A 72,089-nucleotide genomic window follows, 5' to 3' on the forward strand; every position below is an offset into this window, starting at 1 on the left:
CCTCTTACCCTGATAACGTAGTCATTAACCATGAACCCACACCCGTACTTCTCTTATCTCGACCGCCCCTACCACAGCCTCGTTGCCTCCCATGAAACCCCCGGATCGAGGTGGTGCCACCAACACAGAACATAGTGGTAACGACGTGGCCGGAGATGGCGGCTCCCTTCTTGGGAGTGATGATAGCAGAATGTCCGATAATGGACGTCAAGTTCGAATTAGCACAGAGCAATCTCTCGAATCTAGCAATGGAATTGTCGATACCATGGAGTATTGACAACATATTAAAGCTTGTAAGTAGAGCCTATCTATCTTCCCTAAATTTTGTACCTGATTTTATGAGTACACGAATCCCAAACTTGGCACGTAACCTACCCCATATCACGTTTATGGTATGGAATGTTCAAGGCACAGGAAGTAAGAGTAAAATTAGCGCTATTAAGGAGGTGGTACGTACCTATAAACCTACAGTATTAGCCCTAGTTGAGACCCATATGGGAAGCGATCATGCTAAAAAAATGCGCACTATTCTAGGATACAAAGGGCATTCTCGGGTGAATGCTATTGGTTTCAGTGGCGTAATTTGGTTATATTGTAATACTGATATCGTCTCAGTCAACTCGGTATACGAACATCAACAATTTATTACTATCGAAATAGCTCGAAATGGAGAATTTCCGTGGTTCTTCTCAGCCGTTTATGCAAGTCCCGACCCTTCTAATCGAAGGGAATTGTGGGCAGAATTAGAGAACTTCGCCCATAATAATAATCGTCCTTGGCTAGTCGTGGGTGATTTCAACGAAACTCGGAATTTGAGCGAAAGACACGGAGGAGATTCGAATATGGCAAGGAAATGCGAAAATTTTAATAACTGGATCGAAAGTTGTGAACTTATCGAATTGGCTTTCTCTGGCTCGTCTCATACATGGGCTCGGGGTAATTCGGTTGAGACGAGGCAAAGTGCAAGACTAGACAGAGCTATGTGTAACGCGGATTGGGGGACAATGTTTGAAGAAGCCATGGTTAAACATATTCCCGCCTTCCAGTCTGATTATTGCCCTCTGTTTATCTCCCCAAACGGTTTTGTTCCCATTAATTCAGTCAATAGACCCTTCAGTTCCAGGCTTGTTGGATGACACACGAAAACTTCGAAAGCTTTATTGACGAAAGTTGGCCTTCTGAAGGACAATTCGATTATCGTCTGGATTTACTCTCAAAGAAGTTACAATCTTGGAAAACAGATGTTTTTGGCGATATCTTCCGTCGAAAACGATCTCTAATTGCTAGAATTGGCGGCTGTCAGAAACAATTATCCTTAACCCGATATAGCCATCTTATTAAACTTGAATCGAAATTACGAAAAGAGTTAGGCGAGGTGCTTGCCCAAGAAGAATTGATATGGTATCAAAAATTGAGAGTTGATTTTATTAAAGATGGGGATAGAAACACCTCATATTTCCATGTGAGTACTCTAGTCCGACGATGGCGAAACCGAATTACTTCTCTGAAAAATGACCAAGGGCAATGGATTGATGACCCCCTCGAGGTTAGAAAAACTTTTGTCAATTATTTTAAAAATCTTTATACTGATGATAATAGCTCAAGTATTATCGAGGGTTAACCGTGGAATTTGTTTCAAGACTTTAATAACGAGGATTAGGCTTGGCTTAATCGACCCTTTTCCACTACCGAAATATAAAAAGTGGTTAAACATATGGGCTCTCTCAAAGCCCCGGGTCCGGATGGTTTTCAAGCTTTATTTTATCAAAAATATTGGCCATTGATTGAAAATTATTTCTGTGATATGGTAATCAAAGTTCTTGAAGGTAAGGGGATGCCAGAAGGTCTAAACGACACTTACCTGGTCCTTATTCCGAAAGTAGACAACTCGGAATCAGTTACTCAATTCCGTCATATCGGTTTATGTAATGTGGCTTATAAAGTTATTAGCAAAGTTCTCGCTAATAGGATCAAAAAAGTGTTGCCGCGGGTAATTTCTGAGACACAAAGTGGGTTCGTTTCAGGTCGTCAGATTACGGACAACATTGTCATCTTTCAAGAAATGATACATTCTATGAATAAGAATAAAGGAAGATCAGGAATTATGGCTATAAAAATTGACCTAGAAAAAGCCTATGACCGCCTTCGCTGGGACTTCATCCACGCCACCCTCAGTGATATAGGCTTCCCCGTTCTCCTTACAGATGTAATTATGGAATGCGTGACCTCACCCCGTATGCAAGTCCTGTGGAATGGGGAACCAACTGAGAAGTTTTCCCCGACAAGAGGAGTGCGTCAAGAAGACCCGTTATCTTCTTACATATTTGTTATGTGTTTGGAAAAGTTACAACAAGCAATTGACCTCGAGGTTCGATGACACAATTGAAAACCGATTACCATCTGTCGAAATGGCCCGGATATTACCAACCTTTTTTTCGCAGAGATATGGTTATTTTCGGGGAAGCCACCGAAGAGCAAGCTTTGGTTATAAGACAAGTTCTCGATAAATTTTGCAATGCCTCAGGAGAAAAGATCAGCGAAACAAAGTCTCATGTTTTCTTCTCAAAGAACACGGACCTGAATACTGGAGAGGCTGTCAGCCGTGTTTTGGGCTTCGAAGAAACACAAGACTTGGGGTCTTATCTCGGAATGCCAACTATAAATGGACGCGTCACTCGTCAAACATTTGCTCATTTGGAAGAAAAAATCAACAAGAGATTAGCTGGCTGGTCCACAAAACGAATGTCCCTTGCTAGCCGTTCAACTTTTGTTTAATCAACCCTTACAACTATCGCCAATTACAGTATGCAAACGGGGAAAATTCCAAGATCGGTGTGCGATTCTATTGATAGAAAATATAGCCGCTTCTTATGGGAAGAAAGCGAGGAGAAGAAATCGATACACCTAATATCTTGGGAAAATATTCAAAAGCCCAAGTCCATAGGTGGTCTCGGTATACAATCTGCCCGACAAGCAAATGCGGCATTTCTTACCAAGCTAGGTTGGAGAGTTCTAGTTGAGCCTACTAGCCTTTGGTCTCGAGTTCTAAGAGCTAAATATTGCAATAATAGCTGCGATATCGACATTTTCCAAGCAAAAAATAATATGTCAAATGTTTGGGCTGGAATTTCATCTCAAGCGAAGACTATTATTCGAGGTACAGCAACCGCGGTTGGAAACGGTCGTCGGACTCTATTTTGGGATCATACTTGGGTAGATGGAATATGTTTATTAGATCATGTCATAGCTCCCACTCCCGAAAATATTCTTGGTATGACGGTTAGTGAAACGTGGAGCAATAATCACGGGTGGAAGTGGGAGATTTTTTCTGATTTATTACCGCAAAAAATGCTTCTAAAGATTGCTTCGATATCACTTACCATTGATCCAGACCTTGAAGACTCGTTGTATTGGGTGGGTACAAGCTCTGGGAAATTTTCCTTGAAATCGGCTTTGGGATTCTTAAGAGGGGAGGATGCTTCGACCTAACCCGAGTCCATTGTTTGGCGTACTATTTGGCTTTTACCGGTCCAACAACGAATCCGAATGTTTTTATGGCTGGCTGCACATGAAAGAATTATGGTAAATGTTAACCGAGTCAAAAGGAATATGGGCGATAATCCCATATGCCCGAGATGCGAAGAAAGCGAGGAAACAACGGAGCATTTACTTCGTTCTTGTCCGGTCTCCAAGCAAATATGGAATTTAATAGGTATTGATGCTTATAATTAAGCTTTCTATAACTCGAATTTTACTGATTGGTTGTGTAAGAGTGCGAGCAATGACGTTGTAACATCGGATGAAGATTGACCTATTTACTTTGCTTTAACTTGTTGGTGGTTATGGCGATGGAGAAACAATATTGTTTTCGGCCGCGGAAACGAAAACCCGACACAACCCCGAGCTTTTATCTACAGTCAAGTTGAAGTAACCAAGCATGCTCTTGATCGTTTCAATTTCCTAGTTCCACAGCCTCAACCTCTTCATACGGAAATTTTTATTCGTTGGCTTCCTCCTCCTCATAATTGGATGCTTATGAATACCAATGGAGCTTCTAAAGGGAATTCGGGTCCGGCCGGGGGAGGCGGCATTATTAGAGACGAACGGGTTATTTCGTAGCTGCTTATTTCTTGTCGTGTGGTAGCTGCTCGTCCATGAAGGTTGAATTGTTAGCACTCCTGGTGGATTTAGAAAGGGCAAAGTCTCTCAACATAAGGAGGCTTTTAGTTCACATGGATAACGCTCCTTGTGTACGACTTATTAATAAGGATCAATTAATCAGCAATAGCTTAAAAGTTATTGTCAAGCGATGCAAGGAACTTATACGGGAAAATCATTGGATGGTCAAGCTAGAACACACATAAAGAGAAGCAAACCGAGCAGCTGATTTCCTAGCTAATCGAGGAGTTTATTCAAGCACGTCTCCTACTCACCTGGATAGTCCACCGGATAGTTTAAGACTTATTCTTCGGGAAGATATTTTTGGGGTAGCTATTCCCCGTGTAATAGCTAATAGTTAATTATCGGGGCTTCGCTCCTCATTCGTACCAAAAAAAAAAATTTATAATTTTTAACTCATTAAATAAAAAGATTTTTTATTAATTTAATAACAAAACTGAACGTTTTTTTATTAAAAAAAATGGACAGTTTCATAGTTGAGATTGTCTTAACCTATAATTTATGAATAAAATTTACAAGCATTATTATTATTTTTTTCTGATGACTTTTTAATGTGTATACGAGGGTTGAAGGTCGATAGGGCTTCATTTAATATTATTTTCCCGATAAATTTTTTACTCCATTTATGTGGGGTTATATATACTTTATGTTGTCTATAGATCTCAAACGGGTTGGGCGGGCCGGAACATACAGGTCGGATACGATGGGTTCAAATACAGGTCGAGTAATACGGGATATGGGTCGGGTTATTAGGGGCAAAGTGCGAGTCAACAATTTGTATCTAACGCCTTTTATAGATCGAAAAAATATTTTTTAAAAACTAAAGTATATTTAATATTAATATTTTAATCATCTTCAATGTTTAGTTTTTTAATTATTTTTTCAAATATATTATATAACAAATATTAATATATTTATAAAAATTATTTTAGTTTATCTTTGACTCAACGGGTAGACGTGTTCGTGTCGGGTTTCACTTAAATTAACGGGTCATTTCGTGTTCGATATTGAATGGGTTATTGCTCGAGATTTTCGGGTTTTAACCTTGGAAAAAATGGATGAGGTCGGGCCAGATTAAAATTTGACAGGCTTATATCTTAGTCATGTCTTAAACTCATAACTTATCATTTAGTTAAAATAATATGGATACGAATTGTACAAATAACCAACTCTAATTTGTTGTATTCTACATTTATATAATATCGACTTTCGTATGACTTAAAGCTTATTAACAATATATGGAGTATTAGCTTAAAGGTAATCATCTAACTACAGAGTATAAAACAACCCGTGAATTTCACGGGTTTAAAACTAGTTGACTTATAAAATTTTAAGGAAATATATGTATATATACGAAATGCCACGTCATCACCTAGAACCATATGCCACATCATCACATCAAAGTGTGTGCCATGTCGTCACTTTCACCATATTACGTCGATCCGTATTCTACGTCAACACTGTCATGTCATCATTTCGCATTTCAGGCGACATGACACGTCATGACCTTGAAGTGTGTGTGCCACGCCATTACTTTCTCTGTGTTACATCGAACCGCATTCCATGTCGGCACTGCCACATCATCACCTCGATTGTAACACCCACCAATATCAGAGCTTTATTTTTGAAATGTGTTCGAGTCAAATTGTGAGTTCTAATATTTTCTCGAATGTTAACTCTTTGAACATATTTAATTATTTTTGGCCGAAAAACCCATTTTATACCATATGATCATTTTGTGACAAAGATCGATTTTATTTTATTTATACATCGAAGTTTTGAAGTGGGCATTTAATATGATATTTGAACCGACAACGCATTTTAATATTTTCTCGAAGTACATTTACGTACGTATTTTATTTTGTAACGTTTCGGTGGAAGCTCGCTTTTTCCGAGTGGAAAGCTATATATTTCTTAGCGTTAAATTTTATAACAAAAATAATTTAAGTTACGATTTTATCTTGAATAACCGTATACTTTGTAATTTTATAAAATGGGTCAGTTATGAGTTTTGTTTCAGCCGTGTATTATATTTATGCTTCTCGGCCCATGTTAATTTTGATTGCAACATTTTCTTTTAACTTAGATATTTTTTTGCACACAATTTGTGGTTGGATAAAATTTGTTAAACTACTCTCTAAAATCCTCCTTAAACCGTGTATTTGGGGGAAGAAGGATAGAAGTTTTGCTAAGAGTTTAAGTAGGTTCATTCTTCTGATAACATACTCCTATTCATTCAACATTCACAAAATATTAACAAGAAAAACACAACTTTTTTTATCTTTCCAAAACAACCGTGATATTCAGCAGTCCATCGAATCAAATTTTTGATCATCAACTCTTTATTCTTTCGCTATTCTCGTTTATAGATCGTTGCTATCGTAAGGGTATTAATCTTACCTTATTCCCGTCTCTTTTTACTTTAAAAATCAGAACATATGGCTTATACCATGTGTGTGTGTGTGTGTGTGTGTGTGTGTGTGTGTGTCGTGTAACAGGTTATCAAGAAGACTCTGACGCAGACGAATATTTTGTTGATTCGGATCTTGACGAATAAGGTAACTTCGACATTACTCGTTATTATTCGATGTATATGTTGTAGTTGAATGTATTAGGACCTTTTTTTTTATAATGTTTATGAAATTATTTTCTGGTTTGCTACATAAATTTTTGTTGTTGAAAAACTATAATCGTATGCTACGTTGATCATGTATGCAAAATTTGGTAAAACGTCTTATGCGTATAAAACCATGGATGCTTCTGACCAGGGGCGAGGCCACTAAGGCCTTCGGTGTCGTAGCCGCTACACCAAAGGCGGAAAATTCGGTTAGAATTTTGTGATTTGCTACACCAAAATTTACTACTTTCACACTAATTATCTATACATTTTACCTTGAGTATATATTTTGCTGCACCGAAATCAAAATCCTGGACTCGCCACTGCTTCTGACTATATTTATCTTCATTTTAAAGTAAATAGTATTTGGCCGAGACATATTAATCATGTATGCATGTCATACTGTTTTTGTTTTTTCTATTTCTTCGCATGTATTATACGAATTGTAAACTAGCATAAAAACCCGTCTATTTGTTTGAGGAGGCCGCTTGCTTTAAATGTAAGTTACAACACTAAGAATTTCTGGTTTTTATAATAAACTTATATTTAATATGAAAAATAAAAATATGAATTTTCCAGAAATTTTAATGGGCTGAGTTGGCGATGGTTTTGAATTATTCGATTTACGCGATAAAATGACCCTTTTCGATTTATATATTAATTTTGCTAAATTTCACTTTGTAAAATACATTATTGAGTTAAAAATGATTCTGGACTGTTTTGGTAATTTTCGGAATTTAGTTATGCCTTTAAATTATTATTTTTATGGTTTTATCGTATTTGTGACGAAACGGGTCGATTAATTATTTTCGTTGCGAAATAAATCCTAAAAAGTTGCCTAAGTCATGTTTTTGGAAAATAAGCATTTATGGACTGTTAATAGTTGGTTTATATTTAGATTTATGGAATTAAACCTTTCATTTCGAATTTTTGAGTGATCTGAAGCTTTAGCGAAACCGATCGTAAAATCTGCGAAAATCTGGCAGTATGTTTATAAAATTCATTTCGTGTGTTTATATTGCTCAAAGCCGAAAACTTAAAATGGAGAGTCATGTTTATTTTAAGTCAAGAATATCTCTATAAAATTTCATAATTTTCCAATTTACAGTTTGTTCAAAATAAATTATTTGTGAACAGCTCGCCTGAAATCTGCAAATCTGTCTTATGCTCAAAGATTATTTTGTAAAACTTATTTTCCTTATGCTCCAGTGGCTAGTCTTTTTCCTATTAAAACTTTTGAATGTCTAGTTAAGTTTAGAATTTTACTTTGCTTTAAAATGTTTTCTTAAAGTCGTTTTATAAACTAAAACTTTCTGGATATCGTTTTCTGTCAGTTTTTAGAAATGCATTTTTAGATCCCTGATACGTTCATCCTTTGAAGGTTGTTTTAAAATAAAAATTATAGCCAAGAGCTACAAGAAACCATGAGAGTTGGCCTTGCGTCATTTCGATTTTTCTATATTTAATTATGAATTTTACAGTGCTACTGTTCTGTTTTAGAAACTGCTTTAGAACTCCGTCTCATTAAGGCCTTGAATTAATTTTATACTTTTGGAAGTAAAATTTAAGTTTTATGTTTTGAAGAAATAAAAGTGTAGTTCACTTACGAACATTTGAATAATATACTTGGAATAATAAATTATCCATGGGATATTTTTAAGTTTGGAACAATTAAAGTAAGGGCAAGGAATAGTGAACTAAAGCATACGGGTTCTTATACAGATTGTCGTAGAGTCATGTACATGTACTTAGACTAGGACTTCACACTGCGTGGTAAGACGTGTCCTATTATAGCTTGTTGTCAAGTGAGTGGACTTTGAGTTGATCACCTTTGCGTGACACTGAGTTCCCGAAACTAGTGTAAGATGTTGCGGTGTCAAGGAGAATAGCTGATGTGTGCATTTTATATAGACTTTTTGTACCATATTTGCACGCATTTCTATGCATATTTCGTAGTATTAAGCTACAAATGTCCCCGAATTGTCTACTTTGGCTTCTCTTGTCCTATTTGCAGGAATGAACCAAAGAGAAGCGGAATCAAGCTTAGAACATGTCCCTGTGCATGTATTTAGGAGATGAGTTGAGTCGGAGCTTGGAAACTACTATTTGGTGATGCCTGTAGAAGTAAAGAAGCTAGGCGAGCAAAAGAAGAGCTTCAAATTCCTAGTGCCCACTTTGAAGAGCCATATCTCAAGTTTTACGACTGATATTCAAGTGATTCCAACTAGAGGTTAAAGCTTATTCTCTTAGCTTTCCAACGCCATGAAAATCGCTTGTTTTGGACAAGTAACGAAGAAATGACGGTCGTTCGAGTTCAGTGCGTGAAACAGGAATCACGCGCTGAAACTACTCGATCGAGTACTATAGTGCTCGATCGAGTACTTTTTGTGCTCAATCGAGTACTTTGGATCTCTCGATCGACTACCTTGATTCTTACTGTACTCGATCGAGTGCTTTTATGCTCGATCGAGAGCTTTTAAGGAAGAAATACTCGATCGACCAACTTTATGTTACTCGATCGAGTAAAACCAAGTTTGACGCGCAGGATTTATGTCGAGACTTATTATATTTAGCTATATTATATTATTAGATAATAAAATCTCTTACTATATAAGTGAAAAACATTCATTAGGTTAAGAGTTCGGAACTTTTCACTGCTTGAACCTCTATTATGTTGTTTTGTTCTTCTTATTCCGGATCTATACTTGTAACTCTTTTCTCCTTTCTCTCCTTTCTCTTTAGTTAATTTAAACTTTGGAATTCCCTTAATTTCTCTTCCTTTAATCTCTTTGTTAATTTAGTATATGTTATTTCGTTTCTTCCCTCTTATCATTATGTTATTATTGATTATTGCTTTAGTTGTTATTAGTTTTGTTAATTTCATTATGCATAGCTAATTCCCTCGCTAGGATTTAGGAGAATCAATGAATTGATGATAGTTGCTAAATAGGTTTGCAGATCTGTTGTCAGTATCATGTCTTTGTTGTTATGAGTAGCATTTAGTGACGATTAGATGGTTAATGCGCATAATTGTTCTAGTTGTTTTTGGCTAACTCTGATTTAGATCGGAAGATTGGAAGGAGTGAGACCTGCTACAATTCTTTAGGATACTCTAATGAGGGTGGAAGCTAAGTTAGTAGTATTTTAGGGTGAATAGCGGAGCGGAAAGGACCTTTTCATTACCCCTTAAGATCGATACATGTGATTTATCTGTGACCTTAGCTGCAATTATCTGGTATTCATTGATGAACCGACAATCCTAGTCTCTTTCCTTTACTGCTAGACTCTTTATTTATCGTTGCTTTAGTTTAGTTTCCAATCAAAACCCCCATTTGTGACACCGACAGACTTAGATTAGCAAGTAGATAGCAACATAGCCTCCATGTGGATTCGACCCCGACTTCCCTAGCTGTATTAGTTAGAGACCTTTTGTGTTTATTTTTGATAGGTTGCGACAGCCTCATCAAATTTTGGCCTCGTTGCCGGGGAGGCGACGCTTTTTATTTGCTTTAATTTAGTTTGTCTTTAGCCTCAAGGAATTTATTCCTTTAGGCAGTTCTTATCTTTTTCCTTTAGTGTTGTTTTGATAGGTCCTACAGATCCTACCTAGACAGGATTCTAGAAGAAAGATCATCAAAGGAAAGGCTTGAGTACCTTTGATTTTTCTGCCAAGATGTCTAACATCCCCATGCTAGCACAGTTGGAAGCTCTTAATGCCAAATTTGACAAACTGGAGAGTAGACAGTCTTGGGGGAGTCCACCTATGTTCTATTCTATGGTGAAATAGGTGGTATTTTGTGAGAGATGTGGTGCTGCGGGGCACGATGCTGTTACTTGTTATGCGGAGAGTGATCGAGTCTATGCTTATCGGCAGTATAGACAAGGTAGTTATAGTTCTCAAAGTGGGGGTTACCCAAACTATTCCCCACTTCCGCCGCAGAATTACTATGTGCCGCAATATCCGATTCAGCAGCAAGGCTTTCAAAAGCCTTCATTTTCTTTTCCGCCGCAGCAGGTTCCTCCCTCCACTATCAACAAGGAAGAGATTGTGAATTGAAGTCTTTAGTGAAGATGCTTGTAATTCAAGTGCAAGAATATGATAAATCTAGAGAAGCTTATTTCAAGGAATTTGAGTCTCAAATAGCTCAATTAGCTGCCGAGTTGGATTTTAGGCACTCAGAGACGGTATATGCTATCTGTACCGAAGACGGTCTTTCCTATGAAGGACCTGAGTTGCTTATTGATGATGATGATATGTATGACTCGGAATTCGAAAATTTAGTTTAAAATGAAGCATCCTACGAAGACTTATGCACTGTATAGCAACAAAAATCCGATCGAACTACCTAAAACGTTCGATCGAATGACTTATATGAGGAAGTGTTCAATCGAACATCTTACAATACTCGATCGAACAGTTTGTACGAGAAAGACCTCGATCGAACACCCTACAGTGTTCAATCTGCTGAGAAAGAAGACCTCGATCGAATAGTCAGCATTGTTCGATGGAGTAGTTTTGGTGAAGAAACCCTTCGATCGACCACTATTCATTCTCGATCGAATTTATTAGCTATGGACAGCGTTGATTCGTCACTCACGCCCATTCTGAGTGACGATAAGAAGGTAATTGAAGACCAATCCTATCCAATTGGAGGTAATGCTATTCCTTTTATTGATCCCGATGGGGTTCCTTCTAATCCTTCCGTTAAATCATATATTGTTGTTGATTTGACAGGTTAAAAGATAGGTCTTGACAGGTTAGAAGACCCGGGAGGAGGATTTGAAGATTCCATCCCACATAAGAAGAGGGTGTGGGGATACGTCCAAGAGAAGATGTGGCGTAGTTGACGCTTTAAAGAGTCGTTGTTCTTCCGATGTTGTGGTGTGGCGACCAAAAGTAACGTTGGCCGAGTGTAACACCCCTATACCCCAAGTGCCTTACCAGGACCACTTAAAGTATGGAAGTGCTACCATCTCAGTTACCCGAGGCAATGTATATCAAATAGACCATAAAGAAACATACTTTAATAAATAAGTTTAAAGTGTTACAAGTCTTAAAAACCAAACTGGTAAAATAAATACAACTGCTCCTCAAAAAGTGTAAAACCAACTAAATAAAAGAAGTTCATGACACAGCGGAAGACTTGATACGTGCATTTTGTATAGTCTTTTTAGTCTATTTTTGCACGTATTTCCATGTACTTTTGTACTGTTTATAATGCATTTTGCCCCGAATTAGCTACTTTGGTTCGTTTTGTCTATCTTGTAGGAATGAACGTAAAAGTAGTGGAATCGTACCATTTTCGTCCTATTTTGCATGCATTTTGAGGAGACGGGATTTTCAGAGTGAGATATTGCATTGGGATACGTGAAAGAACGGTCTACGAAGCATTCAGCTACGATTTCGAGCTGTTTCAGAGGAAGAACACTCGATCGAGGACATTTATTAGTCGATCGAATGGTTTTAGTGGCTTTGGAGGTCGATCGAGCAGTCTATTTTACTCGATCAACAATGCTGGAAATAGAGGTTACTCGATCGAGCAGTATTTCTACTCGATCGAGTGGATTGCTTGAAGAAGTACTCGATCGAGCTGTTTCAAACTGTTCGATCGAGTGGTTTGGTATTTCACGGGCCTTAATTAGTCCGTGTTACCTATTTTAGTTTATGGACTTCGCTAATTTCTATTTAAACGCATAATAATTATGTCATGAGGGGCTATCTTTTCATCTATCATTTTTACACTACTCTTGAATGCTGCTTTTCTCCCTTCACTTTAACTTTACCTTGTGATTATTTCTTGCTCGGATCTAGTGTTCTTTACGCCGTAATTCGCGCGATTGTAATCTCTTTCTCTTCCTTAATCTTAATCTTTCATTCATTTGCTTTAATTACTTGTTTTGTTGCCTATAATTTCTGCCCTAATTTGTTAAGCAATTTTATTATTGTTTTATCATGTTATTTATTAGTTATTTCATTGTATTTGATATTGACAACATCAATAATATGAGTAGCTAATTTATTTCATGTTGGCACTAGGGGATCTACGGTAGAATTGTGACGATGTAGTGAATAGGTTAGATGAATTATTTATGAGACTCTGTCCCCATGGCAATTTAATTTTATTTACCGACTTAGTTGAGTGCACGCTTCTAAGTTACCCTTTAATCTGGTTAAATTTAATCCTAGATCGGAAGTTGGACTAAATAGACCTGCTATGAACAGTAGACTACCCTGACGAGGACGGAAGTTAAGTTAGTGGAAATCTAGGATGGAAAGTGGACCGGAAGAACCTTTCCATATCCGTCTCACAGTAATATCTGAGTTATTTACAGTTGAGTCACTGGACTACCTTAGTGAACCGAAATCCTGACATGCTTCCTCTTTATTGATCACCTTATTAATATTTTCTGCCTTTATTGCTCTTATTTATTTCTCTTCCCTTAAAGATTAATTAGCTTAGAAAACCAAATTTACAAACCCCCAATTGTGACCGAATAGACGAACCTTTTACAGATATCTTACCTCCCTGTGGAAATCGACCTGACTTCCCTAGCTATATAGTTAGTTTAGTTAGTTATTTTTGATAGGTATACGACTGCCCTGTCAATTTTTGGCGCCGTTGTCGGGGAGGCAATAGCCCTATCTGTTTTTGTTTCGTTTATTTTTATTCGTCTCAGGGAATTTTTAGTCCTTGAGACAGTTCTCATTTATCTTTTTCAGTGTTGTGTATGCCCGGGTCGAACAGATCGGAGTTAGTTTCAGCTGATTCTGAGCCAGAGCAACTGTTTAGGCATAGACTCCGTCTGCAAAGAGAATCACAAAAGGAAGACTTGAGTACTTTCGAACCCGAACTACAACATTTCCTATTTACAAAAGATCAATCTTTAGTAGAAGATAATCTCAGTTCTGTAAACCAACCAGTAAAGATGCCGAATATTGCAAGTCATTCGGAGCCTAAAGCATCATCTATTCCTAAGGGTTTCAACCTCCAGACTGAGGATGGCAATACTTCTGACATCCGTCCGTCTTATATCAATCTGGTGGAGAGAAATCTCTTTAGAGGTGTGGCAGGTAAAGACCCGAGGAAGCATATGGAGGTCTTTACGGATTATTGCTCTACTATCCCCGCCACAAAGGGGGTAACTCAAGACAAGATTAAAGAGGTGCTTTTTCCTTTTTCTTTGACTGACTCAGCCAGGGAGTGGCTGACTGACTTGGACCGTACGGCCGCGGGTATCACGAATAAGAAGACTCTCGCGCTTGCTTTCTATAAAAGGTATTTCCCTCCGCAGCGCACTAATCGGCTGGGGGCAAAGATTACTAGTTTCAAGCAGGCACCCGATGAGACTTTCTATGAAGCTTGGTGTCGGTTCAAGAGGTTGGTGAGGTCTCTTCTTCACCATGGTTTTGATCCGTGGTTTCTATCCAATCAGTTCTACAATGGGCTGTACGATGACCACAGAGCTATACTTGACGCCTCATCCAACGGAAGATTTCAAAAGAATACTGATGATGATAAGGGATGGGCCATTATTGAGGAGATGGTGACCCATTGTGCTGAATATGGGAACCCACGAGACGATATTCGAACAGTTCACGCGGTTGACAAGGCAGTTGTAGCTCAGTTGGAAGCCATGAATGCCCGGTTTGATAGATTAGAACTGCAACCTGCTGCTGATCAATAGACGGTTCATCTGTTGACTAGACAGGACACCGTCACATGTTAGAGGTGTGGAAGCAATAACGGTCACACTGCTATGACTGTCTTACAGAGAAAGAACAAGTCCTTGCTTTTCAACAATATAGGCAAGGAGGAGGTTCTTATTATAACAACCAAGGGGCTATCCATCCCAATTTGAGGTGGACAAGTCAAAATGTGCTTAATCCTACTCCTCCACTGCAGTAGCAGCAGCCATATGTCCCTCCTTATAAGGTTTAACAAGGCTTTTAAAAGCCTCCTTCCTTTCCTCCTCCCAATCAAGGTGCATCATCTTCAGGTGGGGTAAGTGAGATATCTGAGTTGAAGACGATGTTGCAGTCTCTGACAAAGTAGTGGCAGCTAAGTGACCAACAAAAAGACGTATTTATTAAGTCACTTGAAACCCAAGTTGCCCAGTTAGCCGCGAACCAGTCCACGAGGAAGCAGGGTCATTTGCCGTCACAAGCCGATAAGAATCCACATGAGACGGTGAATTTAATAAATCTGAGAAGCGATCGTTCATATGAGGGACCCGAGCTGTTGAATTCAGACCCAAGGAAGAGTATTACTACTGATGAACAGGTTACTTTTGATGAAAACGAGCTGTCAACGAAGAAAATTATCGATCGACTAGTTTATGGGGGTCGATCGAGGAAAACATATGAAGAAAGGACTCGATCGAGTGAAAATCTTACTCAATCGAGTAAACAGGAAAATGAACAGCTCGATCGAGGAGTCCAAACCACTCGATCGAGTGAAATTGCTGACGAAACTGTTCGATCGAGTGGTGTTTTTTCTCGATCGGACACTGCTGATAATGAAGACCTCGATCGAGAGCCTACTAGTGCTCGATCGAGTGAAATCTCTCTTGAAAGACCTCGATCGAGAGATAAGAAGTCTCGATCGAAGGATAAAGAGCTTGATCCAGCCGAAACGTTGGAAGAAAGGAACAATGGGCTCGAGATACCTATTACCGTGCCCTTTTCGGGCCGATTACAGAACGTGAAGGCCAATCAACAGTTCGGTAAATTTGCCGAACTCCTGAAAAGCTTGCAAGTCACTGTTCCATTCGCCGAATTGCTGACACAGGTACCCTCTTACCTTAAATTTATGAAAGAAATTTTATCACGTAAGAGGCATATTAATGATCATGAGACGGTAGCTTTGACCGAGGTAGGGACTGCCCTAGTTCAAAATAAGTTACCTTCCAAACAGTCAGACCCAGGTAGTTTCTCGATTCCGTGTCATATAGGTACCCACTTGATTGATAACGCGTTATCCGATCTTGGCGCTAGCGTGAGTGTCTTACCCCTGTCTCTTGCCAAGAAACTTGGTTTGACTAAGTTTAATTGTACGAACATGACTGTACATATGGGGTAGTATATCATGGCCGTTAGGTGTCATTGAGGATATACCTGTTAAGATCGAGAGGTTCTTTGTTCCCGTTGATTTCGTTGTGCTTGACATCCCCGAGGATACTCATACCCCTATTATTTTAGGGAGACCATTTTTATTCACTCCTCGTGCAGTGATTGACTTCGGGGGCAAGATATTGACTTTTCAGGTTGGGGACGAGGAATTGACATTCCATCAATCTAAGTCCCGAAGGACTCCCATGCAAGCTCAGCCTTGCAATGCCCTTTCCTCCACTGACCCTCATATTGACACTCCAGATGAAAATTTGGAAATTTGTGCTGCTATTGTGACCCCTCCGCCTCAGATTGAGAGCAAAAAGGAGGAGAATTCGTCTGTTTTCCTTGCTGCAGGTACAGATGAAAATAAGGCAGGAGTTGTCAACGGTCATTGTGCAATTAAAATCAGCCAAAGTGGGGATGATAATGTCAAAGCTGGTGAGAAAGGAATAAGGACGAGAAAAGTTCGTGCGTATGTGGACGTCAACTATTCTCCTCCTACTGATTTAAGTACAAGCTCCTGCAGAATGAAGAGGATGGTTAATGTTGCTGAAGTGACGTCCTCCAGTCAGAAGCCCTCCATGGGGCCCCGTGTAACAAATTGTAAAAACTAATTTTAATTTCCGTTGAATTTGTTTTATTTCTTTTATTAGGACAATTAGAATTTAGACATTTTTAGCGTAGTTAGAAAGACTATAGACTGTTACTTTTTATATTTGGTATATTGGGATATGTTTGCGAGTGTTTTTATGCAGGTTTGGGGAGATTATACGCAATTTCAAGGACTTACACGAGGAAAAGCACTCGATCGAGTACTTTTTGTACTCGATCGAGAGGATTATGCTCGATCGAATGGCTACAGAGTGCTCGACCGAAAGCAACTAAATAGGGGAGTACTCGAGCGAGTATATTTCTACTTGATCGAGTGGATTACATACCAGAGCTCTCGATCGAGTGGTTTAAAATCACTCGATCGAGTGAATTTGCAAATGCCGCACAGGAAGTGTCTTCTAAACTTCCTATTTTCCTTCCCTTTTCATTATTTCATTTCCTCTTTCATTGTTTAACCCCTTATTGCGATAAAAACCCCCAAAACCTCCATTAATCTTGCCCTTCTACCAAATCCAACACCTACAATTTGTTCATTGCTAATTAATCGTCAATTTCCCCTTATTTCCCCTTTGAATTTCGTTGTTTTCGCGATCAATTGAGGATTCTAGGGTTTGCGGTTTCTAGGTTCGAAAAATAGCCATTCTTGCTTAATTTGTGTCGATTAATTGCTCTATAGGTTGCTATTGATCAAGTAAGTAATTCCTATTCTTCATTGTCTTTTAATTGCATTAATTTTTTCTTTTTATGAAGAAAATTGGGAATTAGGGTTTTGGGTAGACGATTTTGGTCGAAAATTTCGTCCATAATTGTGATTTTCTGCTTAATTTGCTTAACTTGATGATAATTTCCCTTACCTCATCGATGTTGACTTGTTGTTTCGAATTTTTGAGATAATTTGTGCTTAGGGTAAGTAACAGTCGAAATTTTCGACTGAATTCTGGGATTTTGCTGTTGTCATCTGCTTAATTTGCTTAATTTGATATCTGTTTCCCTCTTCCCCGTCACTGATTATCTGCCAATTCGAATTTTTGAGGTAAAATTTGGGAATTAGGATTGCTAAGTCGACAATTTCGACTGTTTGGGGAATTTTCCGTTGTTTCATTGTAATCTAATTATCGTTTCCCCTGCTCTATTTGACTAGGATGGACATCAGCTCTATTCCTTCTACCAGTACGACTGTTAGTCTGTCCTTGTCTCCGACGGTGGTCCCTGCTGCCACCACCGCCTCCGCACCTACTAGTACCACAACCTCTACTTCTGTGTTCCTTGTTACTGCTGCTGGTTCTGTTTTTGCTGCTGCTAGCTCTGTTTCAGCCTTTACCTCCGCCACAGCCACTGCTGCTAACACTGTTGCTAGCCCTTCTTCCTCAGTGGCGGTCTCTGCTGCTTCTTACATTGCGGACCTCGGCTAGTACTTCAGTGCGGTGACCACCTTGGTGGTCACCCGCGATCTGTTTGCACCGGGCGCTCTAGTTCCTCGTCTTGTCGGAGAATGGGCTTCTACTTCAGGTTCTAGAGGTCGGGGTCGTGCACAAAAATCACCTGCTCCTGGCCGTGTTACCATCCGAGGGGACGACTCCCTCGATTCGCACCCCGACTACCCCCAGGTAATTTTTGTTAACGGTATTCATCGCACTAGATTTTATGCTTTAGTAGACTGTGACCTTTTCTCGACTCGCTTTTTGTGCCGTACGTCACTTGAGAGGCTTGGTATCTATGAGCCGGTGTGTGAGATTCTGAGGGGTACGGGGATGGCTGGACTTATAAACATGAGTGCCTACACTTTCAGGGAGATGACCCTTGAGTTTTTCAGCTCCTTTACCTTCTCCTCCGGAGCACACGACGCTGACCCTACCTGTGCTTCTGTGTCCTTCCGGTTGTACAACCGGACCTTTTCTTTGACTTTGGAGGAGTTTGGTACTCTACTAGGCCTTTCCTTTAGGGGCGCCACTACCGCTCCTAGAAAGGTCCTCCATCAGCTTTGGTGGACTGGCACAAACCCCCTTCGAGGAGCGACGTCTCGCTCAGGTCCACCTTCCCCCTACCCGTTACTTCCTGCGACAGATGGGAAGTACTATTTTTGGCCGAAAGGAGCCAAACAACATCACTAACACCGAGCTTTCTATTATGGGCGGCTACTTGAACATTGACAGCGAGGGTCCCTTTACCCTCAACATCGCTTACTTGACCGCCCAGTACGTCCAGGCTCAGGGGGAGAAGACCACGGGCACCATTATCTATGGTGGCATAGCCACCTTCCTTGCTCGTTCTCTCCTCCCTGCCTTACCTTGTGACTTACCGTACATACCTGGAGATAGGTTCCTGGACCGGGCATCTATGTTGTCCATGACTTGGCTGACTTCTGATCACCGGACTTGGATGATTAGTGGTTCCTTGTCCGTAGACCTTCCTTGCACTAACCTTCCTCGTCTCGTCCCCTTGCCAACTGTCGCACGGGGCATTTTACCACCACCATTACCCATGTACCACCTACAGCTCTGTCCATCTACTACCTTGCCCGCTTCTAGGAAGCGGCGTCGACTTGAGACCGGAGAGGGATCCACACCTCCTACGGGTGGCCAGACTTCCACGGCCACACCAACCCCGATCCCTACTCCTACTCCTACTCTTGCGCCCGACCAGGCACAGCCGGTTCTTCCGGCTAATTTTGTTTGTCTTCCACCTTTGAGGCGTCTGCGGTCATGGACCAAGGGCGCCGTGACAGTTTGTTGCTTGAGATGGCAGAGAGACAGACTCGTATGGAGAAGGACATAACTCTCACTTTGTTCCCTTTATACGAGTATCACATGAGGCGACGCCGTCCGATCCCAGAGGGTTGGCCACACCCTTCCTTTTATCGGTACCCAACTGAGGGGTACCCGGAGTCTGCTAGTGAGGAGGAGGAGGAAGAGGACCCAGTGGCGGCCGCAGCGAGAGCTCAGTAGGAGGAGGAGAGAGCAGGAGGAGGACCCGGACTTCACAGTGACGGTGGAGGACGTGCGTGACGACGAGGCTGACGAGTAGCTACTGGTCTACTCACTTCCCCATTTTTCTGGCTGGTTTGGGGAAGTTCGTGTTTTGTATGTCCCATCTCACTCTTTTATTTCCGTCTCCTTTTTATTTTTCTTTTTATTTTTCATTTATGAGTTGTATATTCCCGTTCCCCTGTATATATCTGCTGGTGTATGCTGGAGGACAACGAGGGCCTTGTCCGTTTTAGTTTGGGGAGGGTAATGCATCCTTTGAGTCTGCATTTGCATTTGTTTTGCATTCACGTTTCTATTTTCTAGCTTGCATTGTATTTATTTATTTCATTAAATCATAAAATCCAAAAAAATTAGAAAATTTCAAAAAATTAATAAAATATTCACGTTTATTTTTGCATATAGGTTGGGTCGGAACGGTTGATTTCCGTGATGATATTGCACTTTAACTTGTCATTTTACTTGAGCCTTGCACTTTCATTGACGGTTATTAGCTGAGTCTTACGCATAATCTACGAGTTTTTGTTCAAATATAGCTGATTGTTTAGACTTGACCTAAAAATTGGCAACCTATTTACAATTTCTGAGTTTTAGAGCCTTATAACTAGTGACATTCATGACCGGTTTATATAGGAATTGAGAGTAGTACTCCTTGCATAGCATGTTCATCATTTTTACACTTTTATGACATTCGATTTCTTGTCAAATGCATACATTCGGGTTTGTGGTCGGTGTCACATGCAGGGAGGTGCTTGCAAATTTTTCCCTTTTCTTACATTTTTCACCCATTTAGCTCCACTTAAGCCAAATTTAGCCTTTTTGACCCATTAGCTACATCCAAATCGAGCGCCTAGTCAAGCTAGTTTAGTATGTCTTTTGCGGTATGATTTTCCGTCTGCGGTTTGGCCCGTGTGTATTTTGACTGGAGTTGGTGAAGATGAAGGAAGGGAGTATGAGTATGAGTATGAATTGAAAACAAAATGGAAAAAAAAAGGAAAACGTGAAAAGAAAAAGAAAAAAAAAAAGAAAAAAAAGAAAAGAATATGAAAAAAGAGTTAGACGTGTGAAAACCAGAAAAAGAAGAAAAAAGATTGAAAAAGTTATTAATTTGTTTTATTTTATTCTTTAAGACGGTATTAAAAAAGGGAAGTTTGTGACCGTCTTACTCCTCCGTTCTTATTCATATATTTTTGAGAAGATAGTGTAATTGGATGGTGAGTTGTGTGCCAAATGAAGGGCACTTGAGCTTTATTTTTCAGTCAGTTGATTTTTCGGACGGTCTTATATGGTCCCGTTTAGGAACTAGTTTGGCGCTTTTACCTCCACATTTCCATAAATTGTTTTGTCTTTTCTCACCTGAACCTCACTATTCCTATACTATTTGTAAGCCCTCGGCTGTGACGGACATTATTGGTTGGATTGTGTGCATTAGTACTTGAATCGTCTTTCATTTTTGTTGCATGCATGCTATGTAGGTCGTAGTTTAGGTGAGTGACTGTTTCTCTTTCTCTCTTTCACATATAATTCAGCCTTTGCTTCATGAGAGAAGAGTGACCATGTGAGAGTCCGATTTTGTTGGTCTTGCAAGGTCGATAGGTCGACTTTATTTCTGAACAACTCATAACTCGTTTGCGTATTGACTGCTACAGCTGTAACTATTAGTTTTGTTGCATTAAATTGGTTTAAGTAGACAAGTTATTGCTAGCTCTGAGTTTTCATTCCCATTCCATTAGTTGCATTTTAGTTTACTCGAGGATGAGTAAAGGTTCGGTTTGGGGAGATTTGATACGTGCATTTTGTATAGTCTTTTTAGTCTATTTTTGTACGTACTTCCATGTACTTTTGTACTGTTTATATTGCATTTTGCCCCGAATTGGCTACTTTGGTTCGTTTTGTCTATCTTGTAGGAATGAACGTAAAAGTAGTGGAATCGTACCATTTTCGTCCTATTTTGCATGCATTTTGAGGAGACGAGATTTTCAGAGTGAGATATTGCATTGGGATGCGTGAAGGAACGGTCTACGAAGCAGTTGGCTACGAGTTGGAGCTGTTTCAGAGGAAGAACACTCGATCGAGGACATTTATTAGTCGATCGTGTGGTTTTAGTGTCTTTGGAGGTCAATCGAGCAGTCTATTTTACTCGATCAACAATGCTGGAAATAGAGGTTACTCGATCGAGCAGTATTTCTACTCGATCGAGTGGATTGGTTGAAGAAGTACTCGATCGAGCTGTTTCAAACTGTTCGATCGAGTGGTTTGGTATTTCACGGGCCTTAATTAGTCCGTGTTACCTATTTTAGTTTATGGACTTCGCTAATTTCTATTTAAACGCATAATAATTATGTCATGAGAGGCTATCTTTTCATCTATCATTTTAACACTACTCTTGAATGCTGCTTTTCTCCCTTCACTGTAACTTTACCTTGTGATTATTTCTTGCTCGGATCTAGTGTTCTTTATGCCGGAATTCTCGCGATTGTAATCTCTTTCTCTTTCTCTTCCTTAATCTTAATCTTTCATTCATTTGCTTTAATTACTTGTTTTGTTGCCTATAATTTCTGCCCTAATTTGTTAAGCAATTTTATTATTGTTTTATCATGTTATTTATTAGTTATTTCATTGTATTTGATATTGACAACATCAATAATATGAGTAGCTAGTTTATTTCATGTTGGGACTAGGGGATCTACGGTAGAATTGTGACGATGTAGTGAATAGGTTAGATGAATTATTTGTGAGACTCTGTCCCCATGGCAATTTAATTGTATTTACCGACTTAGTTGAGTGCACGCTTCAAAGTTACACTTTAATCTGGTTAAATTTAATCCTAGATCGGAAGATTGGACTAAATAGACCTGCTATGAATAGTAGACTACCCTGACGAGGACGGAAGTTAAGTAATGAAAATCTAGGATAGAAAGTGGACCGGAAGAACCTTTCCATATCCGTCTCACAGTAATTTATCTGAGTTATTTATAGTTGAGTCACTGGACTACCGTAGTGAACCGAAATCCTGACATGCTTCTTCTTTATTGATCACCTTATTCTTATTTTCTGCCTTTATTGCTCTTATTTATTTCTCTTCCCTTAAAGCTTAATTAGCTTAGAAAACCAAATTTACAAACCCCCACTTGTGACCGAATAGACGAACCTTTTACAGATATCTTGCCTCCCTGTGGAGATCGACCTGACTTCCCTAGCTATATAGTTAGTTTAGTTAGTTATTTTTTATAGGTATACGACTGCCCTGTCAAGACTCTAGTGACTCATGTGATGACTCCATCCCAGCTATCCCTCGCGCAAGCTATCTCATACCTGCTCAAGAACTGCTCACCATCCTCGAATGGATCACCACGGTTTTTAAAACAATTAAACGGGGTCAGTAGTGATTACACAGAACAACACTTCTGAAACAATATACAATCCAAGCCAATCAACCAATCACCACCACAACTCCACACTAAAGTGTGTAGTCCTGCTAGAATACTCATCGCAACAAGTATTCCACACCGCCAGTGGGAGAACGCAGCCGATCCCACCTAAGCTCCGCTCATCTCATCCGAGCGATAAACCCAAGTTCCTAAATGTGCACATCCCTTCTGTGGCGAGTTCCACATAAGGCAAATCAAGGACATGAAGCCACACCCGCAAGTGACTCCACTCAGCTGAGGATGCACCGCGCAAACCAAAGACAGTTATACAATCACCAAAACCAATACTGATATGATATACATTAACAACAACAATCAATTATCATCAATGACATGTAAACAACAGTGAGTAGGGAAACCCTACCTGGAATAGCAATCACAGACCATCACAGCAGCTAATCAATAACGTTCCTATACGAATCCTCCTTCTATAACACATATGCATACAATTATCACCTAATCAATACAAATCCTCCCAAAACCTCCAAATCTACCTAATTAGGGTTTTAAACAAGCTTATCAAATCATTATAAAAATTATACAATAAGCTTACCCTTGACACGATGGTCACAACGGCGTAAAGAACAAGACAATCCGACGATCCTAGCCTTGGGATTTGCTAATAACGTGATGAATGCGAACTACGTAATTTCTTTTCTTTTTTCTTGAGAGGTTTTAGAAAGAAAAAGTGATTAAGAATAATGATGGAAGCCTTTTATATTAATCTCGCGTTATTAACAAAACCCGGCTAAAACAGCCCGTAATACGCACTTACTCGATCGAATAAGTGACTTACTCGATCGACTGCCCCTTACGCGATCGAGTGTCACCTTACTCGATCGAGTACCCATCGGGTCAGCTACTGTTTTGCGTAAAAAGATACTTACTCAACAGAGTAAGCCCCACTCGATAGAGTAACCATAGACATAGAAAATCGTAGTATTACAGTCTTCTCTCCTTAAAAAGAACTTCGTCCCCGAAGTTCAACCCATACACAAAAACAAAACACACTATCTCAACTACGACACAACAACATAAGCAAAACTCAAGACAAAACTCCCAACAAGGACTCAAACCGACTCAAAACAACTAGAGACCTTTACCAAAACCAATATAAACCATACCAAAACCTTATGCGACCATCTCCTACCCCCTAAAAGAAACATGTTTACCTCCCCTTAACCACATATATCTGATAAAAAAGAGACGGATACCGCTCCCTCATAGCCTCTTCCGCCTCCCAAGTAGCCTCTTCTACCTCATGGTTAGACCAAAGAACCTTAGGCAACACTGTTTCCCCATGTCTAGTTTTTTGAACCTTGCGATCAAGAATTTATTTTGGCTCCCTCAAGATAAGACAAAGACTCATCCAACTCTATGTTCTCTACCTCTAACACATGTGAAGGATTGCTCACATACTTCCGTAACTGAGATACATGAAACACATTATGTACTCTATCCAAAGCTGCTGGCAACGCTAACCAGTAAGCAACCTCACCCATCCGATCCAAAATCTCATATGGTCCGATAAACTTTTGGCTCAGCTTCCCTTTATTACCAAACCTCATGACCCCACGCATAGGAGACACTTTCAAAAGAACCTTATCCCCAACCTGAAACTCTATGTCACGATGATGTAAATCTGCATAACTCTTTTGTCGATCCTGGGCCGCTTTCATCTTTTGCCTAATCAGCTTAACCTGTTCTATCATCTCATGTACCATCTGTGGTCCTAAAACCACTGCCTCGGCTCTATCATCCCAGCAAATCAGACTCCTACACTTCCTCCCATACAAAGCCTCAAACGGTGCCATCCCAATACTCGTGTGATAGCTGTTGTTATAGGAAAACTCAATGAGATCCAATCTCTCCTCCCAGCTACCACCGAAATCCATAACACAAGCTCGCAACATATCCTCCAAATTCTTGATGGTCCTCTCTGTCTGTCAATCTGTCACGGGATGAAATGCAGTACTCATCTTCAAAGTAGTTCCCATTAACTCCTTAGGCACCCCATGCAAACGAACCACATGCTTTCTATAAGCCAAATCTAACTGTATCTTGGTCCAATTATCTTTCATCGGCATAAAGTGAGTTGACTTGGTCAAACGATCAACTATTACCCATATCATGTTATTACCCTGTTGACTTCTCAGCAAACCCACTATAAAATCCATAGAGATGGACTCCCATTTCCGCTCAAGTACCTCAAGAGACTGAATCTTACCTTGTGGTCGTCGCTGCTCTCCCTTAACCCTCAAACATGTCAAACATCGAGCCACAAACTCAGTTGTTTCCTTCTTCATCCCAGGCCACCAGAATGTCTTCTTCAAATCTTTATATAGTTTATCACCGCCTGGATGTACCGAATATGGTGTGCAATGAGCCTCTGTCATAATCACCTTTTTCAACTCCTCATCACTAGGAACACGTCATCTCCCATCGAATCTCACACTGCCATCTGTATGAATAGAGAACCGAGACATTGTCCCTTTCTCTAGTCCAGCTCTCCACTCCTCGATCTTAGGAGCCAAAACCTGCTTCCTGCTAATATCATCATAAAGGTCTGGCTCCACTGTCAAATTCCCTCTAGCATCCCCTTTCTGTATCATATGTATCCCCATCTTCCCAACCTCATATCTCAACCTCATCAAAGACATAGTTGTGCATAGAGAATGCACACTCTTCCTGCTCAGCGTATCAGCAACCACGTTAGCCTTCCCTTTATGGTATATAATATCCATGTCATAATCCCGAATCAGCTCCATCCACCTTCTCTATCTCATGTTCAGCTCCTTTTGAGTGAAGATGTACTTGAGACTCTTGTGATATGAAAACACCTTAAAGGTCACCCCATAAAGATAGTGCCTCCAAATCTTGAGAGCAAACACAACTGCACCCAACTCCAGATCATGTGTCGGATAGTTCTCCTCATTAGGCTTCAATTGCCTGGAAGCATAGGTAATTACTTTCTCGTTCTGCATCAACACACATCCCAATCCATTCTTTGAAGCTTCTATATATACCTCAAAGTTCTCACACCCTTCAGGTAATGCTAAGACTGGAGCTGTGATCAAACACTCCATTAATGTTTGGAACGCTATCTCACAACTTTCATCCTAATGAAACATGTTCTCTTTCCTCATCAACACTGTCATAGGTCTATATATCTTAGAAAAGTCTTTCACAAATCGATGGTAGTACCCTGCCAAACCCAAGAAACTCCTGATCTCTGCCACATTCTTCGGTGCTTCCCACCGAGTGACTGCCTCTATCTTGGCCGGATCCACAGCAACACCCTTCTTTGAAATCACATGCCCCAGAAAAGCAACTTCCTCGAGCCAGAACTCACACTTAGACAACTTTGCATACAGCCGATACGACACACTAACTCTCGGTGTGAGTTCTGGCTCGATAACATGTGTGATAATCAGTTGTCAGAACTTTGCATGCACCTCCTTAATCTTAGAGTAGACTAAGATATCATCGATAAAGACCACAATAAACCGATCCAAAAATTGACTGAAGACCCGGTTCATTAAATCTATAAACACTGTAGGTGCATTAGATAACCCAAACGGCGTCACAACATATTCATAGTGACCATACCTCGATGTAAAAGCTGTCTTCAGTATGTCCTCATCCCGAATCTTCACCTGATGGTAACTCGACCTCAAAGCAATCTTAGAAAAAGACCGTTGCCCCATTCAACTGATTAAACAAATCATCTATCCTTGGCAAAGGATATTTGTTCTTCACTGTAACCCGTTCAACTCTCTGTAATCGATGCATAACCTCAAACTTCCATCTTTCTTTTTCACAAACATAACTGGTGCTCCCCACGATGATACATTAGGTCTAATGTATCCATTATCAATCAAATCATATAGATGTTTCTTCAGCTCCTCCAACTCCTTAGGACCTATGCGGTACGGGGCCTTAGAGATTGGTCTCGTCCCTGGTTTCAACTCCACACTGAAATCTATCTCCCTCTTTGGTGGTAAACCTGGTATCTCCTCCGGAAAGATATCTGGAAACTCTCCCACCACTGGTATCTGATCAACTGTCAAACTCATCATACTATGGTCTCTCACATGGCATAAGATCAACGGACACCCTATCCTCAGATAAGACTTCAATGTCACTGCTGCAATCAACTTGACTTTGGGTTTGACAACAAACCCACGATACGACACACTAACTCCCTTAGGACCTCTCAAAGAGACTCTCGTTTTGTGACAGTCTATTCTAGCTTTGTACTTACCCAACCAATCCATACCAACTATCATCTCAAAACCGTCCAAAGGAAACTCTAACAAGTCCACTGGTAGGTCAACCTGCCCAACTATTATAGACACACCCTTATACAGCCTCCCACAAGATTATGACTCGCCCGACAGTATAAAAACTCCCTCTTTTACAAACTCAAACTCTCGCAAACCCAAAAGTTTAGCATGACTCGATGATACAAAAGACTGTGATGCCCCCGAAACAAACAAAACAATGGTAAAAACTCCATTAACAAGAAAATCCATAATGAAGAGCTTACCACTAGTCTTCTGTCCACCTCCCTGGACAGTACTAGCAGAAGTAGACGGCTTAGCAGCCGACCCCTGGTTGTTGTTCGTCGCTGGTCTCTGATAAGAATTACCGCCATTGCGGCTAGACCCACCATTATTGTTACTCTGACCACCCTAATTATTCTACGACCCAGCCAGCCTGTTACTAGCATAGCTCTGAGATGGACCCTAAGAGAAACTCCTCTGCGATGGTCTCTGGAAACCCCTGCCCACAGCACTGGTATACTCATGTCTCTTGTGGCCGACATCACCACAGTTAAAGCAAGATAAACCCTAACTACTACTAACACCACCACGGTCGCGCCCTAAAGAAGCTCCTCCACTGAACCCCGACCCCGAAGAGTAAGCTCTCACCTGGTTATGGCCGCCCCTCTTGTAACTAGACTGACCACCACCCTCACTCTTAACCTTCCTCTTCTCAGAAGCTCCTTAGCCATCTCAACTAACCTCTCAGCTCTCCCAGTGCGCTCATATACCTCCTTAACATCAGTAAGGACTCCTACCGACAGCTTCTGCATGATCTTAGGTGCCAGATCCTTCTCAAACCTCAACGCCAAGTTCTCTTGATTCAGCCCAATGTCCTCAGCCCTAGACTTCTCATTGAACTTATGATAGTACTCAGCCACTGTCATATCTGAAGTCATCTTGAAGTCATCAATTATTGTAAGATTCACGTCAAAAACACATTCAAAACCGAATTTAAAAAACCTTTATTCAAAACTATTTTTACGAAACAGCAGTTACCAGACGTCGAGAAGAAACGCAGCGAAGAAATGCGCCTCTTCAAGGGTCGCGACTCCTCTCGCGCCTCTTCCGAGGCAACCGGCCGCTCCTGCTCTTCTTCTTCCTCGAGTTTCTGTAGTTTTGTTCCTTTTCTTTTATTTTCTTATTTTCTTCCTTCCTTTTGTACATAAACCGTGTTTTAATTATTATTCAATATTATTACGTTGTTTTAGATTTAAATCCCTTATAAACAATATTACGGGTTTTCGTCATTAAATCAAACCCCGATTTTAGAGGCTCGATTTGTCCGTATCAAGTCTCTGGAATTCGCCTTTTGTATATATTTCCGTTGTTTATTTTCAGTTTGTCAATTTCTTTCGAAGTCCATCTTCATAATTAAACCTAGTTCGTTTCCTTATTCATTTTAATTCATTTCTAACCCGTTTTTAATCGTTTTAATTCTTGTTTATCGCTTTTATGACGGTTTTAGATGTAATTAATATGCTAAATCACCTTCACTTGAGTCTAATGTCGACAATCAATCATAATACATACCAAAGAATATTAACTACCCACGGTTCTGACTTCACAGCCAAAGCTCAACGCAAGAACAGACGCAGGAATAGCTGCGCCTCTTCTAAAGGACGCAGCAGATGTTGCGCCTGTTCTGAGGTAAGTTATGTCCCTGAACTTCCGTTCACGCTTTGACCTAGTCTTTAATTACTCGTTTAATTGACTATTAATCGTAATATCACTTTTAATCTGCCTTATTTTGTCACTTTATTTTCTAATCTTTTTTATTTTCTTTTCTTTTCTTCAAATTTCCGTCTTGAGTGTATTTTTGACGTAAATCAATTAAACCATTTTAATTCTTTGTAATTTCAATTATCGTTATTTATTTACTGTATTTATTTATTTTTGTATGATTTATTTACTTGTTTCTCACAAGTAATTAATCCTAAATCCGATTCGACATAATTGTTTGCCTAATTATTTGTTCACCGACATAGTCTAATTTCACATGCTAGGTTTAAAACGTTGGATGTTGCATTGCATGCATATAATCGACAACATATCAAATACGAATAATTTCCCTAAGCATTAGTAGAAGCCGCTATCGAGGCGGGCAGAATTAGGTGTTCGGTAAAAGAGCTTCCTAATACGTACCCTCACCCCTTACTCCAGATCTCTGTGAACACCCGTGTTTATTGGCATCCATGAGAGTCATTCTAGACATTAAATACTAAGGGTAACGAGTTCTTAGTTTTCATATCATTACTTTGTGTCTTGGCATGACACGAGGTATTCGAACGGTTCCAATTTTCCATAAAAATTGGTGGCGACTCCACAAATGCACGCTCATTTCAAGCGCTTCCGCGCTCGCCGCGGGTGGCCCATGTCCACAGTTTGGCGACTCCGCTGGGGATTATACACTTACGTGTTACCCAGGGTGAAACTTGAACGAGGTTAGGGAATAGTTTATACGAGACAATTGTCGGTTTTCATTACTCGACCTTCTTAGGTCGTTTTATTCGGCCAATCGTCCCATCTGGACGGTACAAATTCTTATTTGGGCCTAAGGATAGATAGCGATTAACATCAACCATACCGTGGTACATACTCTTGTTTATATCAAGGGATTTCACTACTTGGGGGAATGGACTAGGAACCGACCTTACTCATGTTTGGTGCGGACCTCTCCACAGACCAGGGTTTGATTGCTTGGTATGACAGCCCACATTTTAAGCCAAAACCCTTTAAATGCACTCAGCATACCGTTATAATGCATGTACGTATGTTTGTATCATATACGTGATCACCATTTTGTAAACAAAACCATGACGAAATTTTATAAAATCAAAATCCCTTCTTTAAAATGTAAATACTTTCAGAAGTGGCCTAAAATAGCGCAAAATGAGTCGAAACTCTGTCCAAATATCCAGTCAAAATTCGGGCCTCAAAACCCATTCCAAAACTCACCACGAGTCAACACTCCTACAACTACACTACAGTTGCCTAGGACAAACAGTTCAAAATTTCTCATTTTCAAACCTCACTTAACACAGTGGCACACTCCCACTTCACAAGTCGAGTTTTTCTTTTTTGAATAAGTGTGCTAAGATGGTCGATCGTGTTTTGATTCGTCGTCGATCTCTTGTCCAGTTTCCAAGATGCCTGGATCTAGTCACGCAAGCGTTAACGGTCAACCCCAACAACCCGAAAATTGTAATGATCTAATCCTAGCTGCGCTCATCCGTCTCCAAAAAAGCCAAGACCAAGCTTATGCTCGCCTCAATGCTATTTAAGGCCGAATTGTCGTTGTAGAAACTAGGCTTCCTCCTACAGGGAACGATGTTCCTGACGCGAGCGTGCATGGTAACCTTCCACCCTTTGTTGGACAACCAGAAGTCAACCCCCAACTAGGTCCTACTGAAACTTAAAAGCGACTCCAATACTTGGAGGAACAACTAATGTACCTTAAGGGAGATGACATCTACAGGGAGAATAATCGCAAGTATGAAGCGGTAAATGCTTAATTGCCAACCAACTTCAACATGACTGACATCCCAAAGTTCAAGGGGCATGAAAACCCTTTGAACCATATTCGTGCCTTCAAAGATTATATGTCTATCAAAGGCATCAAACCCGAGATGTTCGTAAGGATCTTTCCTTCATTTCTCGACACTATTCCTAAGCAGTGGTTTTACTCTTTGGAGCACAAGAAAATTGCTACCTGGGATGATGTCGCGATTGAGTTCACTAAAACGCGGATAATGCTGAGATCCAAGTTAACATGCACACTCTAGAGGTTCTTACCCAAAATGAGAAAGAAGGCTTCACCGACTTCCTAAGTAGGTGGATAAAGACTACCACACAACTTGTTCAACGTCCAGATGAAACCACTCTTGTGGAAAAGTTCGTGGATAATCTGAGACCCATTTATGTGAACCATTTGAGGTACAAAAACATAAAATCTTTCAAAGACTTGATTGTGCTAGGTACGAGAATTGAAGACGACATCCGTAAAGGGCTCTTGTCAAAACGGTGGGCCGTGGATATCAGGGTTCAACGAGTCGTTCTTATGGCTCCACTAGAAAGACCGATGAAGTTAATCTGGTCGAATCTGCTAAGAAGAATAACCCGCAAAGGAAGTTCACGAACATTGGTGATTCATATTCCAATGCTCTAAAACGATTGATGAAACAAGGTAAGCTCCAACCCATAGGACCTACACCTGACCCAGAGAAGAAGTCTAAGTTCTGGGACGAGAATGCATACTGCGAATACCACAGAGGTAAGGGACACGATACAGAGAAATGTTTTAAACTGAAACATATCCTTCAGGATATGATCGAAGATGGTCGTTTACCCATACCTCCCGGAGGTAAGCCCAACAACACTCAGAATCCTCTTGGAGTTCTAACTATCACAGATGAAGAATCCACCTTGGATTGTTCACACCTCATCTCTCCAATCGAGGATGAGATTCATGCACTAGAAGAGGAAGGGAGTTATTCCACCATTTCTCCTACCATCATCGATTTTATCGCATGGGCAAAGAGCGTGAGTAGGCAAGTCCCAAAACTGGAAGCTGTAGTGGCATCTCTACGCATTCCAGGCACCATACCTAAGGGAGACACGCCACTGGCTCCAATTCTATCTCAAGAATCTACAATGCAGGAGGTAATCGCAATAGTTGACAATCTAGTCGAGCAACTAATAAGTCTAGAACCTGAAATCATCAGGTTGAGAGAGCTCAACATCGTCAACGGAATATGGGCAGATGACGATGAAGACGAATACCTCACAGAACACTATATAGTCAAAGCTAGTGAAGATATAGTCAAGGCTAGCGAGGACCAAGATATAGACTACCTTACTCGCTCAGGGCGTCCATATCAAAATGTCTCTCAGAATGATCCTACCGCTAATGGTCCAGTTACTAACACCAATGTCATCACACCAAATGATGGCGAAGATACATCTACTGACCATCTATTGAAACAAGTGCAGAAGACAAAGGCCGATCTTTCAGTCTGGCAATTAGTTGCAAGTTCATTTCCCCATCGCCAAGCTGTACTGCAAGCATTGGCTAAACTGAACGTAGCGCACAATTGATCGGGTCCATTTCGTGTTCACAATTAAGCATATGTGGTCGTTGGTCAATGGTCGATACAAAACACAATTTATACTTCACAAACAACTCTACAATTAGTAAAGAGGCAAGTAAAGGTCGGATCCCAAGGGACGGGTATTGAAATGAGAATTCTATTGTAACTAGTAGTGTCTAAGGGGTGTCACAAATTGGGTTGATATAGAAGGTTACTAAACTAAAATAGCAATGAAAATAAACTAGCAAGATGAATAAAATAAGGGGTGTAAACAATTGATTAAAGGCACTAGGGTGTCATGGGTTCATAGGGGAATCATGGGATATGATCATACAAACATGTTCTCAAATTATAAGCAAGCAATTATTGTTGTGATGGATTGAGTTGGGTTATATCTTACAATCCTAGGAAAGTTTGGGTCCCGGAGCCGAATCGATTAGATTGTACAACACCTACAAGTCGACTTAATCTTTCCTACTCAACACATGCATGATCTAACAAGACTCGAGTTGGGTTATGTGTTACAAGTCAAGTTGAAAGGATAGAAGATGATAGTAAATGCAAGGATTCATAGGCTTAGCATTTCATCAAATATAACATGTGCATGTATTAAGATCAAAACAAGCAAGCAAATAAGATATGAAAGCATATTAATTTAAGCATGAATCATTCCCCATGTTGGTTTCCCCTAATCACCCATTAAACCCTAGCTAAGAGACTACTCACTCATTATCATATTGATCATGCTAGAAAGGTTGTCAATCATACTAACATAATGAAACATGATGAATAAATGAAAGTAATTAGCAATAATTAAAAAGGGATTAAGAGATTATACCTACTAATGATTCCAATAATAAAGCAAGAATAATAGAAGTACTTGAATCCTAGATTGAGAGGTTGTCAATCTCCCAATAATAACCCAAATAATATTCAATTACCCAAAAAAAAGGAAGAACAAGAGAGAGATTAAAGAACTAAAACTTGGATTAATACTTGATTACAATATTAAAGAGAGATTTGATTGATATTAACTACACTAATTATTGATAATAAGAACATGCTCCTCTAATTAGCCTAATGGGGTATTTATAGTGAAAATTAGGGAGGATGCATTAGGGTTAACTAAGGGCTAAACTAGTAATTACACTTTTTAAGTTGAGCAAGGAGACTCCGGTATTTTCTGAGAGAAGGGCTTCTCTAATCGTAGCTTGAAGAATAAAAACGTCTTGCATCTTGAAATCCGTGCGGATGGGAGTCGGGACGGCCGGATCTGGGCTGAGGAATCCGAGCGGATCCTTGGGCAAGACGCTCGGATTGGCGAGGGGGAATCCGAGCGGATTCCTTTGAGGGACGCTCGGATTGGGTTGGACGGACGGGCGGATTGTGTACAATCCGTTCGGATTGTCTGGCAGCGTCAATTCTTCTTCTTTTCTTCCCTTTTCATCATGAATTCCTTGGGGATTTCCTTGGGGACTCAAGGATCCTTTCTCAACAATGCTCTTCTACTATGCTATGTACAAAGGCCTTCTAGTCTTGTCTCTCCTTGATGCTTGGTCATTGAATACAATCAATTTAGCCTCGTTTTGCCACGAAAATGCAAGATTCTTACTCCTTTCCTACCAAGGGATCAAAATCTCAAAGAATATGCAAAACAAAGAACTAAAGATAAGAAATGACCCAAATAGGCACTAAAAAGCATGGAAACAATGGTAATTCGGGGGTTAAATATGCGCCAATTATGGTCACATCAAATATCCCCAAACCGAACCTTTGCTCGTCCCGAGTAAAGAGGTGACAACGACTAGGACCAATACTAACCTAACCTAATAATAATAGCCGATATGAGACAATTAGCGGGTCTCACTCCGCCCCTTCAACTCACAACAAGACAACCATGAGGTAGGATGCCTTCTTGCAAGGCAAGGTGGGTCTTGCCAAAATGGCGACACATCCAATCATTAAGCACACAAAACAAACACATAATGGATGCATCTACAAAAAGAATAGCCACTTTCCTCATCTAAGTGGCGGAAATTATCTACAAGGGAAGCAATTCAAGGGTACACAATCCTTCATAGATGTAATTTGTTCAAACTACTAAGCCTAGAAGGATACCAATAAATCACCTCCAAAAGGTGTCAAGCTAGGGTACCTTTGTCCTCAATCGTTAAATGCTTTTGTCAAGAGTAGACTCCCTATGGTGTTAGAAACACTGGAGGATCGCGGAATTCCCCCTCTTGCCTAGACAAGAAGAAGGGTCGTCCCCTCTCTACCATGCACAAAAATGGATACGATGGATAAAGGGATCAATAGATATTTGAGTTTCATTTTGGGAGTTTGCTTTCATTTTTGTTTTTCCCCCCAATTTCATTGGCATTTGACATTTGAGAACACTTTCTTGCCATTTCTTTTGATTTTTGGCATTTCAATACTTGACAACTTTTTGCATTTCTTTTTGAACATTTTCAAAGTCACCCCAATTAGTAACGAGGGTGCCTTGTATTTGAAGCTTAGGAGTTCTATTTTTGCTCCTCTTTTCATTTGATGCATTTTTGCAAACTTTCTTTCACTTTTCATTTCATTGAACTCAAATTGATTTCTTTTTGTGCCCATTCCCTTTGATGACAAAAATGTGGTAGAACATGGATGAATGATAGAAGTATGCATGGTTTCAAGGGTCACCTTGGAATAAACGGTAGCCAAGGAGTTATCACACCACAAGGTATTCTTGACTAGGCCTTAAACCATGGGTCAAAGGATACTAGCATGACACGTCCTAGGGTGTTTTACAAGTATTCTAACAAGCAAAGTCTTAAGAATAAAAAGCATCTACTAGGGCCTATATACACTTGTCAAGCTTCCCAAATAGACGGTTTCGCAAAATTTTCTAACATGCAAACTACATGCCATGATGCAACTAACATATATACATCCTAATGCAAATGATTCTACCAACTAGTATGCCAAATAAACTAAATGCAAGTCCTAAGTTCACATTGTTTTTACCGCATCAATCAAAATAAAGCCACATAGTCATTAACATAAAGAGGAAAAAGGAGATTGGAAAGATCATATCATGCGGTCTTCAATATCCTCATGTCTCGGATGTGGCATAGTCAATCAAAGTGAACAAGGATAAACAAACACAATATATACAAGACAATATATACAAAGGAAATGAACTTGTTTTTGGTTTTTCAATTTTTCAAATTTTTATGATTTTTTTTTTTTGAAATTTTTCAATTTTTATGGTTTTTGAATAAAAGTTAAGTGTTAGAATTCCCATCCCCACACTAATATGGGCATTGTCCTCAATGGCCAAAATGATGGAAATTATGCAAAGATGATGCATGATTTCTATACTAAATGCAATTCTACACTAAGCTATACTACATGATGCATGGTTTTTGTTATGACGGAGAGGATAATTTAGATTACCTCCCGTTGTGTATGCATTAACTTCCCCAAACCAAATAAGACACTATTGCTAATGTCAAAGCATGGGTATAGTTCATGCACACACTATGCTATGCATGAAACTAGATTGTCATTTTGGATTTTCAAAAATGGGAACAATAAAGAACACCTCAATGGAACCGAGGTGTGAGTCCTTTGATGTTGCTAGGACTAAACCAACAATGATCAAAATGAAATAGAATACAAAGAGATATAGACAAACCATGGGAGTGTAGGAGTCTCCAAGGCTAGTCTTCCATCATGCTATCATCATCACCACTTCCCTCATGAGAAGCGGTCACATTGCCACTTTCCTTGGCACTTTCTTCATCACTTTCTCCATCATCTTGCTCATCATTATCTTCACCATCTCTTTCTTCATCTCCACTTGCTTCTTCCTCAATATTATCATCAATTTCTTCACCATTTCCAACAACCTCATTGTCTTCCACCACGTCCCTAGATGCACCCGGAAATAAGGCTTCTCTATCCGCCCAACTAGGCAAAGGACAAGATGGATCAAGGAGTCCTTGCCTAGCTAGATGTAAGAGGGGAGGATATTGAGCCAAATAAGCATTCTTCCGATCTTCATAAGCTTGCTTATGCATGGCTTGCATAAGAAGAGTTACATAGTCTTTCCCAATTTCAACTCCTTGCGGTTTGAACTCTTCATACACAAAGGGATAAGGCGGTATAACAATGGAAGAGGAGGGAGTTTCATGATCACCCTTTTGTTGTTGAATGATGTACTCGGCTTCTTTGGATAGGGGAAGTAAATAGTTGGTCCGGTGGACACTAAGACGGCAAATCTTTGCGGGTAAAGTGAATGATCGAGCCTCACTAGTAAGCCACCCATACTTGGTGTCAAGGGGATTGTGAGCAACCCACTTAAACTTGTTAATCATGATGGACATATCAATAAGATGGCCACCTTCCTTTGCCTTGTACTTGTTATCCTTATTGAAATTAGGATCAAAGTGCTTGGCTAGGACCGTGACTAGGCCGCCATTAACAATAACGGTTGTACCCTTCTTCCCACTATCAACATGAAGCCATCTATCAACCAATAGCCTCAAAGAATTGTAAGGCTTGGTGTGAATTCTTCCAATATTCAAAGTTGATTCAAGGAGAATAAGATCGAGTCCTGTGAAATGATTGGTGTCTTTCCTAGCAATTATGGTATTTCCCACAACTTTGTGCCATACTCTTATGCCCGGATGATGGACCAAAAGAGCACGACAAGCATGAAAATCTTCAAATTTCTTCCCGGAGATTGCCTCCCAAAGAGGCTCGGGGTCATACTTCCCATATTGCTTATGATATTTCTGTTCATCGCTAAGACCCAAAATTTCACCCAATTCCGGAAAGGTAATGCGTCTACTAGGGTTAGCTAGACGAAACTCAATATTTTCCCTATTCTCAACTTTTGTCACTTTTAAAGAACTCAAGAATTCCAAGACAAGGGAGGGGTATGTTACTTCCTTCATTTCAAACAATTTCTTCAAACCCATGGCATTGAAAAAGGCTTTTGTTTGTTCAAGAACACCCAATTTCTCCAAAGCATCTTTACATATGAATTTGGTGGATTGAATTTTTTTCATAGCAAATTTGACAAATGTATTTCTATGGGTATCAGAAATGAAAGTTACCTCCGGATAATGCAAGAGTTGATCGATTACCGGAGTAGAAGGTGATGCTCCCATAGAAGTTTGTTGTTGTTGTTGCACTTCCAAGCTTGGTGTTGATACCACCATTGCCAAAGCTTTCTTTGCTTGTAGAGCTTTTTGCCTTTGAGAGAGAGCCTTTGCTTTTGGTGCCTTTGTTGCCTTTGTTGCTCCCTTTGTTCTTGCCATTGGATGAACTAACCAAGTAAAGAGTCAAAAATCTTCAATTTGTAGAATGCCCAAATCGATTTTGAAGGTGAAAGGCTTTGCCTTTATGAGAACAAAAATCGACTCAAAGGGTGAAGATTTTGTGCTTGGTTTTGATTGTTGTTGAAGATGGAGTGATTGATTTGTTGTTTGAAGGATGGTTTGATTTGATTTTGGTGGATTTTGTTGAGGGTTTTTGTTTATGAGATGGAGAGGATGAGGGTTTTGATGTTGTGGGTAGTGTTTATGAATGAATGAATGAATGAATGAAGGTGGGATGGGTTATAAAGAAGTCGAGATTTTTCAAGACGCAGGGACAATCCGTGCGGATTGGGCGCAATTCGTGCGGATTCTACAGCTTCAAAATTTTCAAAATCCCGCCTAGAGACGGGCGGATTCTGGGGAATCCGTTCGGATTCTTCTGTGATGGGACGGGCGGATTTCGTGCAGGACGGACGGATTCTAGTCCAGAGATTTTTCTTTGTTTTTCTCGGTTTGCAAAGACGGCGTCTTCTCCAAAAGACGGACGGATTCTATGAGACAGGCGTCTTTCCAGAAATCCGCTCGGATTCTTTGACAGTCAAGAATTTTGCAATTTCAGCTCAGCCCAAGACGGGCGTCTTCTCAGCAGGACGCTCGGATCTTCTTTAGACGGGCGGATTCTCAGGAATCCGCTCGGATTGGTCCTTGTGTACACGGATTCAGTTCCATCCGTGCACAAACGCATTCCCTTATCATTCTTTCTTTCTTTCTTTCAAATCTTGTGTTCTTCATTGTGGGGGCACTACTAAGGCATGAATAGCCTAGGCAATTGCCATCCCCACACTAAGGTAAAGCACTACACATCAATTAAAATTGTTAATCCCTCCCTCACTTCTCTCTTTTCATGATAATTATTTTGATCAAAGTAAATAAAATCCAAAAATGACAAAAATGCAATACAAAAATTGAAACGTAAGTTAGGGAGTTAGAAATATTTACAAGTGGTGGTTTAGGGAGGACTCCACCAAACTCTCATTCTTGATGAGATGTCAAGGGGGCATGTTCAAGGTGTTGTTGATGTTGCTCAACACCTTGAAGAAGTAATCAAAAGCTTGTTCATTGTTATGGTAGAGGTCCTCAATAGACCGTGGCCCTTGTTGTTGATCATGATCGATGGCATGCCCAATGTAGGGATTAAAGATCCCTTCAAATTCGTCGTCCCAAAGACCACAAACTTCATTGAGTTGATCATTGAAAATCTCTTGATTAGATGGAGACAATTCTCCCAATTTCTTCTCTTGGCCAATGAGGCCATCATCTTCTTCCTTGGTTGATTTTGATGAGCTTTGCAAGCTCTCCTTGTCACAATTCACTTGCTCTTTGAATGGAGCATCTTTAACTTTCTTCCTCCATCGGAGTTCCGATTTCTTCCTTTCATCTTTTCGGCTATAATGGTCAATCATGAAACATGGCTCATGCAAACGAGGAGCTCTCATGGTCTTGTCAAGATTAAAAGTTATGCTTTCATCTCCCACTTCTAGAGTGAGCTCTCCATGTTTCACATCAATCACCGCACCCGCGGTGTGTAGGAAAGGTCTTCCTAAGATGATTGGAATGTTGGAATCTTCCTCCATATCAACAATGACAAAGTCTACCGGGATGAAAAACTTCCCAATTCGCACGGGGACATCTTCCCATATCCCTAATGGTGTCTTCGTCGATCTATCGGCCATTTGAAGAGTGATATTGGTGCATTTAAGCTCTCCCATTCCCAACCTTTTACTTACCGAGTACGGCATGACACTCACACTAGCCCCTAGATCACATAAGGCTTTGTTGATCGTTGTGTCGCCAATGGTACACGGTATTGAGAAGCTTCCCGGATCCTTTAACTTTGGAGGTGAACTCCCTTGAAGTATTGCACTACTCACCTTAGTGAAGGCGATAGTCTCAAGTTTCCGGATCGACTTCTTCTTTGTGAGGATATCTTTCATGTACTTTGCATAGGCCGGAACGTGATTGATTAATTCCGTGAAAGGAATTGAGACTTCTAAGTTCTTCACAATTTCCATGAATTTTCCAAGTTGATCATCAAATTTGGGCTTGGCTTGACGACTTGGAAAAGGAAGTCTAATCACAATGGGCTCCTTTTCTTTGGCTTTGTCTTCATTTTTCTTTGAACTTTCTTCTTTTGATGATTCCCCTTCTTTGGGACTTTGCACAATTTCTTCCTTTTCACTAGCTTTCACAACTTCATTCTCAACTTGCTCCTTCGGTGCTTCATATCTTGTACCACTTCTCAAGTGAATGGCACTAACCGTTTCATGTCTAGGGGGATTACTTTGAGGTGGTAATTGCCCCTTTTGTCTTTGTGAGCTTGAAGATGCTAGTTGGGTCAATTGTGTTTCCAACATCTTGGTGTGAGCTAGAATGTTGTTGATGGTGGTGTCTTTTGCTTGGCTATCTTTTTGCATTTGAGTGAAAAATTCTTGTTGATTCTTTTGCATTTGGAGGACCGCTTTTTGGACATCAAAACCTTGGTCATTGTGGTGATTGTATGGATTTTGATTTTGGTAGCCTTGGTTTTGATTGTAAAAGGGTCTTTGATTTTGATTTCTCATGGGTGGTGGAGTGTATGTTGTTTGAGGGTTTTGAACATTTTGGCTTTTGTATGAGAGATTTGGATGGAACTTGGTGTTTTCATTGTAAAAATTTGAATAAGGGGTACCACTTTTGTAAGCTTGGAAAGCATTAACTTGTTCGGTTGTTCCCCTACATTCACTTGAGTCATGACCCAAGGTTCCACAATTCTCACATATCCCACTTGGGATTGATGAGGATGCCGTCATGGCATTGACATGATGCTTTGATGTTTTTGAGTTTTCCTCAAGTCTAGCCATAGCTTGTTCAAACTTCAAGTTGATTGTGTCAATGTGAGCACTAAGTTGAGCACCCAATTGAGTAACGGAGTCCACTTCATACTTTCCACCTCTAGTAGCCTTGCGAGGTCTACTATATTGTGAATTATGGACCGCCATTTCCTCAATCTTGTTCCATGTTTGATTGTCATCAACTTCGGTGAACATTCCATTTGATCCCATATTGAGAATGTTCCTTGAATCTTCATATAAACCATTCCAAAATTGTTGCACTAAAAACCATTCGCTAAGTCCATGGTGAGGACATGAGCGACAAATACCTTTGAACCGCTCCCAAGCTTCATACAAAGATTCTTCATCCCTTTGCTTAAAACCCGTAATTTGAGCTCTTAGCATGTTAGTCTTTTCCGGTGGGTAGAATTTTTGTAGAAAGCTAGAGCCAACTTCTTCCAAGAATCTATTCCAAGGGTGGCCTTATCAAGGCCCTTCAACCATTGCTTTGCGGTGCCGATTAACGAAAAAGGAAATAAGACCCATCTTATTTGGTCTTGAGTCACGCCCGTTTGAGAGATAGCTTCATAATAATCGCAAAAGGTTTCCATATGAGAATGAGGGTCCTCACTAGGCATTCCCCCGAATTGGCTCCTCTCAACTAGTTGGATGAAGGCGGACTTGGCAATAAAGTTACCGGTGAGATGTTGCGGTGTAGGAGTACCATTTGGTAAATCCTCCTCGGTGGGTATAGAGTGTGACGAGAATTTAGGCATTGTAGGTGGATTTTGTGTGGTATTGTTTAATGGGTTTTCTTCTCCTTCTATTGCGAAAGGATTGACAAACTCACTAGTGGGTTGAACAACTTCACCAACACCTCCCAAATTCCTCCTAACAAGTCTCCTATTATTCGTCAAGGTTCTTTCGATTTCACGGTCAAAAGGTAACAAATCTCTTTGTAACCTTCTAGACATGCAAAATATCAAACAACTCGAAAACAATTAGAACGAACCTTGAGGAGTTTTACTTCCCCAAGGTGAAAAAGACACAACTAAAAACAATAAAAGAAATCTTAAATCAATTAAACACCGTCCCCGGCAACGGCGCCATTTTTGATCGGGTCCATTTCGTGTTCACAATTAAGCATATGTGGTCGTTGGTCAATGGTCGATACAAAACACAATTTATACTTCACAAACAACTCTACAATTAGTAAAGAGGCAAGTAAAGGTCGGATCCCAAGGGACGGGTATTGAAATGAGAATTCTATTGTAACTAGTAGTGTCTAAGGGGTGTCACAAATTGGGTTGATGTAGAAGGTTACTAAACTAAAATAGCAATGAAAATAAACTAGCAAGATGAATAAAATAAGGGGTGTAAACAATTGATTAAAGGCACTAGGGTGTCATGGGTTCATAGGGGAATCATGGGATATGATCATACAAACATGTTCTCAAATTATAAGCAAGCAATTATTGTTGTGATGGATTGAGTTGGGTTATATCTTACAATCCTAGGAAAGTTTGGGTCCCCGAGCCGAATCGATTAGATTGTACAACACCTACAAGTCGACTTAATCTTTCCTACTCAACACATGCATGGTCTAACAAGACTCGAGTTGGGTTATGTCTTACAAGTCAAGTTGAAAGGATAGAAGATGATAGTAAATGCAAGGATTCATAGGCTTAGCATTTCATCAAATATAACATGTGCATGTATTAAGATCAAAACAAGCAAGCAAATAAGATATGAAAGCATATTAATTTAAGCATGAATCATTCCCCATGTTGGTTTCCCTAATCACCCATTAAACCCTAGCTAAGAGACTACTCACTCATTATCATATTGATCATGCTAGAAAGGTTGTCAATCATACTAACATAATGAAACATGATGAATAAATGAAAGTAATTAGCAATAATTAAAAAGGGATTAAGAGATTATACCTACTAATGATTCCAATAATAAAGCAAGAATAATAGAAGTACTTGAATCCTAGATTGAGAGGTTGTCAATCTCCCAATAATAACCCAAATAATCTTCAATTACCCAAAATAAAGGAAGAACAAGAGAGAGATTAAAGAACTAAAACTTGGATTAAAACTTGATTAATACTTGATTACAATATTGAAGAGAGATTTGATTGATATTAACTACACTAATTATTGATAATAAGAACATGCTCCTCTAATTAGCCTAATGGGGTATTTATAGTGAAAATTAGGGAGGATGCATTAGGGTTAACTAAGGGCTAAACTAGTAATTACACTTTTTAAGTTGAGCAAGGAGACTCCGGTATTTTTCCGAGAGAAGGGCTTCTCTAATCGTAGCTTGAAGAATGAAAACGTCTTTGTCTTGAAATCCGTGCGGATGGGAGTCGGGACGGCCGGATCTGGCTGAGGAATCCGAGCGGATCCTTGGGCAAGACGCTCGGATTGGCGAGGGGGAATCCGAGCGGATTCCTTTGAGGGACGCTCGGATTGGGCTGGACGGACGGGCGGATTGTGTACAATCCGTTCGGATTGTCTGGCAGCGTCAATTCTTCTTCTTTTCTTCCCTTTTCTTCATGAATTCCTTGGGGATTTCCTTGGGGACTCAAGGATCCTTTCTCAACAATGCTCTTCTACTATGCTATGTACAAAGGCCTTCTAGTCTTGTCTCTCCTTGATGCTTGGTCATTGAATACAATCAATTTAGCCTCGTTTTGCCACGAAAATGCAAGATTCTTACTCCTTTCCTACCAAGGGATCAAAATCTCAAAGAATATGCAAAACAAAGAACTAAAGATAAGAAATGACCCAAATAGGCACTAAAAAGCATGGAAACAATGGTAATTCGGGGGCTAAATATGCGCCAATTATGGTCACATCAACAATTTTACGCCTGACGACGTAGTCAACCTAGTCTTCCAAGACTAAGTTAAGCTACGTAATCCAGTTACTTTTCAGATGAGGATTTGCCTCCTTTTGGCGCCAGCCATAACCTTGATCTATATATTACAGTCACATGCTTAAAGAAGAATGTACCAATGACTTTGGTGGATGTTGGCTCAGCAGTCAACGACATACCACTAAAGACAGCATATAAGTTAGGCATGAAAGAATCGGATTGGACTCCTACCAACCAAGATGTTCGGGCATATGATGGAACACGACGTAAAGTAGTAGGGCTAATCAACCTCACTATAGCCACAGGGCCAATCGAACGAAAGGTCAATTTTCAAATAGTGAACATTGAGGCATCCTTCAACATACTTCTGGGAAGGCCTTGGATTCACGCTTCCAAAGCGGTAACATCCACCTTACACCAGAAGATCAAAATTCCTATAGATGGTAAAGTAGTGACGATCACTTCGTCACCTATCAAGGCTGTGATAGAGAAAATGCCAAGCAATCAAGTAGTCACAGACCCAGTATACGAGCTTGGGGGATTTTAGAGCGTAAATATTATAGAGAGCGAACTGGCACCTCTATATTTTAACCCATACTCCAATTTGGTGGTCAACCAGATACTCAAATCCCAGAGATATTTCCCTGGAATGCCATTAAATCCCGTCAAGAAAAATACCTTTGCACCTTACAAAGAAGGAAACTCTCAAAGGATACCATTAGGATTGGGATACAAACCCAAAAAAGAAGAAGCCTTAGAAATGCTCACTCAGTTTCAAAACCATAAGAACAAAGGAATCCAAATGCGATCCTATCTCCCTACTCTAAATGGATACTTCGTTAGAGAAGGGAGTCAAGGGTACTTTCACGGATTTCCCGAACCTTGGCACTATAAGGGAATGCAACTAGCTGGAATCGAGGTCTTCCACGATTGCTACTTCATCCCTTCAGAAACGGTTCCTACCGTCAAAACTCGTCAAACACCTTGTTCAAACGAATAGGTTGTTAGCCTTCTGTTTGGAGAGGACCGATTCGTCAGGGCAGCACAGGATGAGATCATTATAATGATACTTCAAGATGACCATTTCAACCCGACAGCGCTAATTACCGGACCAGTTCGAATCAGCAGAAAGGATGGAGAAAGTAGATCAAATGGACTAACAACCAAGGAAAGCTCTTCAAGGTCACTACTAGAGAAGGAGAGATGTTCAAAGGAGAACCTGAAGACAACGAATATGAGTCAGAGTCGGAGTCGGAGTCAGAGTCTGAGTCTGAGTCTAGAGAAGTCGCTAGAGAGTTTTCTTCTGTCGTCACTCCCCATCCCGTTGTTTCTCCTAGCATAGTATCGCATAGTAACAGCAACATGGGAAATGTCCTATCAGCTGTCCTTTTACCGCCACTGACTACTGAACAGATGGTTTCTTTGTTTCAGATATTTTCAAAATTTAATATGAATAAATCAGATTTTGCTTACTCCTTGTGTTTTTCTGAATGCAATTCTATTTCTGATGATAATGAGGATGATCCTGACCCAGACTCAGTCGAATTACCTCCCTATATAGTTAAAGAAATAATACAAGAGGGAGAAGGGGCACCAGTTATAGAGAACATCGAACCCATCAATGTAGGAACCGAACTAGAACCCCAAGAACTTAGGATATGGACGACCTTAAACCCAACTGAAAGGGCCAGTTTCATCGATATCCTACATGAGTTCAAGGACGTTTTCACTTGGTCTTATAAGAAGATGCCAGGGATCAACAAGGATATTGCAGAGCATCGAATTCTAATCAAACCGGGTTTCAAACCCGTAAAATAGTAGCTTCATCGGATGAGGACCGAATGGGCTCTTAAAATCAAAGAAGAAGTCGATAAACAAGTCAAAGCCGGGTTGAACAAAGTTTCCGAGTATTCAGACTGGGTGGCTAACATAGTCCCCGTACCCAAAAAGGATGGGCGAATCCGAGTTTGTGTTGATTTCAGAGACTTGAACAAAGCAAGTCCTAAGGATGACTTCCCTCTACCACACATCGACATATTGGTAGATAATACAGCAGATCACGCGTTGTTATCCTCATAGACGGGTACGCAGAGTATAATCAGATCAAAATGGCCATAGGGGATATGCATAAGACAGCCTTTGTCACTCAATGGGGCACATATTGTTATACTGTTATGCCATCCGGGCTGATCAATGTTAGAGCTACATACCAACGCACTGCGACCACCTTGCTGCATAACATGATGCATAAAGAAGTGGAAGTATACGTAGATGATATGATCGTCAAATCCAAAGACAGGAAGGGACATATCGATAATCATCGCAAATTCTTCCTAACATTATGTAAGTACAACATGAAGCTCAATCCTCAGAAATGTGCATTCGGAGTAACGTCGGGAAAGCTTCTGGGATATGTCATTAGCCACAGGGGAATAGAAATTGATCCATCCAAGTTCAAAGCTTTAATCGAAATGCCACAACCCCAGACAGAGAAGGAGGTTAGAGGATTTCTAGGCAAAGTTCAGTATATAAGTCGATTCATATCGAAGCTTACTATGATCTGCGGACCCATTTTCAAAAAGCTCAAGAAAACAGATCATACCATATGGGATGGCGACTGTCAAAAGGCATTTGATAGGATTAAGAAGATACTGGCTAAGCCACCAGTGCTAATGCCTCCCCAACGAGATCAACCTTTTGGTTTATATCTCATTGTCACGGAAACAGCCATGGGGGCTAGCTATGCTCGCACAGACTGTTGGAAAAGAAGAAAGAGCTATCTACTACCTTAGTAAGAAGTTCTTAGAGTACGAGTGCAAATGCACACCTCTCGAAAAAACATGCCTTGCACTTGTGTGGGCGACAAAGAAGCTACGCCACTACATGATTAGCTACTCTGTCAAGGTGTATCCTAAAATGGATCCTGTATGTCAAATACCTCTTCGATAAACCCTTTCTCAACGTACGTTTAGCAAGGTGGACCTTAATGCTCTCAGACTTTGATCTAAAGTACGTGCCTTTGAAAGTCATAAAGGGTGCGCCGTTGCCGAATTCTTCACAGAAAATCCTATCAACGATACCCAGGTAATAGACACGTGGTCATTTCCAAACGAGGACATCCTACAGACCAGTGTTAACTTTTGGGGATCTTTATTTTGATGGAGCATCGAATTTAAGAGGATTTGGAATATGAGTGTTGCTCATTTCTCCTGAAGGCGAGCATACACCACTTTCTGTCAAACTCGACTTCGAGGTGACAAATAACGTAGTAGAATATGAAGCTTGCCTCATTGGTCTACAGGCAGCAGTGAGCTTAGGCATTAAGAATCTTCGAGTCCATGGAGACTCGTCCCTGATCATTAACCAAGTTACAGGATCTTGGAAAATTTGAAGTAAAAGTCTAGCACCCTATCAGGCCAGAATAGATCAGGTTGCCCAGTTCTTCGATCAGGTCACTTATCTAAACCTACCTCGTGAAGAGAATCAATTTGCATATGCTCTGAAACTTGCAACCTTAATTAATATGCCAGAAAACATGGTCGAAATGCCTTTATACATCGAATAACGGTCAGAACCAGCCTATGTACACCACCTTACAGATGAAGAAGAAAGCCCGGAGGAACCCTGGTTCCAAGCCATTCTAAAATTCAAACTTAATGGTACATACCCACCAGATATGGATAAGAGGGGATAACGCGCCATACGCCTACTACCCTCTCAATACCTCCTCATGCACTGAGATTTGTACAGAAGAACACCTCTTGGTGTCATCTTATGTTGCCTTGATCAATCACAGGCACGGAAAGTGATGGAAGAAGTTCACGATGGAGAATGCAGTCCTTACATGAGTGGACCCATGATGGCAAAGAAAATCACTCGTCTAGGATACTACTGGACAACAATGGAGTCAGATTGTATTAAATACGTCAGACATTGTCATAATTGCCAAATCTTCGGGAATGTGCAACATGTTCCTCCCTCGATGCTTTACACCACAACATCTCCTTGGCCATTTTCTGCTTGGGGAATCGACATCATCGGGAAGATCACTCCAGCTGGAACAGAAGGTCAGTATTTCATTTTGGTAGCTATCGACTATTTCACTAAATGGGCCGAGGCAGCATCCTACACTACCCTTACAACTAAACATGTGGCAAAGTTCATACAAACCAATATCATTTGTCGATATGGTTGCCCACATGAGATCATCAGTGACAATGGGTCACATTTCCAGACCGAAGCTGCACAATTGCTAGTCAAATACAAGATCAAGCACCACCATTCCTCGCCTTATAGACCTCAAACTAACGGCGCAGTGGAGGCTGCCAACAAAAATGTCATCATAATCCCCAAGAAAATGATCGACAATTATCGAGATTGGCCTAGCAAAATACCTTTTTGCGCTATGGGGTTATCGCACATCAGTTAGGACACCCACTGGGGCTACTCCTTTCTTTTTTACTGATGTGACCATTATTTGAGCATATTTAGTCCCCGAATTAGCCTTATTCCCATGCTTTTTAGTGCATATTTGGGTCATTTATTGTCTTTAGTCCTTTGTTTTGCATATTCTTTGAGGTTTTGATCCCTTGGTAGGAAAGGAGTGAAAACCTTGCATTTTCATGGCAAAATGGAGCTAAATTGATTGAATTCAATGACCAAGCATCAAAGAGAAGACAAGACTAGAAGGCCTTGGTACATATTGTAATAGTTGGGCAATGATGAGAAAAGATCCTTGCATCTCCAATGAAATCCCCAAGGATTGTATGAAGAAGAAGGAAGAAAAGAAGAAAGGAGGAAGCTGACTCAGAATCTGAGCGGATTGCCCACAATCCGCCCGTCCAAGACCCTGAATCCGAGCGTCTTCCTCAGAAGGACACTCGTCCAAAACCACCACAATCCGCCCGTCCACCCCACAAATCCGCTCGTCCAAAAGAGCCACAATCCGCTCGTCCCGTGCCCTGGACGCTTGGATTGTGTGACAGCTATTCCGTCTTCTACTTGTTCTATGAAGGATGCGCATACCTCGGGAAAGACTAGCAAAAAGGAGGCTCGCATATTTTTCTGAGAGGAGTGATTCCTCAAGGACTTAATTGTCATTTAAGCCCTTAGTAAACCCTAATTTGTGTACCTAATCCCCACTATAAATACCCCATTAGTCTAATTAGATTATCAAGTTCTTCTTATCAATCTCTAGTGTAGTTTATATTAATCTAATCTCTCATTAATCTTGTAATCAACTTTTAATCAAGTCTTAATACAAATCTCATTTCCTTAATCTCTCTTTTGTTTATCTTTCATTTTGGGTAATTGAAGATTATTTGAGTTATTATTGGGAGATTGACAACCTTCCAATCAATCATCAAGTACTTCTATTATTCTTTGCTTTATTATTGGAATCATTAGTAGGTATAATTCTCTTAATCCCTTTTTAATTATTGTTAATTATCTTCATTTATTCATCATGTTTTACTTTGTTGGTATGATTGACAACCTTGCTAGCATGTTCAACATGATAATGAGTGAGTAGTTTCCTTAGCTAGGGTTAATGGGTAATTAGGGGAAACCAACATGGGGGATGATTCATGCTTAAATTAATATGTTTTCATAGTTTATTTGCTTACTTGTTGTGATCTCAACTTATGCACATGTTATGTTTGTTGAAATGCGAGCCTATGAATCCTTGCATTTTTTACCCATCACCTATCTTTTCAATGAGACTTGTAAGACATAAACCAACTCGAGTCTCATTAGACCATGCATATAGTTGAGTAGGGAAGATTAAGTCGACTTGTAGGTGTTGTACAATCTAATCGATTCGGCTCCGGGACCCAAACTTTCCTAGGATTGTAAGATATAAACCAACTCGATCCATCACAACAATAATTGCTTGCTTATAATTTGAGAATATGTTTGTATGATCAATTCCCATGAATCCCCTATGACCCCATGACACCCTAGTGCCTTTTATCAATTGTTTGCACCCCTTTTAATCATCTTACTTGTTTACTTTCATTGCTATTTAGTTTAGTGATGTTCTATTCAAACCTCAAATTGTGACATCCCTAGACACCGCTAGTTGCAATTGAAAATCTCACTTCAATACCCGTCCCTTGGGATCCGACCTTTACTTGCCTCTTTACTAATAGTAGAGTTGTTTGTGGAGTTATAAATATTGTTTTGGTCTAGGTGCTCCTAACGACAAGTACCGAAAACTAAACCTCAAAGAGGGCTCGACCATTTACTTATGGCATGGAAGTTGTGCAACCAGTTGAATTAGAAATCCCATCCCTACGCATTTTGCTCGAAAGTCAAATCCTAGAAGCTGAATGGAATATGAATCGTAATGAAGAACTCATCCTCCTGGATGAACGAAGGTTGCGCGCATTGCAGAATGTGCAAACATATCAGGCACGTATCAAACGAGCCTTTAACAAACGAGTTAAGCCCAGGAACATCAAAGAATGAGATTTGGTGCTCAAATCCGTCAGAGCTCTTTTACCTGTCGATCCACAGGGAAAGTTTAAACCTAACCGGGCCGGACCTTTCTTAGTCAAGTCCATACTCTCAGGGGGTGCGGTTAGGATTATAGACTTAGATATGAATTAATTTTCTAATCCTACTAACTTAGACCAGTTGAAACGGTACTACCCTTAGCATAGGACAGAAAACGCGCCTCGCGTAACCTATGTGCCGCTCATGCAACACTAAATAAAACCAGGCCCTGGCCAGCTAAAACTTATGTCTCTACGCTCTAGCATTTTGGCATTTCGACATCCTCATATCATCAAATAAATTGAATTGTACTTCCCTTGGGAGCAAGTAAAGCACATGCTTATTTTCTTAAGTTCATTACAAGCTCTTGCTTCGAACAATTATTCTTTTACATTTACTCGAACTACGCACAGGGTTTGATTTCCTTTTTTTGATGAATACGTAGGCAATCCTTCACAGGATACAACCCGTCATTTTAAAATGTAAATAGAAGGACAGTTGCATTTGCATTTGAAATTCGACAAGAATAATAAAAGAAAGTCACAACTGTTTCTTAACTAAGTAATCTTTATTCATTGTTCCATAAATAATATTAATACGCCAAATACATATCAATACTATATATTAAATCCAGAAACCAAGGGAGTTCAATGTAATTAAAGAAAGTTATACAAATTAATTATACTATATAGTTTTAAATCACTAGCACCGTGTGATGGACCCGATTAAGGGATCTCAATGCAAATATTATATAGTTTGGGTTAAACTTAAATTATATATAAGCTTGGTAATTTTCCTAAACATTTATAAGAGATTAAAACATGGTCAATTTTCTTAAAATAAAATAATTAATTAAGATTGTTAATTTCCTTAAAATAAAATAATTAATTAAGATGATCAATTTCAAGGATACTAAAAGAAAGAAGATGTTTGGTAATTTTTCTAAATATTTATAGAAAACTAGAAGATGGTCAATTTTCTTAAAATAAAATAATTAATTAGTATAAACATGCATACTTATGGTATTAATTATTATCATCATAAAATTATATAATAAATTTAAAACTATGCAATTTTATTAAACTCTATAGTTTATTAGATGTATAGAGATGTTAATTATTTAACATACAAAAATATAATAAGTAAGTTATAAATAATTCAAGTTAGATTCCATAATATATAATATTGCGTAATTCTTTCGATTTGATTTAATGTATATATGTAATATATTTATATAAATATATAATCCTCTTAAAATTGCATGCGTAGTAAAAGTAATTTCGTCAGTAAAGAAAAGAATTGTAGCAACATTGGATATAGTTATATGATAGTAATCACTCATTTGAATAGTAAAAGTAAGATTAGTGAAAGTGGTAGAAACAACAACAAAAAATAGTGAAATAATCAATATTAATGCAGCAATAGTGAAAATAACAATAATTACGGTGGGAGTAGTGAAATTATCAATATTAATGCGGAAGTAGTGACAGTAACAATAATTACGGGGGGAGTAGTGAAAGTAACAATGATTACGGGCAAGTAATGAAATGTTATTACTATTGTTTCATTAATAAGAGTAAAATATTAATAGCGGAAGTAGTGAATTTGTCTCAAAATTTATTTCATCGTAATTTTAGGATATGTCATAGAAAAGTATATTAATGATAAATTTATGGCTTATGTAACTTTAAGTAATTTTATTTAATGTAAAATAAAATAAAATTTAATAGTAAGTAGAGGTAGCCCGGGCGAAGCAGGGCACCAATACTAGTAAAATAAAATGCTGAAAATAAATGCTAGGCTAGGATTCTAAAAACCCGCCGTTTATTACATAATAATAATAATACTATAATAATAACTAAGGCTATTCTTCCATTTTCCCTTTGCCTTTGCCTTTGTCACTCTTGTCATATTTCTTGTCTCGACCACGAGCCGGGCGCTTTTGTGTTGACTCCAACCTAATCACCAACGGTCGTTCTCGTGGTCTAGTCTTACCATTTCGATCCATGACCATCTCTATGACAGGAACAGCTCTCGGTTTCTTCGACGGACGAGTAACTAGGAATCCGGCTTCTTCTTCCTCTTCAGTCAAATACTTTTGATTCTCCTTTGCTACTTCGCGGATCTTGTAATCCATGGACTCGTGTTTCCTCAGCTTCTCGCGTTCTTCGGGAGTACTAGCCTTTCTCCATTGCAAATATGAGTCGGATACCCATAAGGAGCCAATAGGAACCGGTATGAACCACATGTTCCTTTGAGCCCACCTAATTGCCCACTCTCAATAAGACTCCAAAGTGTGTGCCAATGCAGTCTGAGGAATTGTATCAAGTTTTGAAATCCTCTGCCTAAGGCCCACTTGCCTCATCAATCTCTCCAGGAAAATGCAAATCATAAACTCCAAGCCAGGGCTACGAACTAATTGTGTCAGGTCCAAATATGAGACTCCAGTGAGTGACCTGAGATGCCACCATGGCACAATCCATCGGATCAAGGGACCACCTTCACTCTTCAACTTATCCTCCCAATAGTTGCATACCCGAGTGAAGTCCACCATGTAGAGCCTAGTTCTCATTGTAATCGATCGAGCATGGTATCCTAGCACATTAACTGGGGGCTCGATCAACCGCAGCATTACCCTCACATATCAAAAAAATGTTTTGCCCCTTCTTACTCATTACCTCACTATTCCATACTTTTGTAAGCCCTTGGCTGTGATGGGACCTTGTTTGATTGGAATGTATGTGTATGGTAGCTAGAATTGTCTATCATACTATATTGCATGCATGCTTATGTGGGTCGTAGTCTAGGTGAGCGACTTTTTATTCCTTCTCTCTTACATATACTTGCTTACCCTTTGCTTCATGAGAAAAGAGTGACCCGTGAGAGTCCATTTTTAAAGATCTTGCAAGGTCATCAGTTTAGCTACTTCAATAGACGTCTCTATAACTCGTTTGCATTTGACAATTTAGCTACTAGTGTTAATTCATTTGCATTAAATTGGTTTAGGTGGACGATTTGTAGCTAGCTCTGAGATTTACTCCGTTCCATTAGTTAGTTGCATATAGTTTGCTTGGGGACAATCAAAGGTTTTGTTTGGGGAGGTTTGATGCGTGCATTTTATATAGACTTTTTGTACCGTATTTGCATGCATTTTCTATGCATATTTTGTAGTATTAAGCTACAAATGTCCTCTGAATTGTCTACTTTGGCTTCTCGTATTCTATTTGCAGGAATGAACCAAATAGAAGCAAAATCAAGCTTAGAACATGTCCCTATGCATGCATTTAGGATATGAGTTGAGTCGGAGCTTGGAAACTACTATTTGGTGATGCGTGTAGAAGTAAAGAAGCTAGGAGAGCAAAAGAAGAGCTTCAAATTACCAGTGCCTACTTTGAAGAGCCATATCTCGAGTTCTACAACTGATACAAGGGATTCTAACTGGAGGTGAAAGCGTATCCTCTTAGCTTTCCAACGCCATGAAAATAGCTTGTTTCGGACAAGTAACGACGAAATGACGGTCGTTTGAAGTTCTGTGCGCGAAGCAGGAATTACGCGCTGAAACTACTCGATCGAGTACCATAGTGCTCGATCGAGTACTTTTTGTGCTTGATCGAGTACTTTGGATCTCTCGATCGAATACCTTGATTCTTACTGTACTCGATCGAGTGCTTTTGTGCTCGATCGAGAGCTTTTAAGGAATAAATACTCGATCGACTAACTTTATGTTACTGGATCTAGTAAAACCAAGTCTGACGCGCATGATTTATGTCGAGACTTATTATATTTAGCTATATTATATTATTAGATAATAAAATCTCTTACTATATAAGAGAAAAACATTCATTAGGTTAAGAGTTCAGAACTTTTCACTGCTTGAACCTCTATTACGTTGCTTTGTTCTTCTTATTCCGATCTATACTTGTAACTATTTTCTCCTTTCTCTTTAGTTAATTAAAACTTTGGAATTCCCTTAATTTCTCTTCCTTTGATCTCTTTGTTAATTTAGTTTATGTTATTTCGTTTCTTTCCTCTTATCATTATGTTATTATTGATTATTACTTTAATTGTTATTAGTTTCGTTAATTTCATTATGCATAGCTAATTCCCTCACTAGGATTTAGGGGAATCAATGAATTGATGATAGTTGCTAAATAGGTTTGCAGATCTGTTGTCAGTATCATGTCTTTGTTGTTATAAGTAGCATTTAATGACGATTAGACGGTTAATGCGCATAATTGTTCTAGTTGTTTTTGGCAAACTCAGACCTAGATCAGAAGATTGGAAGGAGTGAGACCTGCTACAATTCTTTAGGATACTCTAATGAGGGCGGAAGCTAAGTTAGTAGTATTTTAGGGTGAATAGCGGACCGGAAGGACCTTTTCATCACCCCTTAGACCGATACATGTGATTGATCTGTGACCTTAGCTGCAATTATCTGGTATTCATTGATGAACCGACAATCCTAGTCTCTTTCCTTTACTGCTAGACTCTTTATTTATCGTTGCTTTAGTTTAGTTTCCAATCAAAACTCCCATTTGTGACACCGACAGACTTAGATTAGCAAGTAGATAACAACATAGCCTCCCTGTGGATTCGACCCTGACTTCCCTAGCTGCATTAGTTAGAGACCTTTCGGGTTTATTTTTGATAGGTTGCGACAGCCTCACCAATAGCCAAAGTGAAAATCTAGCCTGAACTATATTATTTCCATTCTGTCATTTGAGGAATTTTGCTTTTAAGCATGTAGCACGTTTATCTTATGCGTGAGTTTGGTAATTTTTTCGTTACATATATTTTGATATTTCAATATATTTTTGATATATTATTGCTGCTGTAACATTTATATCATGTGATATGGCTGGAAGAACGTCGAGTTACTCCCCACTGATTGTGGTTGTTATGTTGATAATATGACAACTGGTGTTAGCTTTGCTGGGGATTTCTGTGTGAGCTAGCGAGTAGTTTGCAAATCTTACTCTGTTTTTCTGCTTTCTTTTATGGTTTTAGTTTGAACACTTTGAGGAATTTTATTTTCGCCCTTTTTATAAAAGTGGCAATTGTTTAGACTTGACCGTTTGTTTTTATTTTATCCTTGAGAATTTTATACATTCTCAATTTATAACAGTTAGAACTTTTATCTTTGTGTATTTAATCCCATTCGCCAGTGTTTCCGCCACTGTTTTGCACTAGATTTTATACGGGATTACATCGATCACATGCCACGTCATCACTTCAGAGTGTGTACCACACCGCCACTTTCATCGTATTACGTGGAACCGCACTTTACGTTAGCACTGCCACCTCATCACCACGGATCGCATACCACGTCATCATTGTCATCTTATTTGAGTCTCACTTTCGTACTTAGCAAGTTACTGAGGGTAATGATGACGATGACGAGGTGTTGATGGCAAGAATGGTGACAATTAAGTTGACTAAGACGAGTAATAGGAGAAAAAACGTATAAATGGTAGGAATTACGATATAAAAGAAGTTTTTAAAAAATGACAGAAAAAAATGTTGATCGACCCTTTTTTTACCCGAACTCGACCCGAAACCCGTATCGACCCGTTCGTATAACAGTGTGATATTGAAAATATCAAGCAAAAAATGTTTAATCTTACTAATATCATATATTAAACTAGATAATAATAAAAAATTAAGAATAATTATGTGTTTATAGGAAGAATTAAAGAAAATGAAATTTTTAAGAAGGCGTTAATCTGACCCAACACCCGTATAAACTCGACTCGTATAAACCCTTATTTTTCAAACTCAAAATAGACCTGACTCATATTTTACCCGAATTCAAAATGACCGAACCTGTAACCCACCCGTTTGAGCCGTTTGACAGGTCTACCTAATCAGCTAGTCTTGCTTGTGACGGGTTAATCCCGTCACAAGCTTGTGACCTCTCACAAAAAGGGAGATGGGACAAGGTGGGGCACCCCCCATGTGCTTCCCACTCACCTCTCAATGGGCATTTTGTGAGAGGAAACGGTATCCGTCACAAGCTTGTGACGGATATCTCCCGTCTTCAATGAGATTTTGTGCTACCTAAGAGCAAGTACATTGGTAAGCAATTACCTTGTAGCTTGACAAATCCACATCACATTTTAAGCAATAATTTTGTAGTTTAACAAATTCATTCCAATGGTTTAGCTAGCTTATGAAAAAAATCAAACCTAATTAAATTTTAATAAAATTAAAATTATGAAAAAAACTAATTTGTCATTGGTTGATATGATATTGTGAGCCCATTTAAGCAACTAGCTTAATGAGGTTTGTTGTTTAAGGCAAGCTAATCTAGTTGGACATCTCTAATGATGTAGCAACTAGCTTGCAATTTTAAGAAATTGCAAACAAGTCCCTAAGCTACACCATTGGACTTACTCTAATAACTTGTAAGAATGTAAGAGAATCTACAGTAGCTTACCTTTGCCACATCATTTTCTTAAGCTACAACCATTTTAAGCTAGAATTTACTCCAATGGCTTGGGTGGCCGGGGAAAGGCCGGAACCAAGTGCTGCAGCTATGCTACCTGAGAATTCTCACTTCAAAGATTTGAGAGTCAAGGCACTACGACTCTCGAATGGGAGTTGGGATGAAGAGTTGGTCCGCTACTTGTTCAGTACGGAGTCGGCAGTAAAAATCTTAGCTATCCCTTCCTGTGTCTCACAGAATAAGGACAAGGTGTTCTGGAGGCACACTAACAATGGTCTTTATTCAGTTAAGAGTGGCTATGGTGTCGCTTTTGATGACTATATGGCGTTGCACGGGACCACAAAGGATAGGACTCGGCTGAGTAAGTCAGGGGTGGCTTTCTGCAGGAAAAAGCTTTGGAGATTACCCGGGCCGAGCTTTTGGAGGGTTTTCTTGTGGCGCTTACTGACTGATTCGTTACCTGTGGGGAATAAGTTGTTGGGGTTGGTGTCCTTAACAGTTAGTGCAAGGACTTATAAACCTCTAAAAGGATCAAAGGGCATACTTTGGTATTATTATCAGTTGATCCACGTTTATCAATAACGGTTGGCTTGCTAGATAAGTTTGACGTTATTGTCATACAGATGGCGGTGATCAACTGGTCCCTAAAAGTCACACCTATAGGACACGTTCGAGAGATGTGACGGTATGAAAATACTGTCATGTAGATGCCAAAATTGACTAACCAGTTAGTCCGAGTTATTTGACTAGTAATTAGTCAAATATGTGATGTTGAGATATTATATTTAATACGGATTAAATATCATGAGCTAAGGCGAATTAACCAGTTAATTCGTAAAATTAAATATAAGCGTTTTATATTTAATTAATGTATATTGAATAAATTATACAATACTGTTTTTGTCGGACACGTATTAATAATTCAGCTAACCCGTATTATTAGCTGATGCCTTAATCTCCGATAACCGATAACAGTTTATAATCAGACCGCGTCATATACATTTTAGCGATTTTGCGAACCAGACCATGAGCCAAGACTAAAGGGAAGTGGAAGCCCACTTCCCTAGGTAGCCCATGGCCGGCCGAGTGAGAGGGAACAAAAGGGAGGGTTTCTCCTCCCTTCTAACCTAATCAAAACATTTGTAAAAATTCTAGGGTTTTAGAGATCAAGCTTTCTCTGAAACCGAGATCTCACATCTCGAGAAAAACTCACAACAAGTTCTCCCAATATTGCAAGGCAATCGGAGAACACGTTCTAGCACAAGGGCATATCTCGGACAAGGTCTTGGGTGCAACAATTAGGAGGGAATCTCATTTGATTTCTGTTCTTTACGCCGCACTATAAGGACCCGAGGTTGATTTCTATACATTAATCATTTCATTATGTTTTTCGTTTTATGACTATAAATTGCATGTTTAAATTTACGTTATAGTCCTGCAATTAAAGGGTAGTATACGGATATTAACCCACAAGTGGTACCAGAGCGAGGCCACGTAATTTTTTCTCATGTAATTTTCATTAAACGAAATGAATCGATGATTTTTGTTTAAAAACTTTGTCTCGGCAGCCATATTTTAAACACGGCAGAAAATTTTTTTTTTCTTTTCGTTGTTGCTGCGTTTTTGGTTGCTTTGGGGACCGTGTCATGATTACACGGTTGCTCTTGTTGTTTTTTTGTCTCGAAAACCGTGCCGTTTCATGATTTACACGGCTGTTTTCGTTTCAATTTTCATATTGTTTTCACATATTGTTATTTTATACGGAGATTATAACAACATGTCATGTTTTGTCAATTGTTAAATTGTTTTTGATGCGTTTTTGATCAAAAATTGCAATTGATTTTGTCTCGAAAATCTGTTTTCACGAGGGTTTTGAAGTTTCAGCCATTTTTGCATTCGATCGAGCGTATTTCTACTCGATCGAGTGCCATTTATGTCTTGTTTTTGATCGATCGAGTCCCTGTTGTGCTCGATCGACCCCTCTCTAAACCCTACTGCTCGATCGAGTTGTCCTCGTACTCGATCGAGCAGATTAGCTGATAAAAGTACTCGATCGACCACGGTTGATCGATCGAGCACTCTATTTGGCAACCTTCTCGATCGACTTGCGATTGATCGATCGAGTTTTGTCCTCGATCGAACACTTGTGTCACTGGATCGAGGGTTTTTTTTGCTTGGACAGCTTTGAAAATTTGTTTCTTTTGATTTAAATTTTCTTTTGGCTTCAATATGTACTTTATACGGATATAGTACACTCGCTATGATTGTGAAACGGTTCACACACGTACCATTGAGTTATTTTAAAGCGTTTTAAAGTAACGGACTGTATTAGATTAAAATTAAATTGATAGAAGCAGTTTTATCACATGAATTTTAATCATTAAAAGGTGGTTTGGATAAATTTAACATAATTACGGAATTATGTCACGAATGAATTTGTTTTTAGTTGATGCATTTTTATTTATCGTTAATTGTGAATGCCGTGAATGCCTTTTATTTACGTATTTAATTTTACAATCAGTTGTAACTTAGTGTGGCCTTAGTAGAACGTGTTACCGTAATGATGGAACACGGTCTTGGTTGTATTTTGAGATCTCGTATCTCCGTTTTGGATTTTTCACTTGTAATTACAGTTTTAATTAGAATGTAAATAGGTTTATATTTGTAATTTTAAATTGTAATTTTTGAGAAGACCAAAGATGGAGACCGAATGCTCACTCCCGCTACTTGGATCAAGATGGAACATCAAGACAAGCTTTTCGGGTCCAACGGTGGATTCCAAAGTTGTATTATGTTCTTTTACTAGGATAGGCCACACTAGGAATTTTTTTTATTTACGTATCGCATTCATTTATTTATTTTTCGTAACGATAATATGCATCATATTCCGCCTAAAAACCAAACCACCTAATTTATTGCATGAAAACTGACACATATAGAGGTCACGAGTTAGTTTTCATTGACATTCTCATGTCACACGTTTTAAGCCATCATCCAAATAAATTCATTCACGACAGACGCTAGTTATTCGTTCACTTAAAATGAATTATAATTTTGTTGATGGGATCTTCCTCGTATAAACTAAAATTGAGAACGGTCTTTATAGGTCAAACTCCAATGAGTCCCTTCTTCGTCGGTAGGCATAATATGACCCCTTCTACGTCGGGTAAGTTGGAACCGATTGACCTATTTTATCTCAACACTATGGTCACTCGTACGATCCTGTGACTATGGTGGACTATAGATAGGATTTACGGAAATCTATCGACCAAGAGTTCTTCCGGAAGAATTAGCTAAATAGTTGGCTTATCAATTTACAGAAATTGAGTCTTGGGATCACTTGTATCATTCTTGAGGGAGATCAATTATGCAAGTGCGAGAGTCTACATGTTTAAAATGAATTTTAAAATAGACTTAAATCACCTCGATGAGTTGCTTATTTCGTTTTGTTTTCCTTTCTTTTCAGTGTAGATCACGTATTTTAAACTGCTAAACAACAAATGGCTGGTTCTCCTGATAACCCAATGCCAAGTGCCACTTTGGACCGTGAGTCCTGGCTTAGGATCTTCATGAATCAGATGAATCAGTCTACTCGACTGAAGAATGATGGATCCAACTTCGCGGACTGGGAGGCGGCATTACGGAATGCTGCCGCTGCTGACGGGAAGCTCAAATATCTCTTAGAGCCCATCCCGGCAAACCCAGGTCCCACGGCTAGAGTCTTTGAAATCGCCAAGTTTAACGATTTACGTATGGAAGCGGGTGCGATTAAAAACGTACTCATTTTTGCAATGGAACCCAATTTGCAGAAACGCTTCATAGCCCATGGTGCGAACAAGATTTTCACCACGCTCACCAAGGAATTCTCGAAAGCACCGAGAATCGTGACCTATGAGCATACCACTCGCTTCTTTGATGCGAGACTCCAGAAGGGCCAACCGGTTAGCCCACACATTCTCAGCATGATTGAGAATGTCGAGAAAGCGGAGACCTTTAAGCGTAACATCGGCGAGAATATTGTTATCGACCGTATTCTTCACTCACTCCACGATGGTTATTCGCAATTCAGAGCGAATTACTATATGAACGATTTGAAGAAAACTCCTCATGAATCGCACTCCCTCCTCGGGCACCGAGAAGGACATGAAGTTCGGTGGGAGCGTGAAACGGGATGTTCTCGTTGTGTCAAAAAAGGAAAGGGTAAGGGCAAAGCTCAGGCAAACCTAGCAGTAGGTAAGGCGAAGTTCAAGAAGTCGAGGTTCGGGAAAGAGTGGTCCTGGTGAGTCGAGCAACTCATCGGGCGACGACAAAGAGCAAGAAAGATAACATGGAATGCCATCACCGCCACATGATCGGGCACTCGGAGACGCACATGTCCTGTTTATCATGAGGACTTAAAAGCGGTCGTGTTAAACATTGTTGGTATGTCTTCTTCTTCTTCTACTTTTATTCATATGATTGAGATTAACCACGCAAGTTTCGGAACTTGGGTACTTGATATTGGTTGTGGTTCTCATCTGTGTAATCATGTGCGGGGGCTCCGAAACATCGAACCCCTCGTAAAGGGTGAGGTGGACTGCGTGTCGGGAATGGAGCAAGAGTAGCTGCCATCTCAAAGGGGACATATGTGATCCAGCTTCCCGGTAGATTTGAGTTGTCATTATATGATGCTATTATGTTCTAGTCTTTCCAAAAACATTATTTCGGTTTGCACTTGACAAACTTGGTTTTTCATTTGTAATAGAAAATAATGCTTGCATTTTCTCTTTACACGATATGATTTATGGCAAGGCAGTCTCCATGAACGGAATTTATGTTTTAGATCAGACCACGGAAATATTACACGTAATGAATAAAAAGTTAAAGGTTGGTGACAAAGATCAAACATATCTATGGCACTGCCGTATGGGACACATTAATGAGAAACGCGTAAAACAGCTCATCAAATATGGAGCTATCTCGGCCTTTGGTTTTCAATCATTTGGCACGTGTGAATCATGTCTCATCGGTAAGATGACTCGTATTTCCTTCAAAGGTGTTGGAATGCGCGCACGCGACCTATTAGGACTCATACACACGGATGTATGTAGACCTATGTCAATCACCGCACGAGAAGGCTATAGGTATTTCATCACTTTCACGGACGATTTAAGTAGATATGGCTATGTCTACTTAATGAAGCATAAAAGTGAATCCTTTGAGAAATTCAAAGAATACCAGAATAGGGTGCAGAACCTATTGGGTAGAAAGATTAAAACACTACGTTCAGATCGTGGTGGCGAGTATCTTTCTCACGAGTTTGATCATCACCTCAAAGGCGTGGGATTGCCCTACGATTAACTCCACTGGAACACCTCAATTGAATGGTGTGTCCGAACGGAGAAATCGAACACTACTTGATATGGTTCGATCCATGATGAGTCACACGGTTTTACCGGATTCATTATGGGGTTATGCTCTTATGTCACCACTCTAATACTTAACCAAGTCCGTCTAAAGTCTGTTGACAAGACACCATATGAACTATGGAAGGGAACGGTCCCTAACTTGTCCTTTATACGGGTTTGGGGCTGCGAGGCTTATGTCAAGTGGAGACACGAGGATAAGCTCGGCCCGCGATCGGTCAAGACATACTTTATAGGTTATCCTAAAGGAACACGTGGTCATTACTTCTATTCGCCAACCGAACAACGCGTTTTTGTTGCGGCTAGTGCGACATTCTTAGAGAAGGAATTTCTCGAGAATGCAAAGAGTGATAGAACCTTCGACCTGTCGGAGATTCCAGAACCAAATACCGAGCAACCATTGGAGGAACCTATTCCTTCAATCCCGGCTGCAGTTAACATTCCTGAGGAACCTAGGAGGTCGGGAAGAGTCTCTATTCCTCAGGACAGATATACATTGGTCCTGGTCGAGGAACATGACATAGATGACATTCTACTCTTAACGAGTAGTGAACCCGCAACCTATAAAGGTGCCATGACTTTCGACTCAAAGCTATGGCTTGAGGCCATGCAATCCGAGATGGACTCCATGTATGAGAACAACGTGTGGGATCTTGTTGACTTACCTGCTAAGGTTCGTCCCCTTCAATGCAAATGGCTTTACAAGATAAAGCATTTCGTGGAAGGTCAACAAGATATCTATAAAGCACGACTAGTTGCTAAAGGTTTCACCCAAGTGCCAGGTTTGCACTACGATGAGATTTTTGCACCCGTAGTCATGCTGCGTTCCATTCGGATTATCTTAGCGATCGCCGCTTTTCATGACTATGAAATTTGGCAAATGGACGTGAAAACCGCCTTCTTAAACGGCTTTTGGAGGAAGAGTTGTACATGGTACAACCCGAAGGTTTCATTGATCCAATACATCCTAAGAAAGTGTGCAAACTTAAGCGTTCCATTTATGGACTTAAGCAAGCATCAAGGAGTTGGAATCATCGCTTCGACCAAGTGATAAAAGAAAATGGATTTACTCGATCGGTCGAGGAACCATGTCTATATATCAAGTCGAGTGGGAGCAAGATTGTATTCCTAATATTGTATGTTGACGACATACTCCTGATTGGGAATGACATACCTCTCTTAACCTCGGTGAAAGTATGGTTGAAAAACCATTTCCGGATGAAAGATCTGGGAGAGGCACAAAGAATTCTAGGCATCCGTATCTATCGAGATAGATCACGACGGATGTTATCTCTCGATCAGAGTCTTACATAGACAAAGTCCTAGAGAGATTCGGTATGACTAACTCCAAGAAGGGGTTCCTTCCTATGGCTCCAAGGGTGCATTTGAGCAAGTCTCGGGCACCAGAGACACCGGAAGAGAAAGAGCGCATGACACGGATTCCTTATGCTTCGGCTATAGGATCAATCATGTATGCCATGATATGCACACGTCCGGACGTGGCATATGCATTGAGTATGACAAGTCGATTCCAACAAGCATCCAGTGAACCACATTGGTGGTTGTCAAGAACATTCTTAAGTACCTACGGAGGACTAAAGATTGGGCATTGACTTATGGAGGCTCTCAAACGCTATGCGCAACCGATTCTGAGATGCTAGCTTCCAAACGGATCGAGATGACTCGAAATCTCGGTCTGGATTCGTTTTTACTCTTAATGGCGCTGCAGTCATTTGGAAGAGTTCAAACAAACTGTTAAGCAGATTCTACGACCGAGTCCGAAAGTACTATGCCGCGTCGAAGCTACGAAGGAAGCGATATGGATGCGTCAATTCTTACATGGGCTATCTGTAGTGCCTAGTTCGAATGACCAGATCACCATCTATTGCGACAATAGTGGTGCCATCTTCCAAGCTAAGGAGCAAAGTCTAGCAACAAGTCTAGACATGTACAACGGAAAGCTCATCTAATCCGGGATTACGTGGAGCAAAAGGAAGTAGTGATAGAAAAGATTGCTACAGACAATAACATAGCAGATCCTCTCACTAAAGCATTACGACAAGATAAGCATGAAGGGCACGTCAATTCCATGGGAATAAAACGTGTTCCTAAGTTGTAGTACTCTTTGATGGATCAGATTCATTCGCTTTTGTACTCTATACAACATCATCGTTTTGATATTTTATATATATTTTGTTTTTCATGTGGATTTGTACGACAAATTTTGAACACCACAAAGTGAACTGAACGAACATTATATTTTTCAGTCCTTAATTGCCCACATGAGCGATAACTCGCAATTATTTTGTGACGTTGGTTGATGGTGGGTTCAACGAGCCATAAGTCAACCAGTTGACTGACCAATCACAGAGGCGAGTTATACGGATATCTCGTAGGACACCATTGTGACATCGACGTGGAGTCCTAAATGTTTTATAACATTCGCTGCCCGGTCGTGGATAGGACTTCCATGGTGATCCTAAGAGTCGATTCTTTTGACTATCGACTTTCTCTTGAGACTAAGGCAGATTTTGGGTGACTTTGGTTTCTTTCTCACGGTCATCCGTAACGGGGGGCCAAGTAGATTTTTTCGCTCATTTCATCTTTGTGCTTAGATCGGAAGGAGTCGAGTTGAAAGAAATATTCAGCCTTTATCAGGTACTCGATATTTCTCAGGGCCACTCGAGTCAGAATCGAAATGCATGGCCATGCTCGGACACGGATTCGTTTTATCAAGTTAAGTTACTCTCTAGTCGGGGAAACCACTCTAGATACAGATCGATTGTAAAATACGACCTTTGCGGATCCGGATCTGCAAATTGTTTTACATTGAGTGGGAGAAATTTTAAATGAATATGAGAATCGGTTATCGCACATACACTTGTACGGACAAGTGGGAGTTTGTTGGAGCTTGTGTCCTCCAGTTAGTGCGGATAACGTCATTGCACATACACTTGTACGGACAAGTGGGAGCTTGTTGGGGTTGGTGTCCTTAACAGTTAGTGCAAGGACTTATAAACCTCTAAAAGGATCAAAGGGCATACTTTGGTATTATTATCAGTTGATCCACGTTTATCAATAACGGTTGGCTTGCTAGATAAGTTTGACGTTATTGTCATACAGATGGCGGTGATCAACTGGTCCCTAAAAGTCACACCTATAGGACACGTTCGAGAGATGTGACGGTATGAAAATACTGTCATGTAGATGCCAAAATTGACTAACCGAGTTAGTCGAGTTATTTGACTAGTAATTAGTCAAATATGTGATGTTGAGATATTATATTTAATACGGATTAAATATCATGAGCTAAGGCGAATTAACCAGTTAATTCGTAAAATTAAATATAAGCGTTTTATATTTAATTAATGTATATTGAATAAATTATACAATACTGTTTTTTGTCGGACACGTATTAATAATTCAGCTAACCCGTATTATTAGCTGATGCCTTAATCTCCGATAACCGATAACAGTTTATAATCAGACCGCGTCATATACATTTTAGCGATTTTGCGAACCAGACCATGAGCCAAGACTAAAGGGAAGTGGAAGCCCACTTCCCTAGGTAGCCCATGGCCGGCCGAGTGAGAGGGAACAAAAGGGAGGGTTTCTCCTCCCTTCTAACCTAATCAAAACATTTGTAAAAATTCTAGGGTTTTAGAGATCAAGCTTTCTCTGAAACCGAGATCTCACATCTCGAGAAAAACTCACAACAAGTTCTCCCAATATTGCAAGGCAATCGGAGAACACGTTCTAGCACAAGGGCATATCTCGGACAAGGTCTTGGGTGCAACAATTAGGAGGGAATCTCATTTGATTTCTGTTCTTTACGCCGCACTATAAGGACCCGAGGTTGATTTCTAATCTTCATCGTTTCCTTTGTTGTTTTATGTTTTATGACGATATTCGCATGTTAAATTTACGTTATAGTCCTAAATTTAAAGGGTAGTATACGGATATTAACCTACATAAGTTTGTAAAGCAAAAATTGGGTATGGAATCTACTTGTAAACTGTGTTCAGGGGAGGAAGGGTACACAGAGACGAGCGTGCATTTATTTCAGGATTGTCAAATCGCGTGTCGGGTCTGGGCTTGCTCTGATCTTGGAGTTAGGATTGAAGGGGGTGCACATATTGGGATAGGAGAATGGATTATTAATTGGCTCTCTTACCTAGGAAAATTGGATGATGCGGAGGTTAAAATTATTAAATTCCTGGCAACTTTATGGTGCCTGTGGTTGGTTCGTATATACGAGTATAAATGTAAAGAAATATGAGTGTAAATGTAAAAAATACGAGTGTAAATTTAAAGAAATACGAGTGTAACTGTAAAGAAATACGAGTGTAATCTGAAAAATGCGTGTAAATGTAAAGAAATATGAGTGTAAATGTAAACAAATACAAGTGTAAATGTAAAGAAATGTGAGTGTAAATGTAAACAAATACAAGTGTAAATGTAAAGAAATGTGAGTTAAATGTAAAGAAATACGAGTGGAAATTTAAAGAAATACGAGTGTAAATTTTAAAAAATGCGAGTGTATCTTTTTAAAACCAGATCTGAAACAAAACAATATAATAACAAGACGAGATTTGAAATACTAAATTTGAAATCTATAACAATAGGAAAAAGGAAATCTGACAAAAAAAAGGGAAACCATACATAAAACCGTGACACAGTCACAAACAAAAAATTATTAAACAAAGAAACAAAAAATTAGAAAGAGGAATGCATAACCGTGAAAAGCAAACAAAGGAAACAAAAAAATTATAAAACAAAGCAAACAAAACAAAAAACCACAAAACAAAACACAAATCCCTCGTCAATACCACAGGAGGCGGCGTTAGGTGGCGACAGACGACGCGGGATGGTGGCGATACTAGTGTTGCAGGAAAGAACAGTGAGGTCGAGGTGTGGGTGGTTGACTGGTTGTGGGTAGTTGTGGGCGTGGGTTTTGGTGGTTCAGATCTGGAAATGGTGGGAATAGTGGAGGTCGGGATGGTGTGCGTGAAAAGGAATGGTGGTGGTGGTCGGGTGTTATGTTGTGTTTCTGATCTGGAAATGGTGGGGATGGTGGAGGACGGGATGGTGTGCGTGAGGCAGAATAGTGGTGGTGGTCGGGGTGGTAGTCGTATCTGAAAATAGTGGTGGGTGTGGGTCGGTGTGGGTGAGTCGCGAGTCGTGGTGGTGGTGGCTGACAGATCAGGGTAGTAGGGTGGGGTGGTTGGTGGTGGTGAGGATGAGAGGAGGGAATTTTTTTTTTGGTTTTTTGAATTTTTTTGATTTAGGGATTTTTTTGGTTTTTAGAGAGATGAGAGGGATGATATTTGTGTTATAGGAGAGAGAAGTAAGTGGAAAAATAACGCTTATATAGTGAAATTAGGGGTTTGATTAGTGGTGGTAGTGAGGGAAAGTAATTAATTAGCATCAATCCCCTCTTTTTAGCATTAATCACCTCTCTTACCCCTTCAATCTCAGCCTTCAATCTCATCTTTTCAATGGCCCTAACGGAGAGTTATGGACTCAATAATTTTTGGTGGACTCACTAGATCTCTTCTCTCTCTCTCTCTCTCTCTCTCTCTCTCTCTCTCTCTCTCTATATATATATATATATATATATATATATATATATATATATATATATATATATATATATATATATATATATATATATATATATATATATATATATATAGATTTAAGATCCGGTGAGAACGATCACTCAGTGAGAACGGTGAGAACAAACTACATACATTAGAATATATATTCCAAGTGTACTTTTTTTTTACCAATTCTCAGGTACACTTTTGACTATGTTAGGTACACTTTTTTACGTGAATGTTATATACACTTCTTAAGAATGTAGATACACTTTTTACTATTTCAGGTACACCATTTTTTTTACCTAAATTCAATATACACTTTTTAAGAATGTAGATACACTTTTTACTATACACATTTTTTAAGAATGTAGATACACTTTTTTTACTATCTCAGGTACACTTTTTTACCTGATTTTATACCCACTTTTTAAGAGTATAAACACACACCACCAAAACCAAGATACAAAGAACCAAGATACAAAGTCGTTTAAGAACAGCACGACAAATCCCATAACACTTTATTCTATTAATTTAATGTCAATCTTAGTTTTACAAAACCGAAATTCTCCCAATCCACCACCATCAGTCATTACGGGCGACCAGAAGTACACACGACATAGATTACGCCGTAAATCAGACAGCACCGTAGCCGACCACCTTCATCACAGTCACTGACGACTATTGCTGCGGAATCGGCTACCTCGTGGTGGTCGCCCATGGTGGTGTGACAGTGCAATTAGTCGAGTTTTCTTGTTATTCTTGTAGTCCTTTTTGAGTTCCGGTGATGAGTTGATCGCCGGGGAGAATAGTGAAGATAGGGTGGTCGACAACGTAGAACTCAAAAGCTGTGGAATCAGAATGCGGATATGCGGTTCGATAATCGGCTTCTGGGTGGTCGTGGAAGATGTGGTGTCCGAGGATGTCGCGGCGTCTGTGCTCGTTTTCACTGTGGCACTCTATGCGGCTTCCGTCCCTCGTCGACCTCTAATTTCTCCCATGCTAAAGATTTCGCCGGGAAATCAAGATTTGATGAAGAATAATCGTGATCTGGAGTTCGAATGGTGTAGGTTCGATTGTTGAATTGGATTTCTCGGTGTTCTGCCGAAATCAGGGAAGTTCGTGGCGGCTTCGCCAGAGATGCTGGTGATCGTCGCCGGTGATAACGCAGGTGGCAGGTGACGACGACAAGTGATAGGAAAATTTGTGGGGTAGTTAAGGTTTGAGGTGAGAGATGAATTTTGGGGAAGATGAAGTTTGATTGTGTGTTGGGAAAATGAAGGACGCGTGAAACTTGAACGTTTATTAGGGTCATTCTCACCGTTCTCACCGAGTGTTTGTTCTCACCGTATCTTGACTCTCTCTCTCTCTCTCAATATATATATATATATATATATATATATATATATATATATATAGAATTAGGTTCAAGTGAGTCCTCTACTCTTAGATGAGTCCCTAAGTCCTATTTCTAACCCTTAGATCAAAGAATTTGGATGGTTAAGATTAAAACAAAAAAAAGAAGGGAGATATAAAAGAAAGCAAACCCTAATTCATCCTCCTCACTCATTCATTCTCTCTGCCTCCTTCTCTCTCTAAATCCCTCCTCTCTCCTTTCCTCCCTCCTCTCTCCTCTTCTCCCTCCACACGCATACCACCACCACCACACGCATACCACCACCACACGCATACCACCACCACCACCACACAGCACTACTCCCTATTCTCTCATACATCACTCCTCTCCTCTAATATTTCCGGCCACCACCGCTAATACAATCTTTGCCACCACCTGCGCCCACGCCGCCACCACACTCACGCCGTCCTCTAATATTTCCCGACGCATATCCACCAGACGCCGCACCCTACCACTCGTCGCCTCCCTCTCTTCCTCCTCTGAAATCCCGCCTCTTTTGTTTTGAATTTTAAATTTCGAAAACCCGCCTCCTCATATCCCCTATCACCGCCCTTGCTGCAACGACGTCACCACTTCACCACCTCCCCTTCCCCTTTCTTCTTCCTCCCCTTCTCTTCCGACCAAACCTACGACAAAACGGCAGCAACCGCCTATCTTCCTTCTCTTTTTTTTTTTTTTTCAGATTTGAAAAAGGACTTGTGATTGTTGTTTTTGTTGGTGTTTTATGTGTGAGGCTAGTGGTGGTGGTGGTGATGTCGTGGGCAGTTGGTAATGGTGGTTCTGCCGCCTCTCTCCCTTGTCCTTTCTCTTTTTTTCTTTTTTTCAGATTTGAGTGGTGGTGAGTGGCGGTTGTTGATGTCGAGTTTTGTGTGGGTGGTGGCCGTGGTGTGGGTTAGAAGGGTGGTGATGGCGGATCTGGGTGGTGGACGTCTGTGTGGGTTCAAAGGCTGTTGTTGGTGGTGAAGTCGTGTGGTGTGGTGGGTCAGGCGGGGGGCTCGTGGTTGGTGTTGGTGGTTAGCGGTGTCGATGACGGTTGATGGATTTAAAATTGCATAACATATACATAAAATCACTAGTATACCATTAAAGTTTCAATGTATATCATTAAAGTTTCACTCGTGGACCATTGAAGTTTCAATCGTGAATTAAAGAAATTACATAAATGTTAGTCACAATTACATTATTACATAAATAGAAATTTATTTAGCCTAAAAAAATTAAAGTTTCACTCGTTACTATTAAAGTTTCACTAGTTTAACATTAAAGTTTCATTCATAAATCAGCAAAATTTAAAAAATATTAGTCACAATTACATGAATTCAAATTTTTATATTATAAATGGCCTAAAAAAATTAAAGTTTCATTTTAAAGCATTAAAGTTGCACTCGTACACCATTAAAATTACAACAAAAATCTGTTAAATAAAATAAATATTAGTTACATTCACATCATTTCATAAATTCAAATTTTTATATTAAAAATGGTCTAAAAAATTAAAGTTTCACTTTTAAGCATTAAAGTTTCACTCGTAAAACATTAAAGTTATATTTAAAAATACATAAATTTAATTTTTTATTTACAAAATGACTTTAAAAAACTAAAGTTTCAATCGTAAAGAATTAAATTTGCTCTCACAGATTAAAGTTTCACTTTTAAAACATTAAAGTTTCATTTCAAAAAATGATTAGAAGTCTCAAATCTCAACAATCAATCTTAGAAGATCTAATGGCTAAGATAAGGACTTATGGACTCAAATATATAGGTGGACTCATTTGAACTTGGCTCTATATATATATATATATATATATATATATATATATTTAAGATCCGGTGAGAACAAAGACTTGGTGAGAACGACCTACAATTATTAGATTAAAAAAATTCAACGGTTGACTAATGCACACAATCCAATTAGATTTTACGGATTACCCACTATTCTGTCCAAATTTCTTTCTCTGTCCTCCCATTGTTTCTCACACTTCAATCTCCCTACCCAATTTTCCCCCAATTTAGTCGCAGCAATTCATCTTTTTTGTTAAAATTCAAGTTAATCGAATGATGACAACGATGAACGGCGCTCATTCAACCACAATTTGTTCAGCTTAGTTTCCGTAACCGAATCTCTCTCAGTTTTATAAGTAGTCGTTATTCAATTGTCAATTCCATTTTAAATCGCCATTGTTAACCATTAATGCCAGCCACACATTAACATTATCATCATCTTCTTAATTACCGGATGCTGCCGCCGGCGAGTTCCAACACCAGAGCACGACCATGACCTACACACAGCCTATTATTTGTAGTCGACCATCGACTAAGCAGATTTGGTCGACCGTTGGTCACCTAGATCTATTAGATTCATCACTGTAACATTGTTGGAGCTAAACGAAATCAGTGTATGTGGTTTATATATTGATGTATCTGAGAGCAATTTGATGTACCTAATAAATAATTTTGTGTATCTAGGTTAAGATACATTAAAATAGTGGTTTTATACATCAAATATTAGTCTAGATACATTAAAATAGATGGGAAGCTAATGAAGTGAAGGTGGTAAGGTCTTTAGATGTTGACTGGTGTTCGAGCATTGTTGGTCGTTAGACGTTGACTGTGTCCGGCAAATGAAAGGACAGTGAGAGTGAAAATATACAAATGGAAATCAGTCGGACCTCAATTGACGCCGGCAGTGACTCCATCGACATCCTCCGAGTTGTTATTGTTGTTGGTGCGACGCGATTTCAGGCGAGAGAAAGACTTGGAGATGTAAAATGGGGCGACGATGGCTGTTCGGCTTCTCAACGGCGGAGGTGCGGTGGGATGATTATCGGCGGTTGGAGGTGTTCGTCAGAGGTGTGTGGTAGTGGTGGTGGTGCGGTGGTAGTAAGCATGGTGTTGAATTGTTGATTTGATTTATTGATAATAGGGTGATATGTTTGAGATTGGCAGTTACAACTTACACGTAAGGTTTTAGTTAAGTGTGTCAGTTTAGCACGTTCACACCGAGTGTTCGTTATCACCGGATCTCACCTCTCTCTCTCTCTCTCTCTCTCTCTCTCTCTCTCTCTCTATATATATATATATATATATATATATATATATATATATATTGATTGCGGTGTGATTGTTTACGGCGGCGATTATATATATATATATATATATATATATATATATATATATATATATATATATATATATATATATATATATATATATATATATATATATATATATATATATTCACCTCAATCGCATCCTGTAACACGGTTAGCAAAATTCATCTTAAGATAAGCAATTAACCCTTATCAA

At 39.7% G+C, this 72,089-nt stretch overlaps 1 long non-coding RNA gene and 1 other non-coding gene across 2 annotated transcripts; both read left to right on the forward strand.

Annotated features, from left to right (window-relative positions):
- The first annotated feature begins 6,409 nt into the window (after positions 1–6,409).
- On the forward strand, positions 6,410–11,450 carry LOC141594405 (uncharacterized). Its single transcript, XR_012522179.1, has 3 exons — positions 6,410–6,566; positions 6,678–6,737; positions 8,811–11,450. It is a non-coding gene; the product is annotated as an uncharacterized LOC141594405 (long non-coding RNA).
- Positions 11,451–40,830: 29,380 nt separating this feature from the next.
- Positions 40,831–40,937, forward strand: LOC141597575 (small nucleolar RNA R71). Its single transcript, XR_012522804.1, has one exon. It is a non-coding gene; the product is annotated as a small nucleolar RNA R71 (small nucleolar RNA).
- Positions 40,938–72,089: the final 31,152 nt, after the last annotated feature.

This window comes from Silene latifolia, chromosome 8 (genome assembly GCF_048544455.1).
Source record: "Silene latifolia isolate original U9 population chromosome 8, ASM4854445v1, whole genome shotgun sequence".
NCBI lineage: Eukaryota > Viridiplantae > Streptophyta > Magnoliopsida > Caryophyllales > Caryophyllaceae > Silene > Silene latifolia.